We start from the raw sequence: 72,089 nt of genomic DNA, 5'->3' as shown, positions 1-72,089 counted from the left end.
GAGCACAGGACCCGAGTGAATGTGAAAAACCGTCGATAACTCTAGGCCCCATCTCAAACCTTTATTTTGAATAATTCTGACCTTATTTATTTAACACAGAAACCAATAAGACAACACAATGTACTCCTAAAACCTTGTAATTTCTATGTGGGAGAGATAAGTGTGTTGCACTTACTTTGCAGAGTCGTCACAGTCTCAGTGTAGAAACAGTAACTGCCTCAACACTTCCTTCTCCAATGAAAAGCACAAGATACAATATCATTACAGAAGACAATTATATGATAGTCTGGATAGTAGCAACAAAGAGGAGGTTCCCAAAGAAAGTATATAGTCCATAGTTCTTTAGCACACTGAACTTTTAACCAAATTTACTGTTTATAAAAAATTTGTGGTTGTAAGCTTATGGTAGTATATAATAAAAATTATTAATAATATATAGTGTTTATTTATTAATAAGTTTTTTAAAAGTCTTCTTTTCATAAATAGTTTTCTGTAGTAAACTCCAAATCTCTAAAAATTCCCATTTAATTATCAATGGCCAGTCCTTGAATAGTGAAAATCCCTAATATGAAACCCATGGATATTGAAGGATGACTGAGTATTTATGTGTATATCTATCTCTCCATCCATTCATCCATCCATCCATCCATCTATCCATTTACCCAATCTATCTATCTATCTATCTATCTATCTATCTATCTATCTATCTATCTATCATCTATCAATACATCTGTCTATCTAATCAACTGTGATGGTCCCCTTCTCTTTGCACTAGACATGACAATTGAATCCATGGTCTAATAAGCTACCATGTGGACAGTGTATTTTAGTCTCCCTCTTTAAAAAATAGGCAAATAGGATAGGAAAGCACCATTCGAGGTCATTTAAAACAGAGAATGAAATGTTCCTTCAAAAAATGAAGAAAAGAAAAATTCAGGGAAAATCAGAGGCGGGATATTCTGTCCTAGAAGTGCATAGATGACACTGTCATTGCATCTTAGAATGCATGGAGAAGAGGAAGTATGAGAAGACTGGAAAGGTATCAAAGGATCAGGTTATAAGAACTTTGAATGACAGAAATAATCTATATTTGATCTTGGAAGTAATAGGGAGTCATCAGAGTTCATTGAGTCAAGGGAGAGAGAAGATCACACCTATATCTTAAAATAATCACCTTGGCAGGGAAGGATGTATTGAAGTGGGGAGACTTGAAGTAGGGAGACCAGGTAGAAGGGTATTTTAGAAGTCTAGGTGAGAGATGAACTAGGGTTGTGGCTGGTTAAGTGGAGAGAAGATTCATGCATGAGATGTGTATGCAGAAATTACAAGATTTTTCTACAGTTTGAATATATGAAGTGAGAGTAAGGAATTGAGGATAATACTAAGATTACAAACCTAGGTCCCTGGGAAGATGGTGATGCCCTTGAAAATAATAGGGAAGAAGTTTGGAAGAGGGAAAATTTTTGAAGGAAAGATAAGTTCTGTTTTAGAAATGTTGGATTTGAGATACCTTCAGAGCATTCAATTAGAGATGTCCAAAAGGCAGTTTATAACATGGGACTGGAAATCAGGAAATAAAATAGTCCTAGAAATGGAGACATAGGAAGAATTTGCATAGATATGGTAATTTAACTCTTGGTTGCTGACCTTACCACACTGTCTGACACTATTGAGGGAAAAGAGAAGGCCCAACCAGGCTAGAGTTTTGGGGAATGGCCACAATTTTTTCCCCAGTTCAATGTTCCTGAGTTGTGGCAGAAGAACTCCCATGAGGCACAGTGGTTAGAGTGCTGGGCCTGGAGTCAGGATGACTTGAATTCAAATACAACCCCAGACAATTACAAGCTGTGTGACCCTAGGTATGTCATTTAAACCTGTTTGTTTCAGTTTTTCATCTGTAAAATGAGCTGGATAAGGAAATGGAAAACCACTTCAGTCTTTTCCAGAAAACCCCAAACAGGGTGACAGAAAGTCAGACATGACTGAAAAACAACTAAACAACAACAAAATTGTTTAAAATATCACATTTTATGGTTTAAATATTAAGGTCATGTCAGTATGGTAACAAACAGTTAAAAGCAATTTAACCAAACATTTTCACCATTTCCTAGAATGATAGTACCTTAATATTAATCTAGCTCACAATCATTTCACTTCAGTGTCAACTTTGACACTAGAATCCACTAGAGCATCCTGACTTCTGGTCCATTTTCCTTTTACATCAGGATGCTTTAATAAGTAACAAATAGGATCTTACATTTAGATCCTTTTGAATTAGATCCAAATATCATTAATTTAAAAACTCCCAAAAATTGAATTTAGTAAAAGGAAAAAAAACTTGATATCTTTGTTCTATGAAATAAATTAGGCTTGTTTTCTGCATTGCTATTTCGGAAGAGTTGCTTTGTTCAAGTAATAAGCAAAACATCAAACTGCTAAATACGATGATGGTAATGATGATGATGATGATAATAATATATTTCTGTAATCTCTTTGAAGTTCAAATGCTTTCTTTACAACAGGCGTCTGTGAGGTAGAGGAGACTTATTTCAAAGCTTCCATGTGTCTCAGCATTTAATAAATATATACAAAAGGGTTTTTTTGATTCTTTTGTATTTAAGTTCAAAATGAATATTTAAAAAAATTTAAAAGTAAGTACATGGAGGATATATCCAGATTTGGAGAAAAATAAATAGAAATAATGTCCTCAAGACATTTCCTACCTTGAACCTTCATGGTTCAACAAAGGATTTTTTCATTTATTTATTTTTTAAATTACCTCAGTGACAGGAATGCTGAGAGACTCAATGACAACATTTGTTGATTTCCTTTGATGACTGATACTTTACATACAATGTACCATTATAATAAATGAACTTTTACTTTGTCAATTTAATCATTAGGGGGTCCCAAAAGTCAAATCCTTCACAGCTATGAATGGTGTGAACAGTGAAAGTAACTTCATCTTCATTTATTAACATCTGGCTTGGGACATACCTCTGTTGCTCTTTACCCTAAGCATATATAATATACCCTTTCCTTGGTATAAAAAGGTGATTTTTTTTTCTATGCTAACATATACATTTATCTTTCTCACTCATGACAGATGAAGAAAAATAAGATTTTGCTGGAGCATACCTCCCATGACATGTCACTATGCTTATTAACTCTCCTGGTTTCCATGGTGATGGCTATTGTCTTTAGGATAGGTTGAAAGAAGTATTGGAAATAGAGTATCCAGGAGTCAATAGCAAACTGGCTGACTTGGTATGATTTCCCAGGCTCCCAGAATCACACAACTGCTGTTAATTTACTAAACACCTCACATTTCTTTAGCTGAGATTAGTAAATTGTGTGACAGTGTGGTGTTTGGGGAGGGGGAGGGAAAGATCATATGTGTTTTTCAAACTTTTTCCCCTTTATTTTGGCAAAAGATAGAGAATAGTCAATCAAAAATGATGTTTTGTATTTTTAAGTACAGTAATTATATTGTTGGAGAGAGATTTCACTAGGATTACAAGGCTGTCAGAACAGATAATTCTGTAGATTCAGTACATCTAAAATTATCCAATCTCCCCCCCACCATAATATTGTTTTAAAAAATTCTCTATTTTTAATAAAATTTGTCAGAAGTTCTCAGTTCTGAGTTCTTAAAGGACTATAATACTTTCACACATTGGGGGAAGATGCTCCTTTCTGTATTCAAGTGTTTGTTTTGGTTTTAAACTTAAAATATTACATCATGTGAACCTGCCGTCATAATCTACATTCTTTTAGCAAAGATGATACTCATGAGCAAACAGATTTCATTTGACAGAGATGCAGGGAAGCTTGTACAAATATAAAAATGATGTACAAATCTTTGATTCACTTGTCATACAAATATAAAATCCTGTCATAGGAAATCAGATATTTAAGTATAGATGCTTACTTCATAGAACTGCTTAATGGCAATAGGCATAACTTCACTTTGTTTTTAGCATCAATAATACTCTCAAGGCTGCTTCCCAATTTTGAAATTCTGGGTAATTCTCATTTCCCTCTACCTATCACATTTCTAAGGCTTCAGACCTAACTGTACTCCTTCCCAGGGCATTTCTTATACCAGTTTCTAGTGCCAAATATGATGATGAAAATGATACAACTATAATAACAGTTATAACTTCTTTTCTGTTGAATGGAGATCAGATTACTAGGGTTCAATAGTGACTTTCAGACCACCCCTTTGATATTCTCTCTTTTTTTGCACACTCCTGCCCTGCCCTTCCAGCATCAGTACCAAAAGCTTCCCATTGAGGCTACTAAAGGGAAGAGTTCTATGCTTTGAACCTCTTATCTCTTTTTAAATATTATCGGTTTTTGGTTCCATCCTCATAGCTCTGTTCTCTCCTTGAAAATGAGTATCTACTATTTTCCTAACACTAAATCAGACACTCATAAAATCTTAGAACTGATCCATTTACTATTTATGTGACCCTGGCAAGGTCTGTTAACCTCTCTATACTTCACTTTTCTCAACTGTAAATGGAGGGATTGAATTCATTTCCCTCTAAAATCCCTTCAAATTGGAAACCAGAGCATATCAGAACCTGTCTATGAGCATTTAATTTTGTAGGCTGCTTACTCTTATTTTTGGTCCCCTCCTACCTTTCCAGTCTTCTTTTTCATTTCTCTTTTGATTCTCTCTAGACAAGACACTTGCTGCTTTTAACATTGACTGTCTTCTATGCCGGAAGCTCTGCCCTTCCTTGGCTCTGAAGCTTTGAAATCCTGTTTGTTTGTTTTTTTCTCAAGATTCAGCTTTAGAACTTCTTTCTTCATAAAACCTTTTTGTGAGATAATATTTTATCCTCCAAGGTTTCCTTGTTCCTGATTTTTATATTTTGTATATACTTATATGTGTGTTTTCACCTATCTACATTTATGAATATGTGGTCTGCTCTGTTTAAATGTAAGCTCTTTGAAGACAGAGGTTGATATCCCCTATACCAAGAATATCTGGAACATTTTTAATTGTTGAATTGGTAGTTCCTGACTCTTTGTGATTCCATTTAAGATTTTTTTTAACAAGGCAGTGGATTTAAGTGACTTGCCCAAGGCAATTATTAAATGTCTGAGGTCATATTTGGACTCAGGTCCTCTTGACTTCAGAACTAGTGCTCTATCCACTGCATGACCTAGCTGTCTCTATTTGAGGTTTTCTCAGCAGCTACTGAAGTAGTTTGCCATTTCCTTTTCCAACTCACTTTACATATAAGGAAACTGAGGCTAGTGGGTATCTAATTTGAGGATTTGAATTCAAACTGGGTATACTGATAAATAATTGATACTATTTACATAGATTCATGTTACATTTTGAAGTTTATTTGCACTATTAACATTTTCACCATCATTTTCTTAAGCTTAGAAATCTACAGAACAATTAATCAGGCCCTGATTTGTAGCATTTGCTGGTTTCCAAGTTGTAAATGCTCTCATTGAAAATTTAACTATTAGGTAAATATCTGATATGACTACACCCATGAAAGTCATATTAATTCCAATTCAGAGCTCTTTCCACTATATCAACATATTTACTGCAATTCTTGTTCATGTCTTTCCACAGATGCTTTATGGAGAATCCACCCTTCATTTTATAAGCTATGGATCTTTTTACATTTTACAGGTACCCTCAGGGTAGCACTTAGCTATCTGTCTGTTCTCTTTTACACTCAGTTCCTGACAGGTCTTTTTTTTCTGACCTTTCTAATGTTGTATCTTGAGTCTTTGAAAATTGTGTTATTTCATGATTCAGACCATATAGCATCATTGAGAGAACATTTCACTTTAGTTTTTGGGAAGAGTGGATGAGAGAAGGTATGACTTGTAATTTAATTAGTATAGGGAATTTTCTTTATAGAAATTCTTTCCACTCAGGATGATGCAGATTGTTATCATGCAACTTTGGGTTTTAGAGGATTGTATGAGTTATTTGGAGGTTAAACAGATTCTGCCTATTCCTTGCCTTTCCCATATGTATATGTCATAATTATAACTTGAACCTAGGTCTTTTTGACTCCAAAATCAGGTCCTTATCCATAATGAGACAATGTTTCCTTAGCACAAAGAGTAATGGTATTATAAAGATCGACTTTCAGTGGTGGCAAAGATTATACAAAACATTGGGTAATTTCTTTCATGCAATCCAGCATAATCTAACATCCCAAATTACATGCAAAGTCCATTGGTCATATCAGTTTAGGACATGAATAAATTTGTGTATACACATGCCTCTGTTTTTATATCATATAAACAGATATACATGCATATATTTATATAAATTATACACACATGTATATATACATATATATGTAGATATAGATCCAAGTAAGTTAATGGTATGCTAGTTCAACATGTTAACTGATCAATATATACTTTTCCTCCATTATGTTTTTTCCTGTGTGGATCGCTAGGACAGTCTTTCAAGTGAGTATTGATTTCAGTAAAGAGGTCTTGTAGCATTAGAGATCTTGATGATTAACAAAATGCCATGTATGAATTGCAGTGTTTGGAGAACCTCTCCAATGATAGGGACTCCCCATATTTGAACTCTTAATAAGATACCATGTTACACAGTTGAAACTCAGGTAAATTCTTTCCTTTTTGAAAATAACAGAATTGTTTTAGTGGAATCTTACAGTCTCTCTCCTTCGTTTCTTTTATAACTGCATAACTTTGATTGACTATCTTCTCTTCAGGATTTAGAGAAAACAAACACAATTCATGCTCATAGGAAACTCTTTAAGTTGTAATTTATTTATTTCAAAATGAATTATTGTGAGGATTTTTCATGTCATATGTCCCTCTTGTCCATGGCCTATCTGAGATCCAACCAGAAGTTGTTTAATTTTTCTGAGATTGCAATCCTACATGACTGGTTCCTGAAGACCCAGGTTTATACATTATAATAAGGAAAAGTCAAAGAGATTTTGACAAATGTTCCTGTCTGGGATTAGAATCTCATTTAATCACTCTTGAATATACTAAATAAGATTTAAGGCAGATGATGGTGTTGCATTTTGGGGCTGGACTAATTCTCTTGGTGCTTAATGTCTATGCCTATGGATTTATCAGTGCAAGTCAGAAGCTTTTCTCCTGACTACTAGTTCCTGAATTCAGACAGAACAAAGAATGGCTGGGTAGTTGAAGGGAGGAGATTCTCTCTGTTTTATTTTGTAGCCTCAGTAGTTGGGCAGCTATAGGAGGCACAGAGACCACAAGTCCAGACACAAATCCTTCCACAAATCAATCCATGAGTGTGCCAGTTCACCAGTCTGCAAGTCCACATTGTCTACCCAAAGGACAAAACATTTATGGGGCATAGAACAAAACCCACTTTATGTTGGTGATGGGGAAGGGCAACATCATATCTTCAGGGAAATGATTTAAAGGTAAGCTTTGTTTAAGTGAAAAACTTACGAATTAACCCCAAGGTGTAAAAGCTCAGACTTTAATTCATAGGTGTGCAATGGGTCACATATTACAAACCACAAACAGCTCACAGATGCAACTTCACCCAGAGAAGCAAGTTACTTGAGGACAGTCTGAGTAACAAAGGTCAAAGCTAAAATGCTGGAGATTAAAGAAGAAAGGAGACTGAAAACAGCCAGAAGAAATGACTGGGCTTGGACAGGAGTGGGTCTAGCCTGGACCTAGGCCCATATTGGATATTACAAGTTCAGAAAGAAATAGGGAAAGGAGTAGTCAAGAGGAGAAGAGAGAGAAAAAGCTTAGATCAACATAGGTCTGGGGGATTAGTGGAAAGAAGGGAGAGGGGAAATAGCATGGAGCCCAAGACAAGAGGAAGAGAAGTTTAGATCAACGTAGATCTGGTCACCTGGAGCTGGAGCCATATAGTTCTAGCAGCATGGACTGGAGAGGATGGTTACAGTCTAGAGAGAGAAGGAGTTGTAGTCCTTCCTCCTGGGAGTCGGAGGAGAAAGCTTGATCTTTGCTCAAATGCATTTCCATGGTGGGAAGGACAGTGTGCCTGAGGAGTGGCTTAGTACCTGCTCCAGGTATTTTCCAATGTGTAAGCCACAGGAGTGGTCCCCAAGGTGTGGCTAAGACAGTGCTCACTCTGCATGGGTGCTGTTCTAGTACTACCTTTCCCCCTCCCCACCAAAAGACATGACCTTTAAGTTCATCAAGACAAAAGATTACATCATTTCCCTGTGCCCTTCTTCAATGCCAGATTTGAGTGTTACATAAATCTTAAGGCATATACAAACTGTATAAAGGTGACTAAGGGAATTCATATCCAGACCCATATATATGGCATTCACATCTGACCAAATGGTTTGCTTTGCAATCAATCACTGTTTCTGCTTTTGCCTTTGTATTTTTCCCTTCTTCTGAATGAAAGTACTTTCTGATCAGGACTACTGCAGCTTACCAGGTTTTTTTTTCTCATACTTTCATTAAAGATACTCAATATGTCCACAGAATGCTTTTATGAAGATTGGATCTATATGGAAAAACTACATTTATGGATCTGTAATTGCTAGTCATCTTAGTCACTTTTGAGTAAAAATACTGTTCCTGATCTTTCATTTTACTTTGGAAATTTCTCCTCTGTGATATCTTTAAAATTGATCCCTGAGTCCCTTTAATGTTTTGTCTCAGTCATGTATTTCATTTGTATTTACTTGGTTAGGTCCAGTCACTCTTCATGAATAAAATAATTATAATTGTACACACATATGCTAAATGCATATGCATTGGTACATGTGTAAGATATATCTATATATGATATACACACATATATCATGATCTAAATGCAATAGATATAAAAGTAATAGTAATGTATTATTATTATAATTATTTTGTACATACTGGAAAGGAAAAGAATTGAATTTTAATTTTACTGTTTCCACATCATCATCCAAAAGCTCTTCTGTGTGGCCTTAGGCAACTCTTATGCAAGTCTCTGATTTGAGATCCAGAGAATCAGGTCAGAAATAACAATTGTTATTATACAATCCTGACTGATTACAGTCAATCAAAAAATATTTATTAAGCACCTGCCCTGCACTCAAGGAGTACACAATCTAATGAGGAGAAAACAAGCAAACAAAATATACACAAATAAGCTACACACAGGATAAATAGGATAAATTCTAGTGCAAGATTTTAAAAAACGACATGGTGTGTGGCACTTCTCTTAATTCTAGTATTTTCCCTCTTTTGAGAAATATGTGCGCTCCTGGGGGCAAGGACTGTCTTCCCTCCTTTGGGAAGATGAGTCCTTGGAAATGATCATTAAATTTATCAATTAAGAGATCATTGATAACTTTGGTCCTATCATTTGATGGAAAACTCATTGAATTAGTCCATCAATATATAGATTTTGGATAGATCTTGCATACGGAAAATTATTAGCTGGTCCCAGAATTGGAAACATTTAAGGCAAGTTGGGTTGTGTTTGGAAAAGTATACAGTGCTTTCCTTGATTCCAACCTAAATCCTAATACAAAAATTCATCTAATTTTTACACCAATATTCTCCCTTTATTATATACTATAAAGAGAGACTAGCATTGTAGTATTTATATGGTACTTTAAAGTATGCTAGTTGCTTTGCATTTATCATTTTATTTGAACTTCCCAACAACCCTGTGAGATAAGTATTTTTTACAACTGATTTTTGTGCATATCAGTAATTGGAGCTCCTGGTGATGAAACTTCCTCTTGCGAAATAGATAGTTGGTGATTCTTGGTTGGTTCTTGTCCTTCATTATTGAAGAAGACTAAAATGACATCACTACGTTAGAGACAAATTACAGCATGTCTGACTGTGGCTAATCAGACGAATTTGAGCTCAGAATGCTTTACCACAGGTTGGGCACAAATAGTCAACATGAATACCTGGGGTGGGTACTCTAAACTTAAAGATGTCAAGTTTTCTTTGCTTCAATTCTGCCCTTCTCATAGAGTACAGCACCCTTATTGATGAGGGCACACCACATGGGACAGTTTCATACCACAGTCTCCTAGAGTGTCCTGGTATCACTTCTTCTGACTCCCTCATGAGTGGTTGCCCTGTGTGGTTCTCTTTTTGGAAAGTATATGTTTGACATTCTAACAACATCACAAGCCCATCGTAGTTGTACTCTCTGTAGTAAGATTGGAATGCTTAACTCAAGAAAGGACTTCAGGGTCTGGTATCTTCACTTGCTAGACGATCTTCAGACAGTTCCTAAGAATTTAAATGGAAGTGATTAAGTTTCCTTGCATGGCGCTAGAAGACTGTCCAGTTTTCATAGGCAATGTGAGGAATATGGGAGTGTTTGGTCTCCACAAGAATGTGAAGGGAGATTATTAGTTTACATTAAAAAGACTGGGTGCTGCCTGTATTGGTGCCTCTGAGCAGGTATGTTAGACTTAGCCTAAACCTAATCAAAACCTGAGATTAGAACAGGTCTGCCCCACCTAGTTCTGAATTAACCTAGAGTCTGTGTCCTCCTTTGCCCATGCTCAAGGAGATTATTGTTCGCTTCCCTGTGATCATTAATATAATGAGCAGGGTGAGGAAAATGTATGGGGGCAAATGTATCAATTAGATTGTGACCTCCACCAATGATTGGCACAGAGGGGGAGGAACATATATCAAACTACATATGAGATCCAGCCTTGTTAATGATTCAATGCCCTTCTTTCCTTTACAGATAGTGGTCCTTATATTGAGATATCTTAATAAAAACCATTTTAATCACTCTGAACCTAATAATGATTAAGCCATTGATAACAGCAATGAGGTCAGACCTTCAGTTTGGTAATCGGTCTAATGCCTCCTCTCTCCCACACTTTCTTTCAGACCCTCCCACATACTGAGCTAGCTCTGGCAATGAATGTATCAACTTCATTGTCAATGTGAACCTCCTTGTAAAAGACACTGCCAAGGTCAGTTGAACTTGTCCACAGTTCTCAAAACTTCTCCATTTGCTGTAATTGATGGTTCCACACGTGGATGGTGTGGTGCTGCCTGATGGAGTAACTATGTTTTCTCGATGTTCATTGTTAAGCCAAAATCATCACAAGCAGCAGAGAATCCATCCATATTTTGTTGCATCTCAGCTTCAGAGCTGCCTTGAGTCCACAATCATCTGTAAACAGAAGATCTTGCACCAGCACTCCCTCCACTTTGGTCTTGGTTTTCAACCTTTTCAAGTTGAAGAATTTACCTGACCTTGGTGAAGGTGTTTGATAACATGGTTGAAAACATCATGGTAGCATGGAAGCAAGACAAAACAGATAGATACCTTTTTTTTTTTTTTTTTAGGTTTTTGCAAGGCAAATGGGATTAAGTGGCTTGCCCAGGGCCACACAGCTAGGTAATTATTAAGTGTCTGAGACCAGATTTGAACCCAGGTACTCTTGACTCCAAGGCCAGTGCTTTATCCACTATGCCACCTAGCCGCCCCATTTCAGAATTATTTTTATTTACTATTTTATTTATTAGTTATTGGAAGCATTCTTTTTTTTTTTAGATTTTTTTTTTTGCAAGGCAAGCAGGGTTAAGTGGCTTGCCCAAGGCCACACAGCTAGATAATTATTAAGTGTCTGAGACTGGATTTGAACCCAGGTACCCCTGGCTCCAGGGCCCATGCTTTATCCACTACGCCACCTAGCCACGGTACCTTTTATAAAACATATAAGCTTAGTTGGTTTCCGGGGGGGGGGGGGGGGGGGGGGGAGGTGTCACTAAAAGGTTTAACGATTAGTCCAAGATCACACATAGTCAATATGTGTAATAAATGGTATTTGAATGCTAATCCTGACTCAGGGTAGGTACAAGTATTATTTGGCAGATCCCCATTGACAGATCATCAAATTAAGGCACAGATAGGTTTAGTGGTATGCCTGTTGTTGGAGGATTCATTGATTCCTCAAGAAAAACTCATGATTCTTACCCCAGAGTGCAGGTATAAAAGAAAATACAGATTTAGTAAAAAGTCATTACAACACATGCCTCCATGTAGATATATTATATATGATAGAGAGAACTATATAAGTAAGCCTGGTAAAGAAGTAAAATTAAAGTTCCCTGAATATTTTTATTTTCTATCACCAGAAAGGCAAAAAAATCTCATTTTATCTAGATTATCTCTCATTAATTATGATTAATAATTTTTACAATTTCTCTCAGGCATAATGTGATGCATAATAAGAAATTGGAGGAAAAAAAGAACTTAATTCTTAAGAAGATCCTACATCATTACAGGATTATAATAGTTATGAATTTTAAAAAGTCCTAATATTCAGTTATCTTAATATACAAATGATAGCAATATATTATATATATATGCACATATTTGTATAATTTTTGTGAGGAATGTTGTACTACAGGAAATGTCATTTATTATCATTATACTGGTGAAGAGATTTGGATTTGGATACTGAGGACCTTGGAATAAATCCTTGTACTGCTGCTTGCTATATATGCTACCTTAGAAAGTTATTTTATTTTTCTATGCCTCAGTTTCCTCCTCTGAAAAATGAGAGATTTAAACTAAATATTTAAATTACTATTGCCTTCTAGCCCTGAGTTTTAAGATTATTCTCCCCCCCCCCCCCAGATTCTGTAAATGTCATTGAAACACTTTCAGGCCATCTGAAGGTTTGTTCCTTAGGTTTTGGCATAGAACCAACATTTCCCAGCATCACACATGGTTTAAAAATGAATCCATCAATTCCTACTCAGCACCCGGGGAGGGGGGATGAGTTCACTTGAAACTTGGCTCTGGTTAATATGAACCTTAACCTCTCTCTCTCTTTTTTTTTTCATTTGAAAAATAGACCTTCTATCTAGTCCTATCTTAATTTTTGGTGTTAAATCAACTTAAAACTACTAAATACTCCTAGTATGGATTTGTATGCAAACCATGAATCATGCTTATTCATACTTGATATTGAAACATCCCTTTGCATTTTAAACTCAGACATATAGAGATATCAGTTTTGACTGTCTATCTAACTGATCAAATTGACTTAAAAATTATTAAGTTGTTCAAAAATCTGAAATACTCATTTTGGAACCAAGCCTTTGAGATATTTCTCCTTCAGAGAGGCAGAAAATGTGATCATTTTACCTTGATTTGATTGTTTTACTGACTGTCTTGATCAGTCATTAGTCAAAATATTTTGTGCATGTAGTCATAGGCCACATTCCCCAGGAAATTGTACGGCCTCTCTATTGCGGATGTCTTCCAAAGCAGGTCAACTTTTTTATGCCTTGCACAGCTGTCCCCAATGCAAAGAATTCTGTATTTGCATGTTTGGTCATGCCTTTTTGATCTGTAGCAGGATAACTTTTTTTTTTTGCCCCACCTCTGTGACAATGAACTCTACTTTTTAATTTGTGTATTGTTTCAAGTAAGTTTATTTTGCTTTTAGGTGTGGAAACATTACATATCCAAAATGAAAGTATGTTTTATAATAGACAATTTACATTTAAACAAGGATATCACTCTTCCATCTCTGAAAATGCCCCCCCCAACTTCTCCTTTCGCCCTTAATTCTTCTAGTTTGAGAAAGAACTGAAAGTTTTATTTTTGCAGCCACTCACAGCAGGCTTCCTAAGCTTAATCAAGAGACATTGTCATTTCTGTGTCTCTCCACGGGGGAAATAGCTCAAAGGCTTCACTGAAATATATGATATCTGATTCTATTTTGCAGTTCACAAGGAATCAAACAAAATCATTCTTTAATTATCATAAAATGTTTCTAACACAATAAATGTAGAATTTTATATTACGATAATTACTTAGTTACAGATTTCTACTTTCTACCTGAATTAGCAATGATTTTCGAAAAAGAATTTTGTTATATTTTGTACTTTCAAGACTTTTCTTTTGCAAAGAATCTGAAAAGATGCATGTTTTCTAGAATTTTCTTACAAAAATAATCTTTAATCTGTTCTTATTAGAATGACTTTGGGATCTAATGAGATACCTACTTTATTGATTATTCATTGAGCAGAGTATGGTAGAGTCTGTGTGGGTTGGTTGAAAGGAATTCAGAAGCTTACCTCTGACTATTTACAACTTCAAGAAATTCATAAAACTTTTCTGGGTTTGTTTCCTTATCTGTAAAGTGAGAGAGTTGGACTATATTCTAAGGTCCTTCCCAGTACTGATCCCAGAATACTGAGAATGAGGGAGATGAAGATGGGAAGAGGCAAAGAGTGGAGGAAACCTGGGGTGGTACTGTACTGGGAGTCCACCTACAACTTGCAGAAGATGAAATTCATGGTACATGAAAGTTTGATTTTCTTCCTTAACAATGAAATGTGCAAGGGGCAGCTAGGTTGCACAATGGACAGAACACTGGTCTTAGAGTCAGGAGGATCTGAGTTCAAATTGCACCTCAGATACTTCACAATTACTTAGCTGTGTGACCTTAATCCCATTGCCTTAAATAAATAAAAACTTTTAAAAAATTAAAAAAACCCAATGCAATGTGCACTTCCCAGTGGATAAAAGAATAAGCTCTCAAGTATGCCTACTATGGTACTGTGTCCTTCAAACTGCCAGGAATTGCCATTTGATCAACTATTTCACCCTCTTGACCATTTTGCTAGTCTCTGTACCCTCCAGACTGCCAAGTCTTGCCATCTTTGCTGTAATATATGTTATATCTCTCTCTTTCATTAAAATTTGAGAATAGGAACTAGAGTCTCACTTTTCTATTTGGATCCCTAGCTCTAGTACTTAATACATGCTTTTTTCCCTTTCATTCATTCTCTCCTTAGAACACTCCTCATACTTTGTAGGTATTATATATACTGTACTTGTTATATACTTGTTCTATAGTCCCTTAAGGATAAGAACCTTGCCTTTACTTTTTTGTCATTCCCAGTGTATGACTTTCATGGTACATTGTATCCACAAGAATGCTGGCTAAAATTGAGTGAGGAAACAAATTAGATATATACAAAACTGAGGAAAGACTAGATGCTTCCCCCCACACACACATACTATGTCTTCCAATGACATATGCCATTTTTCTTTTCCCTGGACAAGATACTTCCATTTCTTAACTGCATTTTTCCTGGCTGTCCCCTTTACCTTGAATTCTCTCCCTTCTTATCTATGCCACCTGACTTCCTCAGTTTCTTCTAAGACTCAGCTAAGATCTTACCTTTTATAAGAAGCTTCTTGTTATACCCCTTAATTCCAGTGTCTTCTATCTATTTATTATACCTATAAATATCTGTATGTATAGATAGATAGATAGATAGATAGATAGATAGATAGATAGATAGATAGGTAGATATAGTACCTTCTGTTTGAGGATTATATCCAAGCTCTAGATATGATTATATCATAGCTCTAATATATATATATATCTGCACCTAGATATCTCTATAGCAGTCTATACATACACACATATATGTATATATGTACATAATTAAACATATATTTCTGTCTTGTTTGTGCATAATTGTTTTCATATTGTCCCCCCTATTCAACTGTGAGATCTTTGAGAATATGAGTATCTTTTGTTTTTTTTGTAACCCTTGAATTTAAATAATGCCTAGCTCATAGTTAATTTGTTTTTGTTTTTCATTATTGAAAAAGACTAAAATAACAATACTATGTTTGAGACAAATTACAGTGTGCTCGATTATGGTCAATATGAGCCCAGAAGGCTCTACCACAGGGTGGGCACAAACAGTCCATGTGAATACCTGGGGTGGGTACTCTAAACTTATGTATGTCATGTTTCCTTTGAGCTGTTTCAATTCTGCCTTCCTTAGAGAGTGAAGGGCCCTTACTGATGAAGATGATCTTGTGCCAGTGTCTCCCATGCAATGCAATCAGTTCTAAAGTTCTTCAATGAGATCTTTGGGGTATCTCGGTATTGCTTCTTCTGACCCCCTTTTGAGTGCTTGCCCTGAGTGAGTTCTCCATAAAATAGTTTTTTTGGCAAGTCTATATCGGGCATTCTCACAATGTGTCCAGCTCATTGTAGTTGCACTCTCTGTAGTAATGTTGGAATGCAAGGTAGTTTAGCTTGAGAAAGGACCTCAGTGTCTGGTATCTTCTCTTGCCAGGTGAACTCCAGAATCTTCCTAAGACAATTTAAATGGAAGCAATTTAGTTTCCTGGCATGGTGCTGGTATATTGTCAGGTTTCACAGGTTTATAGTAATGAAGTCAGCCCAATGGCTTTGTGGACCTTCAGACCTTCAAAAGACATCACTCATAACCTAGCCAATAGTAGGTGGTTGTTGACTGATTTAAAAATAATTCATATATAAAAAAGTGACAGTCTTTGACTAGAAGTAACAAATTTCACAAATCACTTTTCATTATCATTTACAAATAATTATTTTTTTCTTCTTTTTTTTGTATTTGTAAGGCAATATGCAATTAAGTGACTTGCCCAAGGTCACACAGCTAAGTATTAAGTGTCTAAGGTCGAATTTGAACTTAGGTCCTCCTGACTCTAGAGCCTGTGCTCTATCTACTGCACCCCCTAGTTGCCCCACAAGTAATTCTTTAGACATTTAGTGAGATAAATTCCTCTATTTTGTATACTGGAAATAGTATGGGATTTGGAGTCAGGCCTGGATTCATAAATTCAATAAACATTTTGTTCAAGGTGTTGTACTATGCTTGAGGGATAGAAAGGAACAAAATTAAATAATCACCACACTCAAATTTCATGATTTTTCTTGTTTTAATCCTATGATATAAAATATTTTATATATGTATATATCATTATATAAAGCAACATTTTTATCATATAACATAATAAAGTGTTAAAATGTGACATATAATAGTATTATACACCCATTTTGAACATCAATTTCCTGGAAGTAATCATGCATTTTCTTATGCATAGGGTTATAATATTTAAAAAGTTAATGTATGAGAAGTGTTTTACAAATTGTAAAGCATTATCCAAACATGAGATATTATTAGTTTTCTTATATGTAAAAAATACAGAGAATTATGTACTACAAAAATTTTGCCCATTGTCATCCAACTAAATTTTTGTACTCTTTCTTATATCAAGTAAGGTGGAAGAATTTGATGAAAACAAACAATATCACAATAATGAGGACTCAGGAAGTTACTGGATAAAAGAAGCAAATCTAAACCAGTTATAGAAACTACAGTTTGTTCAGCTATTTGTAACTAAAATTGTGCAGAGATGAAAAGGATGAGAATTTTAGGCATGAAAATAGTCATTTCAAAAGCAGAAATAGGGAATGGATATCTTGTATGAACACCATTATGGTTAGTATGCCTGGAGTGAAGTGATGTCTAACAACTCTAGAAATGCGGGATGAAGACAAATTGTAAAGAGCATTAAATGCCAAGCAGAAGTTATATTTAATTCTACAGGTAATATAGAATAAGTAGAGTTTATAAAAGGGAAAAGACTTTAAATGATTTGCCTCACATCTTAGGAAAATCATTTTGACCTCTGTATATAGATTAGATTGAAGGGAAGGAGATAATTTGAGTGAGAGAGACTTATTAGGAGATTCTTAAAATAATCCAGGCAAGAGGGGATGAATACCTGAACTAGAATAGCTGATATATGAAGAGAAAAGGATGTGAACTTAGAATAGGTAAACTTGACAACACATTAGCCATAATGAGGGGAAAGGGAAAAAATAGAGATGTAGTAGTCAGAAAATTAGATTGTGACCCTACAAATGGAAGGATGGAGGGACTCTCAATAGAAACCGTGACATTTTAAGGGAAGAAGGGACCAGTTGAGGAGCTAAAATAATGATCTCTTTTTGAATTTTAGTTACTGCCAATGGGATGTCCAAGTGGTAGTTCACAAAAGATTTAGATTGGATATATGGACTTATGAACTATCTATGTACAGGTGATAGGTAAACCCCTGGGAGCAAATGAGATATCAAAGGAAAGAGTATCAAGAGAGAATAATTCCTAAGAAAATCAAAACCTCAGTCTCTTAAGGGATTGGGGCAAAACGAGAGCGAGAGCGAGAGTGAGAGAGTGAGAGAGAGAGAGAGAGAGAGAGAGAGAGAGAGAGAGAGAGACAGACAGAGAGAGAGGTAAAGGAAAGGCAGAGACAGAGAGGGACAAAGAGAGAGAGAAGGGGAGAAGAGTTTATAATTTTTTTCAAGGTACATGATATGATGCGATTAAAAATCAATGCATTTGGTGTCAAGACCTAATGTCTAATACCCACTCTGTCACTAATTGTTTGGAGTAATATCTAACAATATTTTTAATTTGCTTTGGCTTAGGTGTAAATTATTACTATAGACACAAGGGTGGATTTAGCTATTTTTTAAAGGAAAAAAACAACTAAAAACCATACTATTTAATTTTCCTAAATCCCAGATTCTTCATTTGTCAATAAGAGTTTAGACTAAATGATCTCTGAGGTTTCTTTCAGTTTTAATATTCTAGAAATCCTCTTTTATCTTTAATGGAATAAGATAATTACTGCCTAAAATTAATTTGGCAAAATTTTGCGTCATAGAAGATAGCACCTCAGCAGCACATCAAAAGTTCATGAAAAAAAAACTTTTTCTTTTTCTACAAATCCCTAGGTAGCTATGCACAGAACTATCTGCTACTTAAGTCTAGATACAGAAAAAATTCAATAATTATTGATTTTAATGCAAGCTCTCTTTTTATTTATTTTATTTTATTTTTTTAGTATTTGCATGGAGATATTTTAACAATTATTTTGGCCTGAAATTTAAGATAAACATTCAAGTAACTGAACTGAAAGAAAGAATATTCTAAGAAAGTAAGAAGTTGCAGAAGCACTTGAAAGTCTATACAACAGTGAACTTTCAGCATTGGATGATTGATGTTTGTGGCTTCATGGTGCCCTTTCTCAGTTCATCAGGGGAAAACCTCATTCAGACTGTTTATTTTTCCATAAACTTGAAAGCATTAAATTCACAATTCCTCAATCACTGTAATAGTTTCAGTTTACAAAAAAAAAAAAAAGAACAAATGAGGTGGTAGTGTTTTATCACATTGTCCAAAACTAATGTTTAGAATAGGGGAAAGGAAATACAACAATGCAACAAAATACAATTTGTTTGGTTTTTTTCAAAAGATGATTTATGTTGGGTGGGATCTCATGGAATCTTAGGCTTTTCCTTTCTAGAGGGTGTGAGAGGACAAAAGGTCTTATTTGGCATTAGGAGGGATGTCATAAGCTCTTTTTAATCATCAAAGCCTTGAGAAGTCACTTTTCCTATTTTGAAAAGTATCCTTGGGAGCCTGAGGTAATAGCATGCCATTCAATTCTTGGAAGTGGAGCCCTGTAATTACAAGTGAAGTTCTCAGAAGGGAGCCATCAATGATAACCTCATAGATGTGGCAGCCCAAAGATATTTCTAATTTCTAACAGAGTTGTCCACGGGTGAAATTGGGATGACTTAAGAGTGATTTCCCATTGGATACCTGCAAAGAAGGGCTTGACAGTCATCTGTTGAGAAACACATAGAGGGGAATTCGTATTCAGGTATGAAGGCAGGGCTAGAATGGGTTTGAATCACTTCCAATTTAGAGATTCCACAGTTCTATGGATCAATGGCATCTTAGTGACCTACCTTAGAATCATCAATCAGAATCAGCTCAGGAAACCATTTAGAGAAAAACCTTAAAACAAAAAAAAAAACCCCAATCATTTATCAAGCTGAAGCAAATTCAGTAAGGTGAAATTAATTTAATTAATTAAAAGAGTTTTCAAACTCCAAGTATAAGCCAATCAGAGAGTCTGTTTGGGGTTGGCAAAGCAAAGTGTAGTTTGGGAAGGGAAGAAGGGAAAGTCAGATCCACTATCTTGATAGAACTATAATTTCCTATTCTAGGTACAATTTTAACCAATTTAGTTCAGGTAAAAATCATGAAATCAGTTAATTTGGCATAAAATATTTAACAAGTCATTCAGTTTCATTCAGATGCATATTTGCTACTTGGAGACATTGTGTAACAACCCATTGTTAACTGGGTATTTTTGAGGGAATTTGGCTTGTTGGAGATGAAGGGATTGATGAGTCAGAACGTAAATCTTGGTTTTTACACTTTAAGAAAACTGAGAAATCAGAAAAATTGTAGGTCTTGGTTATATTCAGTTTTGTTGCACCTGTGTCCATTCTAGTTTAAATAATTCATTCTAACCAATGAAAGTAATACCAGAGATTAAAAATTGTACTTTGTAAGAGAAACATAGAATTTATTTTCTGGGGAAAACAAAATATTAATTTGAATTTATAAAGCTTAACTTTTAATAACAAAGGACTGTTTACTTTAATAACAAACAACTTAATACAGTAAGAATGTACTAAGCACCCACAACTGCTCCAGGCTCTGTGCAAAAAGTAACATAGACAAAAACAAAATAATCCCTGCCCTCAAGTAGTTTTCATTCTATTGAGAAAAATAGTACCCAAGTAGATGAGAGAATGCAAAGTATAGATGAAGTTTCACAAGGTAATTTCAAGGGGGAGAGAACACTAACTGGAAGATCTTTTGATTGTAAGCTCCTTGAAAACAGAAACTGCTTTTTACCTCTCTTTGTATTCCTAGTCTATAGCACAGTGTCTGTCATGCAGTAAGCACTGAATATTCATTGATTGTTTGATTCATCAGGAAAGTTCTCAGGAGGTGGTTCCTGTGCTTTGCTTTGAAGGAAGGTGGGTACTCTCTGAGTTGGACAGAAGTAAAGAGGGAGTTTAAATTCATACTGGGATGACATGTAATCAATTTGGTTGTATTTACCTGCCAGAGGAATAAGGAAGGTAAGAAAGGATATCTTCCTGAAGGCCAGAACCCTGAAAGGAAATGTGCTTGGCACAACTAGGAAGAATATCCTGAGACAAAACAAGAGGTTTTCTATGGAATTCTGGACTTCAAATATTTTAATCATAGCACAATTTTGGATAAGATAAATAGTAAATTGGCAATTCCCTGAGCTTTAAAAAGAATAATCCTTAAGGAACATTTTCCTAATTGACCTATACTGAAGCTGTCTTTAGAATTCAAAATATGATCTTTATTTGTGTAATGTAGTCAGTGCCAAACTGACTGAAAGGAGAATTAATCCAGTGTCTACATCATTACTATTAACATCTCACTAATAAACTATGACAAACATCTTTTGGAACAATGACTTCTAAAATTTTTTTATTTACTGTTTACTTGGGCTGTTATGGGTTTGTTTATTTCCCTTAGGAATATGAAGTTACTTGCTTGTTAAAACTCTGTTGGGGCCAGAGTCAAGATGGCAGAGTCAAGATTTCAGAGTGAAGACAGGAATTCCAACAAGCTTTAACATTTTTATTGCTTCTTTTCTTATTTTCTTTAGTCACATAATGCCAAATGTGGGGAATAGCTAGTAGGCCAGTTTAGATAGAATGGAGAATGTGTAAAAGAAAGTAATGAAAAATATGTGTGGGAAGGTGTTTGGAGTAAGATTTTTAAAGGCTTTTAATGGTAGGCTAAGGAATTTGTAGTTTGTTCTAGGTACAATTTGGAGCCATAGGAAGTTTCTGAGCCAAAGCTAAATTGGTCAGAATATGTGTATATCTCAGGAAGATTATTTGGAAAGCTAAGTGGTAAATAGGTTAGAGAGAGATAAAGACTGGAAGATAGAGACCATTTAGAAGTGGGAAAAGAGAACTTGAATGGCCAAAAATAAGTTGTCCAGGAATTCATTTTAAGTTATTAAGTGGACTTCTAATTATTGTCATATGATTTTTAAACAACTTGTCCTTTATCTTTCTTGTTTTAGCATTTCAAGATCTTTTATTTCATATTGTTAGGTGTGGGAACTCCCTCTATGAATATAGTTGGAAACTCCAAATAGACTGTCTGTGAGTTTCTATGACTGAAAAAAATCACATAAAGGTCAATTTTCCTCTAAATATATTTAGTCTCTGTTGAGCAGTTCCTTAGAGGACAGACATAAATCATTGCCTGGCTTATGCTCAAAGCCTCTACCGGTTGGTAGGACCTGAGAGAGTTTATGTTCCTCTAGAAGAGTGGCAATCCAGAATTGACTTCATATCATGATGAAACATCAAGCTATTCTCATATTTAAGGACTTGAAATCACATATATGCCTTCAAAAGATAATTTGAGTTTAGCTATATTCTAGCCCATCAAATCAATGGGAATAGATAAAATGTATAAAATTTTCTTGTGGAAAGGAAAGGATGTTCAATGAAGCCTGAGGATGTTTACTCATTCTGTGGTTTCAAGGCAGAAAGCCATAAATTCAAAAGAATCTTAGATCCTTTTAGATTAAAAGCTTTCATTTTAGTAAATATTAAAGTATAGGAATACCTACCTCTTCCTTATGAGAACAGAGAACTGTGCCATGGTCTTTTACTTTTCTTTTGGTTCTGGTTCCAAACTGTGAGGTGGGGAGGGACACCCCACCAGAGGAAAGGAGTGCTGTATGAGAGAAGTTTGGCTGTTTCAAGGATAAATTTCATCCACTTCACAGTTTTATCTGCACCTATCCTTTATCTCTGTATTATTATATTTCAAGGATTTTTTGACTATCGGGTATTGTGGCAAAGCTTTTGTCAAATTCACAAAAGTAAAACCAGAATAAACATAATTTCTGGAATTGTTAAAACATAAAGGTCCACTTCTACTCTCCTGAAGACATTTACATTTATAGGAGCATTAATAGAATAATTTTTCCTCTTTATCTACCTTTTAGGAGAGATTTGGTTATGAGTTAGGAAGAGGTATCTAATACATAGATACACACACACACACACACACACACACACACACACACACATACATAGAGACAAATTGGGAACTTCCCTGTATTGTTTTATCTATTGTTGGGAATTTATGGCTTCTGTACTTGAGGTAAATACTCTATCAGAATATGACTTTATGGCTAATAAAGAGTACTCTCTCAGTTATATGGGTGTCAGGAGAAGACTCCTGATTGGTAGGGGTGCATATAAAAAATTTTCCTAAAAATGTGGTCATCAATTTAAAAAATGTATTAAATGTTCTTATCTTTCTCTTTGCTTTTAAAGAGTTTTTAAACATGTTAATCATGGATTCCTCTAATTCCTGCAACCCTTGAAACCTTATGCCTTAGTTTATAAGGAAAAAGTTACTATTTTTATTTCTCAATTTGTTGAGGAAATTGTCACACACACACACACACACACACAAATGAGAGAGCAAAAATAGGTTTACAGTTGTTTTAGAGAGCTGAAGAGTTTCTAGTGGCTTTTAATTTTCAATATAAAGTCAATTCCCTGAAATGAAACTGTAGAAAGAAACTCAGAATGTTATCCTTTCCTCATATATATAAACCCTATAAAATAGGTCAAAGTTTAGACCTGAAATTTTCATGATTCCCCCTGGGAATCACTTTTAAAAAATCACATCTCTTTCCCACTTTTCATGAAGTTAGGGTTGTAGGCAAGTAGGAAAAATTAAGCTGACAACTTGGTAACTGAGCTCCATCATGTGTTTCTTATTGCCACCTGTTAATAGCAGGGATGTGTAGTAATCATTGCCCTTCTGTGAGAACCAATGGGCCTTTTAAATCTCCCAAACCTGTACACTATTAGATCAGCAGTCATTCATTTGATCACTGTCACTCATCATCAATTACTTTGTGTAGGAGCTTATTTTCAGTTCTTTTTAAAGGTGACCTTAAATGTCTTTACCATCTTTCCTCTCTGAGAACTGCTGCTTGGTGATTGCCCAAAAGTGTTTCTGATGCTTCTCACAGGAATGCTGGGGAGAGGAGGGAGAACAAGAAGGTGGAGAAAGAGGCTGCTTTTTTATTTCCTTGTCAGAAATGACTAAGTAAACCCCTCTGGGTTTTCCTTGAGAATATCTGCTAGAGCTTTCAAGCTGGCAGGGGTTGCCAAATTTTCTTGGAGGCTTATAGAGGTTTGAGTGTTTCAGGTATCACACTGATGAGAAATGTGAGAAAAAAAGTGATAAATATTAAGTGGTAAGTTGAGTAGCAGATTATTGGATGGCATCATTATTAAAGAGAAGAAATCATTGCTGCATATTTATGCTTCTGAATTTTCTGCAAGGAACAAAGAGGATCTTTGAATAACAAACTCTAAATGAATAAGACCAAATCCACCTTTGGCTTTTTGTATCTGTATTTATCTGTTTTCCCTGCAAGGCTGTAGAGACACCTAGGCATAGTAGATAATAAAAACAAAGTACTTTGGGGTTAAGACTGCTTCACTCTTCTTTTTTGTAACATGTAGTACTCAGGGGGCATCCCACAACTTGGAGGGTGGGTTTCTCAGATACATCTGAGGGTTTGCATTCATTCAAAACCATAACTCATGAATCCCCATCAACTCCTTCAAGGTAAAAGTCTTATCTCAATTTTTGCTTATTATACAGCTTTTTAAAAAATAAGTTTTTAAAACAAATTTTACATAGCCTTTTAAGGTTTTTCAGAGTACTTTACAAATATTTTCTTATTTTATCCTTACAACAACCCTGAGAAATAGATAGATAGATTACCTCCATTTTACAATGAGGAAACTAGGGCTGAGATAGGTTAAGTGACTGAACCATAGTCATACAACCAATAAATGTCTTCATTTGGATTTGAACTCAGATCTTCTTGACTCCGGGTCCAGTGCTTTATTCACCATAACACATTCATGGATTGATAGTCAGCTACAGAATATAATTAGATTAAAACAAGGATATTTTCTGAAATAGCACACCAGGAAGATAACAATAAAGCATTTTACCTATAAATCTGGGAATATTCTCCCATAAATTCAACATCAGTGGAAAGAGAGAACATATAGATAATAACTAATAATTATAACTACCATATACATAGACCTTACTATGTGCTATGCATAGAGTTAATCAATTTACAGTGATCTCATTGGCTCCTCACAACAAGGGGAAGAGTAGGTGCTATTATCTCATTTTATAATTGAGGCAAACAGCGCAAATTTACACTAGTCAAGTGCCTGAAATTGGATTTGACCTTAGGTCTTCCTGACTCCAGGGCCAGTGCTATATCCATTGTGCTAACTAGCTTAGAGAAAACATACAGATAGGGAATACCTAAGGCCAAGTTTCATGAATAGACAGGCACACATATAGAGAACACACATGGAGTTATCAATTCATACCCCAGAACTACCAATGTCATGTACTAATATCATTGTGCTGCTTCTTGCTAGTCCTATTCCCCACTGGTTTCTGCTGTTCTTATTTATCCTTCTTAGTCCAAGAAGACCATAACATCAGGGAGGTGATGCCATGATAGGCACATGAATTGGATTTGAATGAGGGAGTGCTGTGCTAAGTTACCAACCTCACTTTCTCCTCCAGAGCATCTGTGTCTAGTGGCCAAATATGAATCAGGATGACTGGAGATGTACCTGCAAGCAATGGAAGAATTTGGCCTTTTAAAGCTCTGGTCTTGTGGGATGTATTGTTTACTCCAACATGGGTATTCTGGGTATGCTGTGTCCAGCAGAGACTTCTTCCCTAGATGTGTAGTTCTGAACACATGAGGCTACGTTGGACTTGTAGCTCTAATGGTCATTGCTTTTCTGGACATGTGTTATCTACTGGCCTGCTTCCAGAAACATACCTATTAAGCACATGGTAGTAAAGTTGTTCCTTGCCCCTGGTCTCTGGCTTTAGTTGAATTTCTTAGCTATATGTTTGTGTATGTCTGTGAGTGAGTGGGTGTGCATCTGTGTGTTTGTGTGTTTGTATAGTCTTTATTTTTCCTTATGAGAAGGGGCTCTGCCATGATTTTTTAATTTATAGATCTGAGCGTTTTTTGCTTTTATTGTTTTTGTTTTTGTAGTTGTAGCCCTCAAAAGAGTAGAAGCCCTCAGAAATTGACCAGCAAAGATCTTTGCTGGGCAACGGCTAAGGAGAAGTCTGTCTATACTTTCCAGAGTTTTGACCAGAATAGAACTCCATATTCAGAAGAAATGACTTTTTCCAAAGATCGGGTTCCTTAGAATTTAAAGCAGAGACATTCCCATCAAAATAGCTAGTGTGTTTAGGCTTGATTTTTTTCTTTTGAATTAAGCTTCCTCCTTTGGAACTTGGGCTTCTCTGTCACTTAACTATAATTTGGGACAAATATTTCCTGTCCCTCTCTATTTGTCTTTAATGCCTAGATTATACATAATTAGCCTCTATTCTAATGACCACCCTCCCAATAAGATGTTGAGGGCACTTGGATTTTAGATCACTCACTTGCTCAATTCAGAAATCCTATCTGCTCTGCCATGAAAATGAGTTGGAGGGGGAGTGGAGGCTGAGAGGAAGCCAGAGAGACAAAACTAAACCCAGGAAGCAAAGCCATTATCTTCCCACTGCATAATCACCTTCCTGCTTTTATTATATACATATGGCCAGGAATGCAGGAAAATACTTGGAGTACTTTTATTTTAGACTTATTGGAAGCAATACCTGGAAGCAGCCAAATCGCTTTCACTTTGACTTTCCTCATTTATTCAGTGGGGATGGGGATGAAATGAACATATATGATATATAGATATATCACATATATATATAATATATGTATGTACATGCACACATACATATGTGAGTGTGCATTATGTAACCAAGAAGATATAGGACTAAACATTTTTTTAATCCAAACAATATCTCAAAAGTCTTGTAAATAAGTATATGCAGGAAAAAAGCAATGACAGCTGTCTTTGCAGGCAAGCAAGGATACTAATGATGTAGCAATTACAAAATTAATTCTTAATTTGCAACATGCTCACTCAGCACCTGTCCCATATGAGCCCCTATTCTCTGGCACAAAAGGAACAATGGACTTGGACTCTGGGATTCATTTAGGAATTCCCTCACTGTTATTATGGTCTCTGCAATCATTCCTTCCCTCACCTTCTATCACTATGTTGTTCTGTGACAATAAGCAAGGAACCTCAAATCTGTACCTGTCCCACCTGGGGAAGCAGCACAAACTCACTATGCTATCCAGTGTTCAGCCAGAGAACTGAAAAGCAAAGGAAACTGAGGTAGAACTACAGTATTCTATAGGAGCAACTGGGGAAATCTTAACTAGATCTGATCAAAGGAGAAGTAGATTTCACTTGGGGCCAGTTTTATTCCCCCAGAAATCCCTTGGGGAAGAAACTAAGGTTTTTGAAGTGTAAACTCAGAACAGGAAGAGGAAGAGATAACTTTGAGATTTATCCCACTATGAATGTGCCATCAAAGAGAAAAAAACTGAGTCACAGGGAATAAGGGGAGAATAAAGATTGAAATTACCAAAGATATCAAGAAGAAGACTCATTAAATCTTAAGCATAAGTAGGTAAGCACAGTAAGGAAGATAATAATGGCAGGGGACATGGTCCCCAGAACATCTAAGTGACACCAAAATCTCTGAATAAATTTTACAAAATGAAGGAAATTAATCTATGCCTGATGAAGCAGAACCCATAGATTCCTCAAAAAGGATGAGACCCTAACACGATGCATCTGAGTTGTTCAAGAAAGGAAATTAGAGAAACTGAGATCTAGGAAAGACATTACAAGGAATATAAATTTATTGAAATAGAGCTCTGGAAACAAGATTTTGATAAACTCTTTTGCCTGGGAGCTACTTGACTATGCCTTGAACTCAAATCATTTTGCCTCTCAAAGATTGGACAATAAAACATTCCAAGCCAAGCCTCACTTGGTCATTGTTTGGATTCTAAAAATTTAGAGTAAGTGTAAATAGCAATTGTTTATGTTGTGACCAGAAACCATGAGGGTCTTCCCCTCCCAGACTGATTTTATTTCATTTTTTTGTGTAGTTAAAAGAGATCATCTTTTACTTCATTTCTTACATAGCCTTAATCACTGAATGAATGTTGCCTCAGATAATGTGAAACATGTCAAAGACCTTTGCTTAAAAAGTCCTAGGTCTCTTGCTGCCTCCAGGGCCATGTCCAGTCATCCTGATCTATATTTTGACATTGAACTTAGAAGGCTCTGTTGTAGAGAGTGAGACTGATGATGTTACCCAGCTCTACTTCACTTAAATCTAATTCACTTGCAATTTTAATCATCACAGCTAGACATCATTGGTCCTCTTCAAGAACAAACAACAAAATCTAAATTTCCTAATCCTATTAGGTAGGTAGATAAAGTGAGGTAATGACCTCATTTTTAAAGATAAAGAAACTGAGGCACATAGAGATTGTTATTTGTTCATGCCAACATCCTGGAAGGGGAAGATTCACATTGCTTTAAGGGGGTATCAGTTATCAGAATAACTGTTAAGTACCACTTTTAACAAAATGTTTGATATCTCTGCCCCATCTTGAGTTGCAGACCCCTCTTTTCCTTGATGAAGAAAACCAGAAAGTAAATTTTCAGATCAGACAGGCTTTTGGATAGAGGAATATATAAGAATCCTATTCCAAGACTTCATTTTGGGGGTCCAATTTTTTCCCCCTTACACACCTGCATAATCAGTGATCTCATGAAATATTAATAAGCATGAAAGTTAACCTAATTCTGTTTTGCTTTTTTTTTGAGACCAATTCCTGGAGGTTAATATTTGTCCTTTATTAGTACAAACTCTGAAGTTTTAACGCAATTAACTTATTATTTTTAAGGCCAAATTCATGGAAGTCTTCTTAGAGTAAAATACCTTCATTTTGCATTTAACAAAAACTGAGCGATTTAGTCAATGCCATAACTAATACCTGCTTAATAATGGAAGGAAAAGAAACTTGAACCTTGATCTTCTGACTTATAGTTCCACTGATTTTCCCACTGAGACACCTTATCTCACTTACTTTGTTGCTAAAAACAGTGCTATTAATGGATTCTTAAAATTCTTTTGTTGTTCTTCAATTGTGTCTGACTTTTCTGTCACCCTATTTGGGGTTTCCTTGGCAAAGATAATGGAGAATTTTGCCACTTCCTTCTTCAACTCATTTTAGAGATGAGGAAACTGAGACAAACAGGGTGAAGTGACTTCTCTGGGGTCACACAGCTTGTAAGTGTCTGAGGTCACATTTGAACTCAGGAAGATGACTTCAGCCCCAGAACTCTATGCCTTATGATGTCACTTTGTTGCAGGTACACATCTTGTTATAATTAAGACTGTAATTGTAATTGTAACAATTACTAGATAATTTTGAAGAAAAATCAAGCTATCTATAACTATGAAAAATAATGCTCTAAATAACTAGAGAAAGAAAAGTGGAAATAACTTTGTAATTCAACTCATAATAGTCAAAAATGATAAAAGTGAAATTGTTCCAGGAGTTGTGGAAAGACAGATACACTAATTCCCTGTTAGCAAGGCTTTGAATTATTCTAATCATTTTGAAAAGCAGTTTGGAACTGTTCACAAAAATGTCACTAAACTGTGCATACTCCTCGACCCAATGACTACTTCTAGGCACATAGCCTAAAGAGATCAAAGAAGAGAGGAAGGACTATGGTATATGAAAATATACATTTAGTCCTCAGAAGAGGACTTTTTGACATAACTAAAAGTTTAAACAATAATTCAGAAATGGTTGAAAAAGCATAGTGTAAGGATGATAAGAAATGATAAAAAAAAGATTCCAAAAAATTATTTAGTGATTAAGAGAACCTGTGATATTGAGCAAAGTGAATTGAATAACAAAGATGTCTACAAAATTGTCAAGGAAATCATTATGAAACATGTAAGAACTATGATAATACAATGACAGATTACTACTCTCCCAGAGTCATTATTCTTCTTACCACTTAGTAAAGTAGAGATGGACCAGATTGAGGTACAGAATAAAACATTTTCAGACACACACAAAATATAGATTAGTTTTGTTTGACAATGCTTATTTATTATAAGGGAAGGCTTTTATTCATTTATTGTTTTGGGGGTGATGTATTGCTTGGAGAGGATAGTGGGAATGCTACCTAAAGAAGATATCTAAAAATAAACAGAAAAGAGCATAATGAAGTTCAGAAAAAAGACACGATAGTGTTGGGCCATCATATGAAATATAATATTTATATTCTTAAAATGAGTTATGTATAGTTCTCTTTGTTGTATATATAAATAAATCTTATGTTTTCCTAGTTCATAATAGTGTGTAATATGATAATTCAAAATTTTTAATTTCATGCTTCTTGACATACTGACATCTCAGACCTGTTAGCTCAGGTTAAAATTGAAAAGGCAATCACTGTAACTATTGAAAAATATTGTTGAGCTTTCATTTTCAACATTTTAAGGAATAGTTCAAACAAGAAAGGGAAAGTACTATAGTCATTTGTATGCAAAAGTAATTCTGATCTCTGGCTATGGCTCAGATTCAGTCATCCTTTGGGACAGAGAACTTGGGAATGGAAATTAAGAAGGGAAACATATTTCCCTCTTAGTCATGCAAACTGTTCTGTTTGGAGGGCATGTCCTAGGAGTTAGTGAATCAGATATCCTTCCACTGTCTCTAGGATGCTCTTTCTCAAAGGTACATAACCCTTAGTGGTTTTCTTCTTGTTTTTTATATTAAGGTGTTTGATTCCCAAATCCTGCCACTGATTATGAAAGTTTGTTGAAGTTGGGCTCTATTAACTCAAGTTATTTTCTAATGATATGAGACTTAAGTAATTTTTTGGCTCAGGTTTCCCTCTGTTCTTTTTGAGGGCTGTGGAATATTGCAATATATACTCCTACAATATGTTGTTACTGATATTTTACTAAAAACAAAAGCAACTCTACCAGAAATGAAAACTGAAAACATGTACTGCAGTCTAGTGCCATAGTCAGAAAACCACATTTAGCAAAGCATGGAGTCAGACAAACCACATAATTGATAGAAGGCAGTGTCTGTAGGATGGAACAAAACAGTTGCTTTTGGGTACCTGAAATTCCAAAATGAATATTCTAGCTTCCAAGCTCTTGCCTTCAAATACATTGAAATATAGGTTTCTTAAAAATAAAAAAAATAATTTTCTCCTTAAGAGTCAGAGATAGATTTGAAACTGCTAAAAGCACTTTATAGGTAAATTTTATAATTTAGTCATTAATTTGTAATTTTAATTTTTTGATGTAAATTGGCATTTATACTAGGCACCTAAGTAATACAGTAGATAAAGCATTCTAGTTAGGTGCAGTCCTGCAGATAGGAAACCCTGAGTTCAAATGTAGCCTCAGATACTTACTAGTTGATATAACCCTGGTCAAGTCACTTTAACCTGTTTGCCTTAGATTCTTTATCTGTAAAATGAGCTGGAGAAAAAGATGGCAAAATAATTCTAGATATTTGCCAAGAAAAACCCCAAAGTTTTCACAAATAATCAGAAATGAAACAACAACAACAACAACAACAACAACACAATCACTTTGGAGAAGATTTAGATAAAGAAATATCTCGTGGTTCAAAAGGGATAATTATGGGTGATAAAATGAGGATTCAGCATATTATTAATCTTCCCTTTTAGTTAAAGCTTAAAAGCTTCATGGAATAAGTGTTAATTTATCCCATTGTAAAAAAAAACTATAATTAGACATCAAAGGTATATAAGAACTATATAAGATCAAAATCATTTTCTCTAATAGATAAGTGACTAAAGAATATGAACAAAAAATTCTCAAAAGAATTACAAACTAATCATAAAAGCATGGGGAAAAAAATACCCCAAATCACTAAAAAGAGTAAAGCAAATCAAGGCATTTCTGAGGTTAAACTAACTCAACAAATTTGCAAGGACAACAAAAAGTAGGAAGAGTCAATGTTAACATGGCTGTGGGAAGACAAGCACACTAAGAAATTAATGGAAGAGCTTGGAATCAGTCTACCCATTATGGAAAGCATTCTTGTAACTTGTTAAGAGAATGGTTACAGTGTTTTAAACCTTTGACTCACCGAGTTCCACTGCTGTGTAAAGACCATTGAAAAGCTAAATTCAAATGAAGTCAAGGGCAAAAAAGAAAAGTCTGCTAATATATACCAAAACATTTATATTGGCAGGTTTTATTTTTTTGTTTTTGGTAATAGTAAAGGACTAGAAGTATAGTAGTTATCCATTGACTGGAGAGTGACTAAATGTAATCAGATATTATTGTGTTGTGTTAAACAATGGAATTAATACAGAGAAAATGGAAAAAAAATATAAGAACTGATGCAAAAGTGAAGTGGGGGAAATAGACATAACTGCAACAATATACATGGAAAGAAGAACAACAATAACAATATGATAGAAACTGAAAGCTGTGAAATTATAATGATGAATGTTGGCTTTTAGAAAGAATCATGAGAAAATCCCTCCCTCCCCTTCTTTCTTTGTAGAGATGGGGAAGGAATATGGGTATGGAATGCCAAACTTTTTTGCTATCTTAATTGTGCTGTTGTAGAGTCATTTTTTCCCCATTCATGTATGGCTCTTTATGACTTCGTTTGAGGTTTTCTTGGCAAAAGATATTGGATGGATTTGTCATTTCCTTCATTTTACAAATGAAGAAACAGATTCAAACAGGTTTCAGTAACTTGCCCTGAAGTCAATTTTGTATTTAGGAAGATGAGTTTTCCTGATTCCTGCTCTATTTACTGTGTCACCCAATTTCCCCATGTGTTAATTAGTTTTAATTTTTTTTTCTTTTCTTTTGTAAAAATTCTTTATCATAAGGGAAATCTCTCTGGGAGAAACAGTGGTAAACATAGGTGGTACAAAAATAAACACAAAATTTTTAAAAAGCACTCCAAGAGGTAATTGAAAGTGTTAAGAAAATAAAGATTGGTTTTCAATAGCAGGTAGCTTGTTTTATCTTACTAGTAAAGAAATAAACTGAATAAAAAATGTGGATAAAAGCTTTTGTTTCCAAAACTGCTGTCTTGAAATATTGGCACTGGATATGATATGATGTTCCCCCCTACCCCAATCTGGGAAGATTTCTAATTCTAATAAAAAGGGGAAAAAGCATAATAAGATTTTTTGCTTGCCAATAGTAGGTAAAATTAAGGTTAACTTAAATTTATGTTTGAAGTTTGTGGCATAGGAAAAAGAACACAACTAAAAAACTAAGAGATTGGGTTGAGTTCTCAAGTCAGTTTTCAGCTAATTATCCTTGATTTTGAAAAAGACATTTTTATCTCTGAACCTCAATCTATTTAGCATGAATATTTTAATTTTATAGAAGAAAGTACTAAAATATATATATATATATTTGTATTCTTTCAAGTTTGTGCTATTATAACTTTTTATAAATAAATATGCCAATAAAGTAATTGATAATTATTTAATATCATTTAACATGCTATTTTAAACTTATTTTTATATATATATATATATATATATATATTATAGCAGAATGCCTTCTGAATTTAGGTTCGTCCACATTTGTTAATCTTATCAATTTTGTTTTTATGAAATTTATTTCCATATAAAAATTAAGCAAAAATATTTTTATAAAAGAGAATAATTGGTAGAAGAGAGTAATTATTTAAATGATATCTAAATCTGAGTTTATTTATTGAAATATGGAGAAAAAAGATGTGACTGGGACAGGGGTCCAGGCAGCATGTATGTCTTAGGATATCATAGCTACTTGAGAACTAACTTAAAAAACTCAAACATATTGTTATATTCATCCATGAAGATGCTTTTTAAAAATATCTTCAGATGGGGCAGCTAGGTAGCACAGTGGATAGAACACCGGCCCTGAAGTCAGGAGTTCAAAGCCGGCCTCAGACACTTAATAATTACCTAGCTGTGTAGCCTTGGACAAGTCACTTAACCCCATTGCCTTGCAAAAAAAACCTAAAAAAAATATCTTCAGGTTTTGAAAATATCTCCAGAAATGCAGTTTTCCATAGAGAACTCAAGATATAAACCTTACTAGTTAGCACCTTACTGGGGACCTGAGATCTAGCAAAGGTGCTTGCTTGTACAAAAAGGAGGAGTATAGGAGTAAATGTAAAGGCTAGAAGGTAGACTTCCTACTTTGTCTAGTTTACAATTTTGTCTAATGAGAACTTTGGGTGATAGAATACGTCACAATTCACATTTCAACTAATTCACCAAGATGTTAAAAAGTAACTTATAATGTCCCAGGATAACATTAGCCAAGCACAGTAGTCTTTGGTGTGGTTTATACTCAATGGGCTTCTTCTGTTGAAAAAGTATGATTATTTTTAAAGCAGCGAAAGTTTTAGAGCTAGAAGGGACCTTAGAGACAATCCAATATAACTATCTTATTTCACTAATGTCTAAAGAATTTTATGTGTCTAATCCATGGACACAACATTTACCTTACTACTAGCTAAGATTCATTCTCCTGAGTTTTAAGATGAATAGTCCTTAATATAATAAACTTGTTAAGTAGTTTAATCTTTCTTCCTTCAGTTTGGAAATCCTGTTTTCAAAAATAAAGCCAATATTTTATAATACCACTCTAACTTATACACGGGTATTTTTATGAAACAAAAATGAAAAGATATAAGCCTTAAGGACCAGATTTAGAAATTGGCAAGTATCCATATCTAAGCTCTTCTGAAGATATTTTTATTTGTTTTTGACAAAAATGTAGATCTCAATATATAAGATTGCAAATTAGGGAGCTAATTATCTCTAAATTAATTTCAAAATTGAGAAAATTATATGAAAGTAAAGTTAAAGTTAATGGGCAAGGAACTGGGGAAGTAGGGATATTTCTTTCTTGAATGGTCCCTAATGTGAAGTTTGCTGAGTGTGCCAAGGCTGCTTTTTCATTGAGGTTTTTAAAAATAAAATTGGTGCTTCTAAACCAGCCAGCACATTGCCCTGAATAAAGACTGTGAAGGACATGCAAAGTCACTTTTCAGATATTGGAGAAAAATGTAGATTCTCAAAATATATTCCAAATCATCCAGTCTTAATTAAAATCCTATTCTATGTTCATTTCCTTTCTACAATGTGAATTCCTTGGTTGAAGTCAGTATGGTGTTGCACTTTTCATTGAAAGTGAATGCATAGTCACAAAGATTTGGAGAGTCTTTGCATATATTTGTGGGATAGAAACACAAATTCTTTTGGTTGTAATTCCTTTAATTTCCTCCCTTCCTCAAAGGTTTAGTTTCTTATTCTTGTCTTCTTTTTTCTCTTTTAGGTATTGCTTTTTTGAAAGACTGGATTTTGCATAAGACTTTCAAGATTTGGGGAATGTAGCTATTCTCTCCATTTTAGATTAGCAATGAGATTCTTCCAGAAACTGAAAAGAGAAATGGAGTGCCCCATCTCCAACCCCTGAGGGCAGCAGTCATCAGATCAGTGAAGTTATGCTCAAGCCATGAGCAAGCAGCTATATTTTCATCAGGAGACAGCTTGCAACACTGTGGGAGTATTTTGCAGATTAGAAACCTCACATGTCCAGTTGCTCCCCACCATATGTGTAAAGTATCTATAATTTGTATGAATGTACACCGTCTGAATGTCTTCCAGGATGAAAGGAGATCTTACACAGACTCTAGTCAGAGATGAGTCACTGGGCCAGACTAGAATGTTTGCAGAGGGCAGGAGGGAAAAAGAAAGGAGACCCAAAAGAATCCATCTCTTGGACTAGGATTTCCTCACCTAGGCACCAACCTGCTAGCCAGGCATCAGTTCCTCTGAGAGTCCAGACAAATACACAAATACTATTTACATTACTCTTGAGGATGAAATAGACTGGAGACCATTATAGCTCAGACAGAGGTATTTAGTGGAGATTTATAAATATCATGTCAGACAAGCAAGTTCATTTATCACTTTGTCCTGACAATGGCCATAGATTGTCTGCCAAGATCTCAGAACAAATTGTCTGAGAAAGTGTCTAAGATCTGAGGGTCAGAGGCATGAGGACAAATGGGGAGAAGTCATCATTGTAGAGCATTTGTGGGCTGGCATGGAGAAGTATGGTGGCCATAGTTTATACAGCTTCTTTTCTGGAAACAATAAATGAAGATATAAATTAAAGTTTGGGGAGAACTGGCTACTTTGAGGAGATCACAGAAGGAGACCTTTATTATTTTTTTTCACTGCAAACTCTTAATTCTTTAAGGGAAAGTAAGTTACTTTAGAAATTTCACTGGATTAAGCAGAGATTTCAATCTTCATGGGCCTAATGATCAAAATGTGTTTTTTTAAAAAATAAAACACTATAATAATCTTGTTTCTCTCTAGTGGGGTCATAAATGTGTTGGTTTGCCACCTTGGCCTCAATTCTTAAATAGAAATAGCAAAGATAGTGCCAAGGTAGATGAGCAATCATTGAATGTAATACTGACCATTGAAGTTAGAAAATTGTTTAAGTTCAGAAGAAGACTTATACTAGCATTAAATTCATCTGGAATTCATTCCTACATTTTAGGAACACATATCAAGATAAAAGTTGTGGTAATTGCTTAATTGCAGAAGCATATATGAACTGTGCCACCTGGTTGGATTTGGTCTCAGAGAGACCTTTGTAATAAGTTTATTGTGAGGGTTCAGAGTTGAGATTTGGGGAATGACATTTTATTCCTAATATTCTATCAAACTCTAAGGCAGTAATGCATATTCTCTTCTAAAAACTGAAGCAAGTATCTCCTTTTCTACTGTTATTTGCTCAAAGTTTTAGCCTAAAATTATGTCTTGCTATCAGAGGCAAAACCATAACTAGCAAATTTGATGCCTGAAATAAGTAGATAAAACATATCCTCAAATCAAGATTTTAAGGTAAATTCAGCTTGAGAGATAGGAAGAACTAGAGACATAAATCTCTTTTATATGATCTACTTATAAGATCCTGTAAAGAGGAAGATTCTAAAACATTGCCCCATGTTTGGGATCGCTAAACAGAGATTTTAATATATTTGAGACTACAAAAAACTGTGAAATTGTTTTTGGAAGTTAGAGAGGGAGCAGAAGGGAGATAACATATAACAATCTGAAGTCTGGACTTGAGAGGAGGCATCTGGGAGGAGGAAGGTTAAGAACTGATCACTTCTAATTTTCTATTTTAAACAAGTTATTCTTATTAAGTAGATGCCAAGATCAGTTATTTATATGCTGCTGAATAAATGCAAGTGTTATCAACACTTTCTAAATTTTTTATGCCTTGGGAATAAGGTCTGGTTTTCCTTCTCTTGTTCCAGCTCTGGTCAGAGGAGTTGGCTCTCCAGGAGTCTGCTGTACACAGAAGTAGAATGGAAGCTGATTAACATTTTGTCACATTTGTCACTCTAGTACCATGCTACAATTATACTGAGGACCTTGGAAAGAACACATTTTAATTTAGGGACAAATGAACTCTGGTTGTAAGTCAACTCAACTCTCTCCTCTACTGTATCATGTCACCCCAGGTATGTTTGGTAGTATCTTCTGTGACTAGAAAAATGTAAATCCTAGTATACAAAAGCCTACTGAAAGACCTTTGATCCCATGATTCCTGTTTTTAGGAATAAATGATTCCTGATTATAGGGAGAGGGAAGGGCAAGGAAAATATGAAGGGCAAGTTTTGAGTAATGAATGGCTCCACTTCCTCCCTCCTGGCTCTCCTCCACCTCATTCCAAGGTATAGGTAAGTGGGAAAGCTGACACTCCTTCCTTGATTCCCAGTACCTACAACTTTGTTCCATTGCATCCTTTGTTATAATAAATAGGTTTGTATATACCTTATATTTTGGGTGCCCCATTAGGACACAGTTTCTATATACATCCCTAGTATTCCCACACCCATTGCTCCTATTCCATTGTTAATTATTTTTGAGGATAGGGTGATTATCCATTCATGAAAAGAAGAAGCACCAGATGGTAGGTCAGTTGGTAATATGATATAAGCAAGTCATTTCCTTGGATCAAGATTGCTCTTCCCTTCTATGAGAAGGCTGAGTTTCACCAAAAATGACTAGGATGAGTGAAGACTCTATCTTTTTTCACAGCAAAACTTAACTGAGAAGGGGGAGCTAGGTGGCACAGTGGATACAGCAATGGTCCTAGAGTCAGGAGGATCTGAGTTCAAATTTGACCTCAGATACTTAATTTTTACTAGTTGTGTAATCTTGGGCAAGTCACTTAACCCCATTGATTTGCAAAAACCAAAACCAAAATAACTGATAACTGAGAAACAGAGCATTTTGAGTGCAGTGTGTGGTTTAACTGATTTCTATGTCCATACCAGCTGCCTATTAAAGAAGGAAACTGGTGAAATTCAAACTTTCCTGTCTCTTCCTTTCTCCAGACTGTAAACAAATCTGCACACTCAGGACAGATTAACTGGAAAAGAAAAACAAAAATAGAATAGGAAGATTTATAAATAGTACTGCTGATAGAAAAATAAGTTATATAAAGATTCATCTGCATCATAACTAGTCAAAGCCCTGAGAAATATTTAACTTGTAGACACCTTTAAATACCCATGTTCACATCAAGAAGGAAGGCAAATCTCTTAAAATAGTCACTTTCTTTGCCACTGTCTCCACTTCTTCTTGCCCTGATTTAAACTTCAATACTATTTTCATCTGACTGGGCTGAGCATGGCAATTTCATGCATTTTCCAAATGGTTGTCAATCTGTACAGAGGATACTAAAACATGTCTGTCAGGCATGTCCCTCATCTTCATCCAAAGTCTGTTCAAGTCTCATCTCTTCCACAGAAACTTTCCAGAGGAAACCACACATAGTGACTGAATTGCAACTATTCTAATGTCCTTTCTTTTGCCTAACTCCTCTCTTCCTTCTCACCCTCATTTTATATGCATCTCTATACAACTATATTTACTTACATGCAAGGTGGGCTAGTTGGCACAGTAGATAGAGTTCTGGTCTGGAGTCAGGAAGACTCATCTTCATGAATTCAAATCTGGTTTCAGACACTAGCTGTGTAACCCAGGTCAAGACACTTAACCTTGTTTCCCTCAATTTACTCATCTGTAAAGTGAATTGAAGAGGGAAATGGCAAATCATTCTAGTATTTTCACCAAGAAGATACTTCACAGAGAGTAGGGCATAACTGAAAAATGACTCAACAGCAACAAGGTCAGCAGGCTTCCCTCAGAAGACAGATGGATGTATTCTAAATTTTCTCCCTCATTCTTCTAGGAGGAAGGAAAATAAAAAGCTTTAGTAATGTTCATAAAACTTTTTGGCTATTTTATGCTTATGATCCCATGTTAAAAAGAGAGAAGCTGAAATCCTTCCCATTCCTGGCTGAATTAGCTCAGATATGATTTCTCCCAGGCAGCCTTACTTAACTCCCACAACTAGAAGTGACCTCTCCTTCCCCAACTCTCTCCATAACTCTGTTTTCACTTTACCCATGTGTATGCATGATTAAACCTTAAATTGCATCAAATTTATTCATGCCCCCATCTTATCTCCCTTACTTGATTATAATAACAACATTTTCCTTAATTTTTGAAGAAGACCACAACATCAGGGAGGTGATGCCATGATAGGCACATGAATTGGATTTGAGTCTCACTTTTTCCTTCAAAACCATCTTGGTCCAATGACCAGATATGAATTAGGACAACTGAAGATGGCCCTGAATGTGATGTATCCAGGGTTAAGTGACTTGCCCAAGAACACACAGCTAGTAGGAATCAAGTGCCTGAAGCTAGATTTGAACTCCTGTCCTCCTCCTCCTGAGGACTTTGCAAAGCAGAAAAAAAAAAAAAATCCATTTCCAAAAATGCAATATGATAACTAAATTCTTTCATTGAGTCGAATTTAGTTATGCTGAATATAGAAATAGAAAATACATTCCTCTTTTTGAATATAAGAAATGCAAGTGTCAAGTTTCTCTAAAGCAGATGGAAAAGGAGTTCTTGGTATTACAATTGAGAGAAAGCAGAAGTATCGTGCACCTACTTTTCTCTTGGAGAATTGCAAATTTGGAAGTGATCTCAGAAGTCATCTAGTCTAAACCCTGACCTGAAGCAGGGATTGCTTTTTTTTTTTTACAATGCCGAGCAATCCATGAGTCTCTGTTTAATGTTCTCCAATAATAGAAATTTAGGTCTAGAATCAGTGCATTGAATTCTGGGACAGTTAGGAATGTTTTGCCTACATCAAGCACAAATAAGCCACCTTAAAGTTATTTTCAACTCCATTACTTTCTATGAACATCTGTATACTTCTTGTCTATGGTACTATTTATTCTCTGTGAATGGTTCATGGGGAAGATGTTTTGTAAAGTGGATGATTTGTATTTCTTGGCAGAGGGTGAATAGGATTTGTGGGGTTTGTTTGTTTATCCTTAGATCTTGAAGAAGACCAATGAAGAAAGATGCAATGGGTTGAGAAAGGGGGAAAGGAATTTAAAGGTACCTAACAAAAGCATAAAACAGTAACAATTTCTTGGTTTTCTCACTGTTGAGAAGGTTTTTCATCAGGTTCATTAGTTATGAAGCAATTTTACTGGGCAAAAGTAAGGGCTATTTGTTGTACTAATGATTATGCTGGAGAACTTACAGATCAATTTTGTACCATTGCCATGGATGGTTCCCTGAATGACTATGACACATTGACATACCATCTTCCATCTCCATGCATCATTGCCTCTTGGAATCCCTAGTTCCTTTAAACTAGGAGCAGGAAATCTCTGTCCATTTTGTCTTGTGCTGCAAAGGCATCACAGGTGGAACTTGAAATTCAATAAATTTAGGAGATTTTTGCAGGTGAATTAATTAAATGTTGCTTGAGTATAACCTGACTATAGCCCATGAATAATGGATAAATATTCATATGGCTCTTGGAAGAACAAAAGGGTTCTAAACCTCTGCCTTAAATTCTTAATTCAATACACTAGACATTTCTTGATTTTTCCCTTAGCTGTCAAAGTTCTTCTTCCCCCAAGGTACCTTGTATTTTTTGTATTAAATTTTTATACATTTTTATCTATTTAGGAAGGAAGGAGAAAAGAAACACACACACACACACACACATACGGCTGTACTTAAGGAGCTTACATTCTAATGAGGAAAGACAAAGCACCAAAGAGCTTTAAAGGAATGGGGGAGGTCCTGGATACAGGGGAATTATTTGTATGCTTAATAAGCATATTGTAACAAGTATGTGTATATTACACACAATATACACAAATCTATTGTTGCTATTCTTAATTATAAGCTCTTAGAGAGTAAGAACATTTTCATTTTTGTCTTGTCATTGGAATTCAGCATAGATCTTGGCATATAAAAAGTGTTAGATAAATACTTGCTCACTTGTAAATGTGCTTGGAGCATATATATATATATATATGCACATATATATATGCACATATATATATGTAAACATAGTAATCTTTGTTTTAATAGTATTCTATATAATAGGATTTTATTTGTAGATATAAATAGAAAGTGCTGAATGGAGGGGGATTTTCTCCTTAAGACTGCCAGAACTTAAACTTTTCTCCTTGTGCATGTGTGAGTGTGCAGACAACATTTAATCCATTTTATAGAATAATAGAATTAAATAAAAATACTAATATCAATAACTAATATAGTTACTAACTAATCAGTTACTAATATCAGTAACAAAATAATAATAGATTTGATTTTTAGAAGTTTAAAAGATTTCAAATTTGTCTCCATTATTGCTCTTTCAAATCAAGTCCTGCAGGAGAAGCTAAAGATATCAAAGGAAGGTTAAGTTAAACACATCAAAATATAAATGTGCTAGGTAACAATTGTTTGGTTGGGATTAAGTTCAACAGAAATACATCTAATGCTTGGGTTTTAGTTGTGTTTGAAGTATAAAGTGTAGATAATTCCCACAAGACCAAGTCTAATGAATATCACTAATAACATCAAGTCCTCAAGACAGGAATGTCCTTTGTGTGGTGCTTCACTATCTGGGATCATTTCAAAGAATGTTGAAAAATGTGTTACTTTTTTATGAGACTTGGTGAGTATAAAGTGAGAGTGGGGAATAAAAGGCATTGTGAAAAATCAATCATGCCCTGTATCTCTTTCTGCTCCTCTTTCACCACCCCCTTCTCTTCCTTTTCATTTCAAATTATCCATCACAGTCCCAAATTCTAATACATTAAAAGGGAAGTAGGGCAGCTCTGATAGTTGGAGGGAGGTCATATTTCAGAAAATAGAATAAAATATTTGGTCAGCTCCAAGGAGAACAAAATTTTAGTAAATCTTTAGTAAATTTTAGTAAATCTTTAGCTAGAAAACTGAAGCAAACCCGGCAAGAAGATCCCAAGACAAAATCTAGAATGCATAGGACATGTCTCATTCATTCACAGAGAAAATTCCTAATGAGTTCTATGTTAGTTTTATCAGAATAAGAATAATGGGTTAGATTTTCTTAGAGCTTTGGAAAGGAGGAAATAGAATTAAAAATTTATATAACACTTTATATAGACCAATGAAAAATTTGGGAAAAATATATATCTAAGGCAGTCTATCACTTGTTTTTTTATATTATAGAAATATTGTAAATTTAACTCTCAAAAATAGATAACAATTTTAATTGAAATAGCTAGCATTTACATAATACTTAACGTTTTGTAAAGCACTTTATAAATATTATCACATTTTGTCCTGAAAACAATGCTGGAAGATAAGTGATGTTATTATCCTCATTTTACAAATAAGGAAATTGAGGCATAGTGGTTAAATAATTTGCCCAGGGTCATACAACTAGTAAGTTGAGGCTGGATTTGAACTTGTCTTCTTTGCTCTAAGCTCTTTGCTTTATCCATTGTATCCTCTAGCATATATTTATTTAGAATTAATAGATGAAATCAATTGTCTGTAATTAATATAAAAGGGGAGCTTCATAGTTTAGTGGAAAGAACACTGGACAAGGTATCAGAAAACATGGATTCCAGTCCCCTTTCTAGGACTTAATATTTACATATAAGAAAGGAGGGGTGGAAATTCACCTTCTCAGGTGTCAATTTATTTACGTAGCATGGAAGAATTGGACCAAATAATTTCTATGAATCCTAGTAACTCTAATAATTTATAAATCCATAGGAAATTAAAAAGCAAACAAATTCTGTTCTCACAACAGTTTAACTTACTGTTATATATTAGCTTCATTTCTTGGGGCTTTAGTTTCACAAGTGTAAAATAGGAAAAAAGGGGAACAGATGATTTCTAGAGTCTCTTCTGGCACATTAATGTTATGTAATATTATGTATTATTATGTTTATATAATATTATGATTCATACCTTACCTTGCTTCTCAAAGAACCCCTACTGGTAGAATCCTTGAGGCTTATAGAGGAGAACCTACAAGTAAAATTAGACCAGAGCTAATATCATGTTTGGACAAGAGAAAAGTAATTAAAATAACATTTATTCATAGCATATCCCAAATATTAAATATTTGTAATTATGTATTATTATTATTCTGTAATATTATGATTATTCTTCTGAAATATTTTTATTCTTCTCAAATTATTTTGGGTCTTATATTACATATCACATCCCTATAGTGCTTGTAACAGAACTGAAAAACAGAAAAGAAAATGATTTGTGAAATATATCTACCCTGTAACAAATAGTCATAGATAGCAATTGAATTGGCAATAATTCCTTTGTCCATGCATCTACTAGAATTTGAGAAAATGTTGCTATTTTGAAAACATTGATATATTAAAATGTAATATATTTGAAGAGGTATATAAAGGTATGGCTAGATTTCTTTTTAAATCTTTCATTTTAAGACAGGATATTTGATCACATCACTTTGTAGAGCTCATGATGAAATTTTTAAAAACACAATCATGAAGTTATTGGAACTTATTCTCTAATATTTACTGTGAATAGTGAGGAAGTAGGAATATTCTATGAAGAATTTGGTAAGTCTTCAAATATAGTAATAATATGTTTTAATGCTCATTAAATTCAATGTAATGGAGGGAATAGGGAAGAATTGGAGGGGACATGGGGCACTATGACTCAGATATATATATATATATATATATATATATATATATATATATATATATATATATATATATAAATTTTCTTTGAGAGTATTTAAGATGTGATGGACATGGTATCAAAATATCAAAATAGTAACACAAAACATGAGGCTGATTTGACCCTAACAAAAAGGAAATGATTCATTACCAACTTGGCAGTAATTTCTGAATTAGGCTATCTATATAATTCAGATACTTGGTTTATTAGAGAAAAGATTAAAATCAATACCATATTAGAAAAAAAGAATAAATATGGAGTGGCTAGGTGGTGCAGTAGATAGAACACCAGCCCTGGAGTCGGGAGTACCTGACTTCAAATCCAGCCTCAGACACTTAATAATTACTTAAGCTATGTGGCCTTGGGCAAGCCACTTGACCCCATTGCCTTGAAAAAGCCTAAAAACAAAAACAAAACAACAGAAAAAAGAATAAGAACATCAGAGAAAAGGAAAAAAATTAAAAAAAATAAAAATAAATACTGTACAACTGAGCAATCTCTAACTTGACCTACTTAAAGCATTGATGTTAAAAATAAAGACCAGATATTGATACAGATTAATGATTTACTAAAGAACTCTATCTGAAGGAAATCATTCATCAAAATGGGATTAAAACTGTCTTAAAAATTAAATGATTTCCTTTCTAAGTGTAGACATTTGGTGTCTTCATTCAACATTAGTTTAAAGTCTAAATAGTTCTGTTTATGAGAAACCTTACAGAGGAAGATGGTGCAAAGTTATGAAAGCTATTGAGGCATAAACAATGGAAAGCAGTAGAGGGCAAAATAAATTTACAGAAAGATTGGCAAAAGATCTAAGTAAGCAAATTACCAAAAGCATTTAATCATGAAATTAGGAAATGGACAATAGGAGAAAAATGGCAAAGATCTGTAAATATTTCTATAATAATACATTTTTTTCTATTGATGATAGTGGAGTCACCATATTTGGACTCTAAAACTATGGTTTCTGATGTGATACAGAGAGAAATAATAAAATGGCACTGAGGAAATTATAGGTGGGAAGAACTGGAATAGATTAGGATTACAAATGAAAGTTCTATGCTGGAGTCAACATGAGTGAGAGTTTTGATTGAGTGTGTCTTGCAATATTGGAAAGAAGGGAAGATAGTGAATATACTGAAAAAACAAGCAAGAAAATTATCAACTATTGATTGACATTCTTTTTTTCTACCTCTACCACATTTTTGTGAAAATAATCTATGCATATAATGAGGGGATTTTTGATGAAGATGTGAGAAAGGAACAGGATTTGACAAAAATAAAAGAACATGACTTTATAGTCCCACAGTTGACTGAATTATATAGAACAGTGGTATCAAACTCAAATAGAAATGTGGGTCACTAAACTGTACAGAAAGTTCATATTACTTATAGCATTAGAAAAACCACGCCTTTATATATTCCCATTTTAAAAGAAATTAACCAACATATTAAAATCATATAGAAATTACTTTTTAATCTGAGTCAGGGTTGTGTGTTTGACACCTCTGGTTTAGAATATACAAAATTCCATTGTGTTTTCCTTCAGGCAGCTGCCAAATTTATATTCCTAAAGCATATAAGATTATGTCATTCTCCTGCTCAATAAACTCTAGTGGCTCCCACCTATCATTTGGATAAAACACAAAATCCTCTGCCTGACATTTAAACTCTTTAATATCTTGTATCTGCTTACTTGTAACCCTCTCTTGCCTGCACATTTTAATGCAAATGGATTAATACTTGTATACAGCATTCTATTTCCTGTTTTCTTACCTTTTAACAGGCATACATTCTTTTCTTTCCTTTGTCCCATAGAATTCCTGGTTTCTTTCAAGACTCAATTTAAGTAATCTAATTTAATCCCCCCAAGTGCCAGTGCCCTTCCACTGATCCTTCCTTACCTCCCTCCAATTTTTTTTGGGGGGGGAGGGGTTGTATATGTGTTTGTACTTATGTAAAATTTTATACTCTTAGCAATGAATGATTTTGTTTTTGAATTTCAAGTGCCTAACATAGTGCCCAAAGCATACTGGGAACTTAATAAAGTTGATGAGACATCAAATGGATAGAAAAGTGATCCAAATTACATTTTGGAAAATTCTGTAGTGCTTTTAATGACCCTAAACTTTTCCCTGTTTTAAAATCACCCCCCCCCATTCTTGGAGTAATGTGTGGCTGTGAATCCTGTATTCTAAGTCTTTCCTGATCCTTTTAATACTAGTGCCTTCCTTTTAATGATTATTTTCAATTTATCCTGTATATATCTTATTTGTGTATCCTGTATATATCTTATTACTACTGTAATAGTTGCTTAGATTGTGAGCTCCTTGTTGACAATAGGAACTGTCTTTGGCCTTTCTTTGCATCCTTAGTATTTGATATTATCTTAAGTATAGTAGGTACTCAGAAAATACTTATTGAATGACTGAGTCTGAATAACATAACACGGTCCAAAAATCAAAACTTCAGATGATTTAAAGGGTATTAAGAGATGTAGGATGGACTTGTTAGATTGCAGTATTAACAATGAAGACTTGGACAGGGGAGATCATATAAAGCAGTGATGTCAAACTCAAACAGAAATGGGTCTTTTAAACTGTATAGAAGGAATTTTGCAGACCACACATTGACTTAGAAAATCACATATTGTTTTAGCTTTATGTATATTTCATTATAGTTTAATTTATTTTGTTAACTATTTCCCAATTATATTTTAGTCTGATTTGGAAAGCACTTGAAGTACTGTCCTGATCCCAAATCTGTGTTTGACACCTCTGATATAAAATATCTCATCAAAGAGATATAATGCTGGGAAAGAATGTGGGTGGTCTTATAGGGAGAGTGAGAGTAATCAATAGACAACTTGAATTCTTCATTGATATCTTTCTACATAATATCAAAATATTTAGAAGAAAGTCATTCCTCTATGGAGGATTTATAGAAGAACATGGATAAGATTCACAAAAGATGACAAATTATATATGGGATGGAATTTTTCCTGTTAAAGAAAAGACCTACATTGATAATCTCACAGATTCCTCAAAATTGCATCAGGAAAGAAAATACAATATCCTTGTTGGGGGTTAGGGGATAAGGAAAGAGAGGTTATTGGATCATGAGGGACTCTGTTAAAGAGAGGGCTTACAACTAAGATGAATTATTTGCCACTTTCCCTTTGCCAGCATCTTTCCCTCTCTATTCACTCATTTTATCAGCATAGGGATTAAGAAGTTATTTTAAAAAAATTTCAACAGGATCAAAGGGAAGTGTCACTAAAAATTATAAGCCAATACTATTGTTCTTAAATCTTAAATCCAAAAATTATATAATTTTGAGTAAGTTATGCCATTTCCTCATTTTACTCTTCAATAAAATTGATTTAAATTCAGGAGTATTACTTAAACTTATTTGTGTATATTAGCTACTTTAATATCTATAAGACTTGATAAATTTTAAATTAATAATTAAGTTCATTAAACGGGTTATACATTTACTCTGGGTATAGTACTGGTCATCTGGGAGAAGATACAAGAGAAGACACAGCTCATATGGTCACACATAAGTCAACCATTATTTGTTGTCTCAAACTTCATAGGATCATGGACTTAAAGTTAGGATCTTTGAGATGATGTGGTTCAATCCTGTCATTAGACAAATAAGGAAACTGAGTATCAGATAGAATAAGTCATTTGTTCAACATTGAAAATCTAGCAAATCAAAAGTTTTCTGGTTTCTGATCAGCATTCTTTCTACTATACCATGTTGCTTTCTGAGATAATGTCTGTTTGATTTCTATCAACCAGATGACATTTTGTTACTGAAGTATACTGTATGTGTTATCTCACTTTTCTATTTGTTTCCCCAGAATCTAGTCAGGAAAACCTGAGTTAAAAGCCAGTTTCAGAAAGTTACTAGCTGTGTAACCTAGGATAGTCACTTAACTGCTATTTTCCTTAGCCTCCACATCTATAAAATGTGGATAATAATCATAGCTCTTTTTTCAGTGCTGTTGTGAACATCAAGTGAGACAACAGTTCTAAAGAATTTAGCATGATTCCTGGGGCATGGTAAATGCTATAAAAAGTTGGCTATTTGTTATTATTATTATTGCTCAATCATTTATTAATTTTTAAATCAGTTGTGTTTGTGTCTTAAATTTTTTTCTGACTTTGATAGAAAATATGAATCAGTGTCTTCAAAATAAAAAAAAATATTTATTGTCATTAAGACCCTTGGTCTTAAGTCTCACTTTTCAAGGTACACATTTGATATGCACAGAATCCTTACTTCAATTAATTTTTAAAATGTTGATGGTCCTTAGTGCTCTGGCCGTTAGTTAAAACATTTTGACATCTGTTTAGCTAACTTAATTATTTTGGTGGAATATGGGTGGAAGAGAAGCCATGGTGTGTAGTGGATAAAGGAACCTCTCAGAGTTAGAATGGACTAGAAGCAGATCACTTCTGACATGATAGTCTTAAGACACTGAGTGGATGACTTAGCTTCTCATTGTTACCAGGTAACTCTCTATGGCTATAAATTACAGAACTACTGCCAGTCTGCTTTGATGGAATTTTCTCACTTGGTGTTGAGATTGCACCAATGAAATCACAAGTCTGGGCAACAAAACAAAACAAAACACCAACAGTTGGAAAGAAACTTACTTTTTAAATGAGGAATCCAAATGTTCTGCCTGCTTTTTTAGACCTAATAATTGGAATGAATCCTTAACCTAAAAATAGGTGACTCAAGAGCAAAATGATACCTTAATAACTTGAAATGACAGAATTATAGAAACTTAGAGTTGGATGGAATTTTAAAAATAATCTAATTAGTCCAATCTTATCCTATTATATATAAAGAAACTATATATAAAGAGGCTCTAAGGGGAAAAATTATTGGCTACATTTCTTTCACAGAAACAAAGGGATGCTAGATAGGCATTCATAGTCACTGACTTCTGTTCTAGTCTATCATGATTTCTCTCAAATGTTATAGGTTACAAGTGATGTATTCTGGCATGAGGTGGGTGGCTTTTCAATTCTCGGGGCTCCTATTAAAGATATCCACCTCTTCTAGAGCTGATGTCAGAAGCACACCAGCTCAAAAGGCAACATGGCAGGAATGGGAGCAACACAAATGAATATTGTTGGAGTAATCTGAGCCTTTCCCATTTAATCATACAGATGTCTTTGCCCAAAGGGACAAGAAATTTAATGATCTAATGGAGGATCTTCCAAAAGACCACCACTGAAGTTAATCAAAAATCCTTCTCTTCTGTAAGGGAAGGGGCAGGAGAAACATGCTTCTTGGAAAGTAGCCCCTGGAGAAGGATGAAATTAGAGAAATGGAACACTTTCCTCTAGCACCAAGTATTTTACCAGGAATTTTTCATCCTCTTCAATTTTCTGCTTCTTTTCCTTTCTACTGCTCTTGACTTCACTATATCTATTCTTTTCCTTTTCTTCTTGTATAAATTATACATATGGATTTGTTTAACAGTTTCCTTCCATCAATTGCTTAAATATACCCTTAAATATTAAATTAGTAAAAAAAATGACTATGGCTTATTAAGACACATTAGGGTTGCTATTTTCAAAAAAGAAGCTAACTACTCAGTGAATGGGTAGAGAAATCCTTTGTGTAGGATTTAGGTTATATTTGGGCAAGGATCATACAGGATGAGAACACATTTATAAATCAGACAGTATCCTGATAGAGTATTCATGCCTAGGAGGTCACAGATCCAGAGAAACGTTCAAGTGGAATTGTCAAATGCCCAGTTAATTAATGTCTCCCTGACTCAGTTCCAGTAACCCTGTAACAATCTATAAACTAACAAGGCCAGGCTGGTGTGTGTGCTCTTCCCAGACAGTTAGTTTTGCTACAGAAGGGAGGAAATTTGTTGCATTACTGTTATATACTGAAAATAGCAAAAGTATGAGAGAAGTAATTATATTTATTACAATTAATATTATTTAGTATAATTATACTTTATTATATTAATAACTGACTGTTATATTAGGATTGAGATTTTTTCCTTTCCATTTCCTCATTCAGGAATCAATCTCTGTAGACTAATCAGCCAGTCTCTGAAGGACAAGGTTGATACATATCAGGGTACATGCTCCATAATTCTGGACAAGATCGCACAACTAAGGAACCTTACTTTTGTTTATGGTGAAAAACAGAATCTAATCTAGGGGCATTGCAACTCTAAAGCATTGAACCCACAACCTTGCACCCCTACATTGCAGTCTGGAGGAGAAAACCAACCAGAGTGATTTGGATAGAGATTGATTTTTGTCCATATTGCTGGAGGCAGGTGAGTCTCATGAATATGTCATGTTCTCAGCAGGAAGAGCTGAAGATTTATATATCCATCCCCTTGTTAATTGTTCATCAGTTAGTTGATTTTCACTTGTTGGGGTACTTTCCCAAAGGTATTTTGTCTTTGATTTTGTCTTTGGTCCCCAAGAGAAGCTACCAATCATCAATTTATTGATTATTAGCTAGCTTAATTAATGAATTGATTATTAATTACATCCAGACTCTGTTTCTTGGACTTTTCATTTATCTCAATCTATAGAGGAAATAAAAATCAAGGTCCAGATTTTTCATGACAGATTCAGTTGGAATTATAGAAAAGTCAACTTGGACCCTGTGATAATCTGAATTCCTAGGACTGAGTAGAAACTATTAATTGCAGCCCTAGCTCTTCCAGTAGCATTTTATTTTTGAGGCCTTGAACATGTCCCCCCAAACTGTAGGGGCAAAGTATAATCTAGAACAGATATTAAGATACATATTATCTCCATACTATGAGATATTGACGAGATAAGCAACTCATAATTGCTTGACAATATAAAGTAAGAGAAAAATCTTTGATCTTGTGACATAGCTCATCTTATTCCTTCAACTTCTCGATGCTATTAAATCCAATTTCCCATTGAACGGACTTATGTAGTTGGTCTATTCTTGACAGGTCCCAAAGAAGGGAAACTATTAGCTAAGATTCTTTTCTGTTATCACTCCATGAGAAATGTCTTGAGATGCAAGGAATGGTGAATAGATCAAGTATAGGATAAAATTTTGGGTTCATTCTTCAAATCTCATGATATTGAGCTGGATCATTTTCCTTTCTTGGAAGACTAATTTCTCTATTTATAAAACTGAAGACATTAAAACTTGCTATGTTTTCATAAAATAAAGTGAGAAAGGAGAGGAAAGAGTTTAATCTAGAAGCAGACCAAAATGTAATTTAAATTCTCTATAGAATAAGAGCCTGAAGGGATAAGCAAGAAATACTTACTTTGGGATTATAAACTGAGACAAATCCCTTTAGCTGGGAACAGGACAAATTAGAATTGTGGAAGAGAAAAGGAAAAGAGAAAGGCTGTGTTGGGAAAAGAAAGCTCTGATGTAGAGGCACTCTATTAGGTCAAATTATTGTTAGGATTTCTAAGTTCAGCAAACTCAGGAACAGAGAAGAAAAACATGTCTTTTGTAAGGCTGTTCAAGATGCTTGTTTGTTCACTGAGTCGGCAAGACTGCTCTATGGATATGCATGGTGTGGGGTGGAGAATGGAGAAAGGAAATGTTTTGGATAGAAAGAAGAGATAGATAAAAACTATCTAGGCTATTTTAGCAAATGTTTCAGCTTAGAGGTTTCACCAGAACACTAAAGAGATCACTGAACTGAGATAATTATATATTATGTTTTCTTTCCTTAGTCAAATATCTGAATAAAGCTCACCATTTTTCTGTAATCAATGTGCCTCAGGCATGGAAATCTTCATTCAGTACAAAGAGAAATGAATGAGATAGGATACCAGAGAAACTCTTAGCTGAAATTCAAGGAAGTGTTTCTTTGTTCTCTATGGAGTTATAGTTTACTGTTGCTATATTCCACACTCTATTCTCCCCACCCCATTCCCCCAAACTGGAATACCATTTACCTCCTTAATGTTTTTTGGTTAACCATTAGACCCAAGGAATTAGATATGCCTTTAATGTCTTTTTAATTGGGAGAAGAGGTTTTTTTAACCACCCCATAGCTATGGAGTTGATGGGGGATGGTAGTTCACATTACAAAATCCAGAATCACATTACATGACAATTGGAAACACTTTGATGTAAGAGAAGAGAGGAATTGTTCCCCACTCCCACTCCTCACTAACCTTCATCCTATCACTACAAATAGTTTATGATCTTTTCCTGTATGGTAGTACCTCAGATCAAGACTGATGTGCATTTAGTAGAACTTTAGAGGCTAGATCTTCTGGTTTTACTGATACAAGATTGTGAATTATATATTCAGCTCACTAAACATCTTAAGCAGGTCTACTGTGTTCAAAGCACTGTACAAGACACCCAGAGTACAAAGACAAATGTGAGACAATTTCTGTTTTCTAGGATATAAGTTCTATTGTAGAGTTTGTATCAGATATATAGTTGAGTAAATAGAAGTTTTACTCCCAATTGCATTTTTTCTATATATTTTTTCTATGATATTATTTGTTTAGACAATTAAAAAAAAGCAACCTTTTGTGGGTAGTGCTCAGGATACCTTTAGTATCTCTATAATGCAGTCACATGATATCTTATAGCACATAGTCTGACTGACATACTCTTTTGCATTTCACCAATGGAGAGGTACCTGATGCCCTTGACCATTTTAGTGCACGGCTTGGGATCATGGGAATTTACTCAATTCACTTGATTGTGGTCAGGTGACCTCACCTAGCAGCCTTATCTACTTGCTTTTCTTTGTCCTTGTAATTTCTGTACAGATCCTGAAGGCATAAATAGGCCTACACAGTGTCTCCCATGAGTAAGGCAGACAAGTGTGTACAATGCCAGTTGGCAAAATGACTAGAAATTACTGCTTCTCCATTCCCTCATGCCAGAAAAGTTTAAAAGGTTCAGCTTACATCACAAGGACTGAGTTCATTCCTAAAAGTCCTCTAAGTGTAATCCTATCCATGGGAACAACTATCATATTAAGACAATTTCAACTGAAAATTGATTTCAATTATACTTACTAATTTTTAATGTTTTAATTTCCATGTTGTGGTAGTAAGAATAATAGGAAAAATTATTTAAAATGGAGATTTGCAGAATAATAATAATAAAAATAATAGCACCAGTTCATCAATTCTTAGTTCTGATCTTGATTTTAACCTTGGCTTTTCAGCTATACAACCAGGATCCTGGCATATCGATCATGTTTCTGGTCTGCACTTGAGCCATAACTTCCTGACTGTGGCAATATTCCAGTCTCCAGACCAGATGCGCTTCCTTTCATTGTAGTGATATGAAGTCTGTCAGCTGTAGTTCCTGATAGATTCCCACTGGATTCCTACTTAATTGTGGGGAGCAATGAAGAATTGAACATGACTAAATGCCTCCACAACAACAATAACAACAAGCTGACATGAGTCAAAGGTTAGACTTGAAATTGTTGCCAGGGAATGAACAATAATGGGATTGTCAGAGCAGTATGTGTTTAAAGAGTGTACCTAGTAGAAATGGACTATCTGAGGCTGGGGGGTTAGAGAGTCAGGGAATGGGAAAGGGTTATAAAGAAACTTAGGACTTTCAGAGAAAGAAAGAATAGAAATTTGTGGAAGCAAAATTGAGTATGATGTGATGAAGAGGAAAGAGCACTGGATTTGGAGTCATCATCTGGATTAAAATCTTTGTTCTTCCCCCTCATTAGTTGTGTGATTTTGAAGAAATTACTATACTGTTCTGGGCTTCAGTTTTCTTCTCTGTAAAATGATGCAACTAGATTAGTTTGCATTTCTTTCATCTCCATCTCTATGAGGAAGCAGAACAGGGTTTTGTGTCCCCAAAGCAGGATGAAAATTATCTCAGGGAACTTCTTTGCATGAAGTTCAGAAATCACTTACAAGTCATTTTATAGGTGGCTGGGAAGAGAGCAATTTCAATCTGAATCTGTGGAATGGACCTGAGACCTAAGTAGAAAACAAGGAGTCTTCCCCACAGTTCAATGACTATAAATATATATATATATATATAATATAAACATTGGCCTTATCCTTGATCCTAGGGAAAGGTAGGGTGAATTAAGCTGAGCAAATTTAGGGAAAATGAATTAGTAAATTTCAGGAAGATGGGGAGTAAAACAAAGAAATTAATTCTTGAACATTGCCAAGCTAACTGAATAACATTATACCTTGTATGTAAAATGCATCTAAAATTTAATGTGTATTTGTCTCAGATGAATCCCTGTCACTATGAACCCACACTTTAAATGGCTTTATGTTCTATTGGGTGCTAAGAGGCTAGGGAATGCCGGCACTCATTGGATATGTTTTTGTTTTGACACTAGACAGTTAGTTACCCAAAAAACATTCTCTGAGAGTATATTTCCCTCAAAAGAGTTAAGTAAAATAGGACATGGATTTTTAGAGCTGGAAGGGGGAAAAGGAAAGACTAAGGATCCCAGGGAGAATTGCTTTTAGAGAAGAAATCCCCCTCTGTATTCCTCTGGGTGCTCGGAATGAGAAGTTACCAATGAGTAGCCAAGGCAGGAACATGGTGAGACAGTTTTCTGTTTCAGAATTGTACATTTCATAAGGTTACTTGGGGCAAGGGCTTCAGGGATATCACCTTCATTGTATAGTAAGTCACCAACCATAACATACTCTCATCAGTTGTCTTGAATGCAATACTTAAAAAAGTCAAACAAAAAAAGCCCAATACCTTTACCACAGGTATGAAGACTTGCCAGAGTGCAAACTATTTAGAGATCAGAAAATATAGATATATAGAGCAGATATAGAGTCCAGCTGAGGAAATAAATTTTACTTAGAAATCTTTGGTTCTGTATCTTTTTGTCTAGTAACCCAAGCTCCTGTTCTTCCTGATAATTCAGTAAATCAGCAATTTTTTTCTATCTCTATTTTAATTCTATCCTCACTTTAAGCCTGAACTCCATGAGCTCTCCTGACCACCTGAGAAAATAGTGAACATTAGCTAGACCAGGTAGAATAGCCCTACTTCCCTTACTCTCTGAATAGCAGGAATTTTTTTTTTCTGAACTGAACTCAACCTCTTTTACTCACCATTTTCTGTTTCACATCTGGATGCATTGGTTCTTTCCTCATTATCTGACCAGTGTTTATCCCTGAGTATAGAGGTTTAAATACCCATCACAAATGAACATATGGAAGCAGAGATACACATCGTGCAGGAATCACACAGATAATTAAAAGATCTCCCCCATCTCACAACAAGCATGCTAATAATTAGAAAATGTACAGGGCCATTTACCCCTTTGAATTTATTTCCAATAAATTTAGAGATGTTTAAGAGAATGTCTAAAACCTCTTGCCTTGACTTTGATGTCATCAGCTCTGGGTATAGCAACATCATGGCCTTACTATTAAATGAGGTCTTTTTCTAGTCTCCCATCTGACCATAGACCCCAGTGAAACCACCACACTCTAATGTAAAGATACACAATTTTCTAAGAATGTAGTCTAGAAAATTTCTACCAATGAATGGCCTTCTCTTTGTTCTTAGCATTTTGAGAACCGAATTCCAATAATCCTGCCCATTTTACATAGATGTTTCCTATACTTGTCAGTTATGTGCACCAGGAAACAAGCATGAGAGCCTAGAATTGAGATGGAGAGCAGGAAAAAATAGTTGAAACCATTTTCTATATCTTAATTTATGGACTCTATTTTCAACTATTCATGTAATTAGCTATATTGTTCTTGTATTTTGTGTTTTTTATTTTGTTTTTATTCTTATTTTTATTAAAGATTTTATTTATTTTGAGTTTTACAATTTTTCCCCCTAATCTTAGTTCCCTCCCCAACCCCCCACAGAATACAATTTGCCAGGCTTTACATTGTTTCCATGTTATACACTGATCCAAATTTAGTATGATGAGAGAGAAATCATATCCTTAAGGAAGAAACATAAAGTATACGTGATAGCAAGATCAGACAATAAGATATCATTTTTTTCCTAAATTTAAGGTGATAGTTCTTGGTTGTTCAAACTCCATAGTTGTTTCTCTGGATATAGATGGTATTCTTCATTTCAGAGAGCCCCAAATTGTCCCTGACTGTTGCACTGATGGAATGAGCAAGTCAGTCAAGGTTGATCATCGCCCCCATGTTGCTGTTAGGGTATACAGTGTTTTTCTGGTTCTGCTCATCTCACTCAGCATCAGTTCATGCAAATCCCTCCATGCTTCCCTGAATTCCCAACCCTCCTGGTTTCTAATAGAAAAATAGTATTCCATGATGTACATATACCACAGTTTGCTAAGCCATTCCCCAGTTGAAGGACATTTACTAATTTCCAATTCTTTGCCACCACAAACAGGACTGCTATGAAAATTTTTGCACAAGTGATGTTTTTGCCCCTTTTCATCATCTCTTCAAGGTCCAGACTGAGTAGTGGTATTGCTGGGTCAAAGGGTATGCCATTTTGTTGCCCTTTGGGCATAGTTCCAAATTTCTCTCCAGAAAGGTTGGATGAGTTCACAGCCCCACCAACAATGTAATAGTGTCCCAGATTTCCCACAACCCTTCCAACAATGATCATTGTCCTTTCTGGTCATATTGGGCAGTCTGAGAGGTGTGAGGTGGTACCTCAGAGAAGGTTTAATTTTCATTTCTCTAATAAGTAATGCTTTAGAGCAATTTTTCATATGACTATGGATTGCTTTGATGTCCTCATCTGTAAATTGCCTTTGCATATCATTTGACCATTTGTCAATTGGGGAATGACTTTTTTAATTATGACGCAGTTCTCTGTATATTTAAGAAATGAGTCTTTTGTCAGATTGTAAAGATTATTTCTCAGTTTACTACATTTCTTTTGATCTTGGTTACAGTGGTTTTGTCTGTGCAAAAGCCTTTTAATTTAATGTAATCAAAATCATCTAGTTTGCTTTTAGTGATGTTCTCCCTCTCTTCCTTAGGCATAAATTGCTTCCCTTTCCATAGATCTGACAGATAAACTAGTCTTTGATCTTCTAATTTGCTATAGTGTTGTTTTGTAATGTCTAAATCCTGTAACCATTTGGATCTTATCTTGGTATAGGGTGTGAGGTGTTGGTCTAATCTAAATTTCTTCCATACTAACTTCCAATTTTCCAGTTTTATCAAATAAGGAGTTTTTATCCCAATAGCTGGACTCTTTAGGTTTATCAAACAGCAGATTACTATAATCGGTTCCTGCTATTGCACCTAGTCTATTCCACTGGTCTACCACTCTATTTCTTAGCCAATACAAGACTGTTTTGATGACAGATGCTTTATAATATAATTTTGTATCAGGTAGGGCTAAGTCACCTCCTTTTTCACTTTTTTCATTAAATTCCTGGAAATTCTTGACTTTTGATTTCTCCATATGAATTTACTTACAACTTTTTCTAACTTAATAAGGTAACTTTTGGGAATTTTGATTGGTAGGGCACTAAACAGGTAGTTTAGTTTTGGTAGAACTGTCATTTTTATTATATCAGCTCAACCTATCCATGAGTAGTTGATGTTTGCCCAGGTATTTAAATCTGATTTAATTTGTATGAGAAGTGTTTTATAATTGTTTTTAAAAAAAGTTTCTGAGTCTGTCTTGGAAAATAGATTTCCAGGTATTTTATATTGTCTGAGGTTACTTTGAATGGGATTTCTCTTCCTAGCTCTTCCTGCTGTATCATGCTAGTCATATATAGAAGAGTTGAAGATTTATTAGAGTTTATTTTATATCCTGCAACTTTGCTAAAATTGCTAATTGTTTCCAGTAGTTTTTTGGATGATTTCTTGGTATTCTTTAGCTATACCATCAGAGTGATTTGTCTCTTCCTTCCCAATTCTAATTCCTTCAATTTCTTTTTCTTCTCTAATTGCTGAAGCTAACGTTTCTAATATAATATTGAATAGTAGCTGTGATAATGGGCATCCTTATTTCAACCCTGATCTTATTGGGAATGCCTCTAGCCTCTCCCCATTGAACATAATGCTTGTTGATGATTTCAGATAAATACTGCTTATTATTCTAAGGAACATTCCATTTATTCCTACACTATTGTTTTTAGTAGGAATGGGTGCTGTATTTTGTCAAAAGCTTTTTCAGCATCTATTGATATGACCATATAATTTCTGATAGGTTTGTTGCTGATATAATTGATTATATTAACAGTTTTCCTAATACTGAACCAGCCCTGCATTCCTGGTATGAATCCTACTTGATCAAAATATATCATCCTAGTGATAATGTGTAATTCATCAGGGAGCTAGGTCTAAAATTTTCTTTCTCTGTTTTAACTCTTCCTGGTTTAGGTATTGCCCCGACCCGCAGGGCAGAAAAGTGGGGTGTCGAGGAGGACCCAGCCTGAAATGGAATGGGTGAGAATAAGGAGAGTGAGACCCAAGGATGGTGGATAAGGTCTGAGTTTATTTGAGAAAGGTACATGCTTATATTGTAGAGAAGGAACAAGGGGATTAGTTTAGGGGTGGAGTTGGCATGCCTTGGCCTGAGAGAAGGGATAGTCTGTGATCTGTTTGTTCTTGATAATGGAGGGTGAGGCCTCTTTTCTTTATCTTGGCCCTTGGTATGCCTGGAATTTTGTTTGCTCCTTTTATCTTATCTGACAGGGGGCTTCTTGGCTCCTGGTATGTCTGGAATTTATTTGCTCTTTTTATGGGGGCTTCTTGGCCCCTGGCATGTCCCCCTTTTTTGTATTAAATTTATGGGCAGGATCCCTGTCTTAGGCTGTGCAACTTGATTTTCATGCTTGGTATCCGTGACCAGGAGGGGACCTTAGCGAGGTCCTTGTTATCTCCTGTAGGATCTGATGTTCCCAAGTCATGGAGTCGCACTAAATCCCGTCATTGGGTATCACTGCAGCCCTTAGGGGGTGCCTTTCCTTGAGCAGATGCACGCATACCAAGATGGGCGAGGTATAAGAGCAGCAAACCTCAAGGGTTCCATTTGGAGGTCCTCACAGGACCCTTGGCTTTTCAATTGGTGATATAAGACCGAAACTGGTTTTCCAAGGGCTGAGTCAATTTGGGATTTGATAAAGTTGGTCAGTCTCCTGAAGGCCCATGGTCCAAAAGAAATTAGAATTAGGAAGCCAATTAACGGGCCTAGAAGGCTTGGGAGCAGAGTGGAGAGCCAGGGGGATGTGGAAAACCAATTTTTATACCATGCCTCACCTTTCTCTCTCTCCCTTTTTCTTTTTTCCAGGCTATCCTTAACCCTTTGCAGACTGTCTTCTACCAGGCCAAGTTTATCCTTAAAAAAACAGCATTCTTCCTTTAGTGCCGCTCAGAGTCCCCCCTGTTGTAAAAATAACAAATCAAGACCACATCTATTTTGTAATGCTACTTCAGCTAGAGAGGCAACAGAATCTTTTAGGTGTTCTAACCCTGCTTGAAGTTCTGAGAGATCCTTATCAATAGCAGAGCTAAGCTGGGTGTACTGTGCATTGGAGGAGACTAAGGAGTCAATACCTGTACCAGAGCCAACAAACCCAAGTCCAATCAGGACTGCGAGTGTAACTGCTGTCAGGGGTTCTCTTTTGTCTCTGATAAGGGTACCCCTTCCATGTTCCCAAAATTGGAGGAATTCCTCCGGGTAGTGGACAGTTAGGTGAGGAAAAAAGGGAGACAAGGACACAATAGTCCTTTTTCTCAAGGAATTGTTTGGTGTACACAAAGGTGGTTAGTCCTGATGAGCAGGCAAGATAGGTATTAGGAGGGGCTACAGCATATCTATAGGAAGTATTAATAAGGGTACTCTGGTTACATACTGTGTCTAGCTGAAGAGGGGGGAGCATTTGCGGGCCAAGGAGACAATTTCCCTGACCGGAGATTTTTGCAAGAGTGAGGCCTTGGGATTCCCCAGTGCCCCATCTGAGGTCATCTGTTCTGTTGGAGTGTGTGATGTTCCTGAATTGAGCAATACCTTCATAGAAGGGAGGGGAAGAGGAATAGCAGATCCAGCATTCTTCCAATGAAGAATTCTGTATCTGGGTCAAAGCTTGTACAGAGGCATTAATGAGGTGATCCAGTACCCAGTTCCTGTCTCACAATCCCATTTTTACAATAGAAGTCCCCCGTTCTACCGCATTGTGGGGCTGATGAGCGATGGTATCCTGGGCAAACATAAAAAGAGAGGGTCCCAAGCCTCTCTTTTCTATCTTGAGAGCCACAGCCTGTCATACGATCATCGGACCCCCATACTGCGTCCCATCCACTGTTCCATTCGGATAATCGACAAAGATCTGGGTACAGGGGAAGCCAGGGTGTCGTGGAGTCAACTTTCGAGGTACTCCAGATGCAGAATCCTTGAGCATCTTCGACTGACCCAAGTGTAGTTAAGTAGTTGGTATGAGCAGGACAGCGGAAGGAGCAGGCACAGGACGAGTGCCTTCATGCTGGATCTTTTATCTACAAGAGAGCACAGAGGGGGAATCCTCAGGGGGTTCCTTGGGTGGATTATGTGATTTTACTAGACGCTCGGGTAGCCATCTAGCATTTTGAGCTGATGTATCATAAATACAGGCACGTCCTTTACCCCAGATAAGGACTGGGTCAGGTCCTTGCCATTTGTTGGAGATGGGATCTCTCCACATAGCCTGTGCATAATTGTGTTCAGTAGTGGGATGCCAAAGGAGATCTGCTGCAGATTTGGCATTAGCATCAAGGGAGAGGAAATTGAGGACAAAGAGGGCATGGTTAAGAATAGTTTTAGCATTCTTAATCTTGGGGTAGAGTGTCTCTGACCCTTTCTGTAATTTAGTAATCATGTTTTTGAGCGTTTGGTGGGCTCTTTCTACAATGCCCTGTCCTTGAGGGTTTTTCATAAGCTCCCTTAGAAGTTTTATAGGTAGTTGAAGCAATGGTTTGACAACGATCAAAAAAATCAGCCTTCCAGGTGAGGAACTGTCCTCGTGTAAGTACTGCCTGGACGACCCTGAGCCACTCGGAGGGGAGAAGATATCCCCCACAGGAGATGGCTTCTAGTGTGGAGAGAGTAAAGGGGGCATTAGGCCCCAGGGGCAGGAAGGCAGGGGCAGTTAGGTATGGAGAGGGAGCGGAGGCTAGGGGCCAGTCTGGGTTATTATATCTAGCAGCTTCTTCCTCAAGTTCTGCCTCATCGCCTGGGTCTGGAGGCTCTGAATCTGGGTCCGTTTCTGGACTGGACCGGAGATTCTTATTTCTTGTAAACACTGGGCAGGTTATGGGCTCCTCTGCTGGTGTTATCTCAGAAGGGAGAGGAGGATAGAGGGATTTGCTTGGGGGGATTTCAATAGCTGCTGAGGGAGATCTAGCTGGAGTTTTAGGGGGTTTCGCTTCCTCTTTCAAAGACTTTATAGAGGCTGTACGCGAAAGAGGGCGAAGGCAGGACTCCGCAACTGAAAGAAGCTGTTGTTTTGTGGGGTCCCCGGTGGTACTTTCCACTATGTCTCTTATAAGACCCCAGTAAGAAAGGGCTGAAACAGGGACGGCATCGGGTCCTTCTATTTTCAATTTCTGATTAAGATCTCTTCCTACTTTCTGCCATTTGCCTGGGTGGATCTCAGGTCCTGTTACCAGAAACCACAGGCATACTTCATCTATAAAAAGGAAGAATCTAACAAGATCCTTTTTCTTTACTTTAACTCTCCTGTCTTTAAGTGCCAGTTTAAGGTCCCGTATAAAGACCTGTTCTTTAGACAGCTTGGAACCCATGAGAAAAGAATGAGGCAGACGTCACTTACCTGTTCGTGGGGCTCTCCGGAGCGATCAGAGGGGGTCGCAATCAGAGGGGGTCACGACAATTCTTCTTTCCGGGGTCTGCCTGGCAAGAGTCCGTGCCTCGAGCCGCACGATGGGTGCCACGTGCCCCGACCCGCGGGGCAGAAAAGTGGGGTGTCAAGGAGGACCCAGCCTGAAATGGAATGGGTGAGAATAAGGAGAGTGAGACCCAAGGATGGTGGATAAGGTCTGAGTTTATTTGAGAAAGGTACATGCCTATATTGTAGAGAAGGAACAAGGGGATTAGCTTAGGGGTGGAGTTGGTATGCCTTGGCCTGAGAGAAGGGATAGTCTGTGATCTGTTTGTTCTTGATAATGGAGGGTGAGGCCTCTTTTCTTTATCTTGGCCCTTGGTATGCCTGGAATTTTGTTTGCTCCTTTTATCTTATCTGACAGGGGGCTTCTTGGCTCCTGGTATGTCTGGAATTTATTTGCTCTTTTTATGGGGGCTTCTTGGCCCCTGGCAAGGTATCAGCATCATATTGGTTTCATAAAAAGAGTTAGGTAGAATTCTGTCTTCCCCTATTTTCGAAAGAGTTTATCTAGAATTGGAACCAATTTTTCCTTAAATGTTTGATAGAATTCACTTGTGAATCCATCAGGCCCTGGAGATTTTTTCTTAGGGAGTTCAATAATGGCTTACTGAATTTCTTTTTCTGAGAGAGGGTTCTTTAGGTATTTAATTTCATATTCATTTAACCTGGGCAACTTATATTTTTTAATTATTCATCGATTTCACTTGGATTGTCAAATTTATTGGCATAGAGTTGGGCAAAATAATTCTGAATTATTGCTTTAATTTCCTTCTCATTGTTGGTGAGTTCACCTTTTTCATTTATGATACTACCAATTTGGTTTTCTTCTTTCCTTTTTTTAATCAAATTGACACGAGGTTTATGAATTTTATTGTTTTTTCATAAAACCAACTTTAGGTGTTATTTATTAATTTAGAAGTTTTTTCCTTTTGCTTTTTATTAATTTGGCATTTAATTTTAGAATTTCTAATTTGGTACTTAATTGGGAATTTTTAATTTGTTTTTTTCTCTAATTTTTAGTTGCATGTTTAGTTCATTGATTTTTCTCTTTCCCTAATTTTTTCATGTAAGCATTTAAAGATATAATATATCCCGTGAGAGCCACTTTGAATGAATCCTATAGGTTTGAGTATGTTGTTTCATTAATGTCATCATCTAGCATAAAATAATTAATTCTTTCCATAATTTGTTGTTTGATCCACTCATTCTTTAAAATGAGGATATTCAGTTTCCAATTAGTTCTGGGTCTATATCTCCCTGGCCCAATAATGCATATGACTTTTATTGCATTGTGATCTGAGAAAGATGTATTCACTATTTCTGCCTTTCTGAAGTTGATATTTAGGTGTTTATGCCCTAGTACATGGTCAATTTTTGTATAAGTGTCATGTGCTGCAGAGAAAAAGGTATATTCTTTTCTATCCCTATTCAATTTCCTCCATAAGTCTATCATATCTAGTGTTTCTAACAATCTATTTACCTCCTTAACTTCTTTCTTGTTTATTTTATGATTCTATTTATCTAGATATGAGAGTGGGATGTTGAGGTCTCCCAGTGGTAGAGTTTTGCTGTCTATGTCTTCCTGTAGTTCTTTCAGCTTCTCCTCTAAGAATTTGTATGCTATCCCACTGGGTGAATATATAAATATATTTATTGTCTGTGGCACCGTTTTGGACGATATAGTTTCCTTCCTTATCTCTTTTAATGCTGTCTATTTTTGCAGCTACTTTGTCTGAGATAAGGATTGCTACCCCTGCTTTTTTCAGTTCAACTGAAGCAAAATATATTTTGCTCCAACCTTTTACCTTTGCTCTATATGTATATCTCTGCTTCAAATGAGTTTCTTGTAAGCAGCATATTGAAGGATTCTGGTTTTTAATTCACTCTGCTATTTGCTTTTGTTTTAAGGGAGAGTTCATCCCATTCACATTCAAATTACAATTACTCTTTTTTGCCTTCCATGCTATCTTCCCTCTGTTTCTATTTTCCCCTTCCCTCCCATATCCGTATTCCCCAGTATTTTGTTTCTGATTACCACCATCTTCAGTGTGTATGCCCTCCTATATCTACCCCCTCCCCTTTATTTCCCCCTTTCTCTTTTTTCCTTTTCCCTTCCCTTCCTTCTTTTAGTTCCCCCCCTTTCCCCCCTCCCTTTCTCCATCCCCCCTCCCCTTTTCCCCTTTTAATACTTGAAAGGTTAGATTTTTTTAATTTAACTATGTGTGTAAGTTAACTTTAAGCCAAGTCTGATGAGAAGATTCACTTGTTTCTCATCTACTCCCTTCTTCCCCTCTATTACCATGGGTCTTTTTTACCTCTTAATGTAATATAATTTACTCCATTCAATCCTCTCCCTCCTCCCTTCTCCTGCCCCCCTATTTAAGGAGGAGGCATTTTTAAATCATTCTATCTGAGTCATAGAAAATTCTGAGTGTCCATCACTTCTGGCTAAGTACATTCTAACTAGTAAAGTTACAGTTCTGGAGAGTTATTAGAGTCTTTCCCCCAAGTAGGGTTATAGTCAGTTTCATCCCATTGGATAGCAGTCTCATGAATAAATCAGGAGTGTCCATCATTTCTGGCTAGCTATATTCTCTGTGTTAGAGTTACAGTTCTCAGGAGTTATGAGAATCTTTTTTCCCATGCTGGGATATAGCCAGTTTCATCTTATTGGGTAGCAGGTTTTTTTCTTTACCCCACCTTTTTTTTTTAACCTTTTCATGTGTCTCTTGAACCTCCAAATTTTCTGTTTAGCTCTGGTCTTTTCATCAAGAATTTTTGGAATTATTCCAGTTTGTTAAATGTCCATCTTTTCCCCTGAAAAAGAAGGCTCAGCTTTGCTGGATAGTGGATTCTTGACTGCATTCCAAGCTCCCTTGCTCTTCGGAATATCTCGTTCCAGGCCCTTCAATCCCTTAATGTTGATGTAGGCAGGTCCTGTGTAATCCTTACTGTGGCTCCTTGGTATTTAAATTCTTTCTTTCTGGCTGCTTGCAGGATTTTCTCTTTTATCTGATAGTTCTGTTATTTGGCTACAACATTCCTTAGTATTTTCATTATAGGATCTCATTCTGGAGGGGATTGATGTATTCTTTCAATAACTACTTGCCCTCTGGTTCCATAATATCAGGGCAATTTTCCATCACTAGATCCTGTAATATTAGATCTAGGATTTTTTTTTTCTCGTCAATATTTTTAGGAAGTCCAATAATTCTCAGGTTGCCCCTCCTCAATCTATTCTCCAGATCAGTGATTTTGCTGATGTGGTATTTTACATTTTATTCAATTTTTTCTATTTTTTTGGTTTTGTTTAACAGGTTTTTGCTGTCTCATGGCGGCATTAGTTTCCAAAGACTCCATTCTTTTTTTTTACAGAGGGGTTTTCTTCATTTACCCTTCATAACTCCTTTTCCAATTGGTCACTTCTATTTTTGAAAGAGCTTTCCATTTGACAATTGAGGTTTTGAGAGAATTATCAAATGGAAAGCATTTTGCATTTGCCCAAATGAGGATCTGAGAGAATTATTGTCATTTTGTATTTGTCCAATGGCATTTTCCAATGATTTGTTTTCTTGTTGTATGGTGTTAATTGATTCTCTCAAATTTTCCAATTGATTTTTAAATTTCTTCCTTATTTCTTTAAGGCAGTCTTTCTGTGCTGGAGACCAGATCATATTCTCCTCAGAGGTTCTAGGTTTCTCTTAGTTAGGGGTCTTTTCCTTCCAAGAATTTTTCTATGGATCTACCTTTCCACTGACCTTTCTTCGCTTTGCTAAGACCTTGAGTTGGGGAGGGGTTGGTTCACAGAGGTTTGGTGTTGGGATCCCTAGAGTCTTTACTCACTGAGTGCAATATCTCTAGCTGGTCAGTAAGGAGTGCTAGAGAATTTGCTCACTGAGTGTAATTTTTCTGGATGGCCAGTAGGGGGTGCTGGTTGCTTTCTCTGGAGTGTCTGTGACCTTGATTGAGGCCTTCTCCTTTAGCCTGGAGGGATAGATTGAAGCTGTTAAATACTTTTGTCTTCAATCACTGGGCTCTACCCTGGGGTGTGGTCATCCCTCTCCCTATTGTCAGCTGAGCTGGTTCTCCTGCTCACATACCTGTTCCTGGCGCAGCAGTAATCTGTAAGTGTGCTTGTTCAGGGAAGAGAGAGGCCTCAGCCACAATGGAGGCATGGACTCGGAGTTCCTCAGATCAGAGGAAACCGGGGATGATGTCCTCAGCTCTCCTGCACTGGAACTCTTCCCCCCAGCCCTCTTGGCAAGCTCCAAAGGTCAGCACCAACACCAATGCCTCTGCTCCCTAGTTGACCCAAGCCCCTGTGGTCAACCAGTCTCTAGCCCCACTGATCAAGCAGGTCCAGCTCTCTGGCCCTCAGGCTCCCAGGCTCCTAGGCTCCAGCCCTACTGCTAATCAGGCTGATCTGTGGCTTATCTGCCCTCTGTGACTGGCCTCACCCAAGACCTGAGGTAGATGTTCTTTCTCCTGGCTTTTCTTTCTGGGTTTTGTGGATCAGATTTCCGTTAAGAGGTTTGTTTCATATCATTGATGGGGAAAGATCAGGAGACTTTACAATTCTGCCTGTCTTCTCTCTGCCATCTTGCCTGCAAGTCCTATATTTTTCCTTTTAACTTCAAAATGTTTGGGAATTGAAGAAATACTATTCAGAAACCAGCATGTTCCTTGAGAACTCAAAAGTCTAGAGACCTCTCATCCAGAACCTTTGACATCATGTTAGGACTGGAGATTCTGAGTTCCCAGGCAAAATCTTAGTGCTATACCATTGAGACTCAAACATGTGACTGACACAGAGCTAAATGTATGTTCCAGCTTTGGAAGAAATTCCTCATTATATACTGCTGAGATAGTGCCATGTATGAATTTAGTCCAGTCCTTGGGAACTTGGAATTCAGCCCCTTGTACTTTAAACTTCCTTCTACCAGTATCTGAAGCTTCTCACTATTTGGAGGGGGAAAAAACCACCAAAAAATGTTACTCCCTATCAGGACCTGGAAGATGGAACCCTAAATTATAAGCAAATATGGCTAATAAATTTGTACCTTTAGTTTGTTGATTTAATGTTTCTCTGCAATGGACAAAAATATTCCTTTATTTGAAAACTGTCTCTGTATTCTCATCGCTAACTGGAACAAAACTATAATTCCCTAGTACTTGTCTCTAGCTAACATTTTAATTGTGCTCTGCTGCTCTATCACTAATGAAATTCCTTTCATCCACAGTTTTTTAAAATTCTCTTTCCATTTTCTTGCACAAACAATAAAGTGTCTCCATCTAGAAGACATATATTCTTTTTTTTGGAAAAGACTAACAGTTTTATTGTTTTTTTGAATTTTACAATTTTTCTTTCAATCCTGCTTCCCTCCCCCCACTCCCCACAGAAGGTAATCTGATAGTCTTTACAATGTTTCTATACTACACAATGATCAAAATTGAATTTTTTAAGAGATAAATCATATACTTAAAAAATAAAATATAAGAGATAGCAAAATTACATAATAAGTAACCTTTTTTTAAATTAAAGAAAATAGTCTTTAGTCTTTGTTTGAAGTCCACAATTCCTTCTTTGCATACAAATGGTATTCTCCATCATAGATAACCTAAAATTGTCCCTGATTGTTACACTGATGAAATGAGCCAGTCTATTAAGGTTGATCACCACCACCATTTTGCTGTTAGGGTATACAGTGTTCTTCTGTTTCAGCTCATCTCACTCAGCATCAATTCACGCAAATTTTTCCAGGCTTCTCTGAATTCCTATCCCTCCTGGTTTCTAATAGAACAATAGTGTTCCATAATATACATGAACCACAGTTTGGTCAGGTATTCCCCAACTAATGGACATTCATTCAATTTCCAATTCTTTGCCACCACAAACAGGGCTGCTATGAATATTTTTGTACAAGTGATATTTTTACCTTTTTGCATGATCTCTTCAGGGTATAGACCTAGTAGTGGTATTGCTGGATCAAAGAGTACACACATTTTAGTTGCCCTTTGGGAATAGTTTCAAATTTCTCTCCTGAAAGGTTGAATGAGTTCACAGCTCCACCAACAGTGTAATAGTGTCCCAGATTTCCCACCACCCTTCCAACAATGATCATTATCTTTTCTGGTCATATTGGACAGTCTGAGAGGTGTGAGGTGATACCTCAGAGAAGGTTTAATTTTCATTTCTCTAATAAGTAATGCTTTAGAGCAATTTTTATATGATTATGGATCACTTTAATTTCCTCATCTGTAAATTGCCTCTGCGTATCCTTTGACCATTTGTCAATTGTGGAATAGCTTCATTTTTTTTTTGTAAATTTGACTTAGTTCTCTATTTATTTTAGAAATGAGTCCTTTGTCAGAAAGACTAACAAAATTTTTTTCCCAATTTACTACATTTCTTTTGATGTTGATTTGCTCTATGCAAAAGCTTTTTAATTTAATGTAGGCAAAATTGTCTAGTTTATTTTTAATGATGTTCTCCATCTCTTCCTTGGTCAAAAGCTGCTTCCCTTTCTGTAGATCTGATGGGTAAACTATTCCTTGATCTCCTAGTTTGCTTATAATATTGTATTTTATGTCTAAATCCTATACCCATTTTGATCTTATCTTGGTCTAATTCAAGTTTCTGTCATACTAACTTCCAATTTTCTCCAACAGTTTTTTTAATCAAAGAGTAGAAGCTGGACTCCTTGGGTTTATCAGAAAGCAGATTACTGCAATCATTTCCTGTTATCTCTTTTGCACCTAGTCTATTCCACTGATCCACCACTCTATTTCTTAGCCAATGCCAGACAGTTTTGATGACTGTTGCTTTATAATATAATTTTATACCTGGTAGGGCTAAGCCACTTTCTTTTGCATTTTTTTTCATTAAAATCCCCAGGAAGTTTTATGTCTTCTTGTGAATTTACTTACAATTTTTTCTAACTCATTAAAGTAATTTTTGGAATTTGATTGATAGGGTACTAAATATGTAGTTTAATTTAGATATAGTTGTCATTTTTATTTTATATTTAAATCTGATTTTATTTGTGTGAGAAGTGTTTTATAATTGTGTTCAAAAAGTTTCTGAGTCTGCTTTGCCAGGTAGACTCTCAAGTATTTTATATTGTTTGAAGTTACTTTGAATGAGATTTCTGTTTCTAGCTCTTCCTGCTGTATCTTGCTAGAAAAGTTGAGGATTTATGAGGGTTTATTTTATATCCTGCTACTTTATTAAGTTACTATTTGTTCTAGTAATCTTTTTAGATGATTTTTTTAGGATTTTTTAGGTAGATCATCCTGTCATATATAAAGAGTGAGAGTTTTATTTCTTCCTTCCCAATTCTAATACCTCCAATTTATTTTTTTCTGTTTTTGCTGAAACTAACATTTCTAACACAAAATTGGATAATAGTGGTGATAACGGGCATGCTTATTTCACCTCTGATCTTATTGGGAATGCCTCTAGCTTACCCCATTACATATAATGCTAGTTGATGGTTTCAAATAGATACTGCTTATCATTCTAAGGAACAATCCATCTATTCCTATGCTCTCTAGTGTTTTTAATAGGAATGGGTGCTGTATTTTGTCAAAGGCTTTTTCAGTATCTTTTGATATAATCATATGATTTCTGGTACGTTTGTTATTGATATAGTTAATTAAACTAACTAAACTTCCTAATATTGAACCAACCCTGCATTCCTGGGATAAATCCTACTTAGTCATAATGTATTATCCTAGTGATAACTTGCTGTAGTCACTTTGCTAAGATTTATTTAAGATTTTTGCATCTATCTTCATTAGGGAGATAGGTCTATAATTTTCTTTCTTTGTCTTGACTGTTCCTGGTTTAGGTATCAGCACCATATTTGTATCATACAATGAGTTAGTCAGAGTTCTGTCCTTACATATTTTGCAAAAAAGTTCATATAGAATTGGAACCAATTGTTTCCTAAATGTTTGATTGAATTCGTTTGTGATTCCATCTGATCCTGAAGATTTTTTCTTAGGGAGTTCAATAATAGCTTGTTGAATTTCTTTTTCTGAGATAGGGTTATTGAGGTTTTTAATTTCCTCTTCATTTAACCTGGGCAATTTATATTTTTGTAAAGATGCATCCATTTCACTTAGTTTATCAAATTTATTGGCACACAGTTGGGCAAAATAGCTCTGAATTGTTACCTTAATTTCATCCTCATTGGTGGTAAGTTCACCTTTTTACTTTATGATATTGGCAATGTGGTTTTCTATTTTTTTTAAATCAAATTAACCAGAGTTTTATCAATTTTATTGATTTTTTTTTCATAAAACCAACTCTTGGTTTTATCTATTAATTCAGTAGTTTCCTTGCTTTCAATTTTGTTAATTTCTCCTTTAATTTTTAGAATATCTAATTTGGTATTTAATTGGGGGGGTTTTAATTTGTTCTTTCTCCAATTTTTTAATTGTATGTTTAGTTCATTGATTTCTTCTTTCTCCAATTTATTCATGTAAGCATCGAAAGATATAATATATCCCCTGACAAAGGCCTTAGCTGTATCCCAAAAATTTTGTTATGTTGTCTCGTTATTGTCATTATCTAGGATGAAATCATGAATTCTTTCTATAATTTGTTGTTTGAGCCACTAATTCTTTAAAATGAGATTATTTAGTTTCCAATTAGTTTTAGGTTTTTCTCTCCTTGGCCCATTATTGCGTGTAATTTTTATTGCATTATAATCTGAAGAGGTTATATTCACTATTTCTGCCTTTCTGCATTTGATTTAGAATTTTTTTATGCCATAGTACATGGTTAATTTTTGTGCAAGTACCATGTACTACAGGATAAAAAGTATATTCCTTACTATCCCCATTCAACTTTCTACAAAAGTCTATCATGTCTAGGTTTTCTGGCATTCTAGTTACCTCCTTAATTTCCTTCTTGTTCATTTTATAGTTAGATTTATCCAAATCTGTGAATGGGAGATTGAGTCTCCCACTATTAAAGTTTTGCTGTCTATGTCTTCCTGTAACTCATTCAACTTCTCCTCTAAGAATCTGGATGCTATACCACTGGATGCATACATATTTAGTATTGTAATTTCTTCATTGTCTATGGTACCTTTTCAGAGGATATAGTTTCCTTCCCTATCTCTTTTAATGAGCTCTATTGTTGCAGCTGCTTCATCTGAAATAAGGATTGTTATCCCTTGCTTTTTGCACTTAAGGTGAAGCAAAATATATTTTACTCCAACCTTTTACCTTTAGTCTGAATGTTTTCTAAATTTCAAATAATTTTCTTGTAAGCAGCATATTGTAAGACTTTTGTTTTTAATCCAGTTTGCTATTCCCTTATGTTTCAAGGGAGAGTTCATCTCATTTACATTCATAGTTATAATTACTAATGCTTTATTGCCCTCCATATCTGCCTTCTGTTTGTGTTTTCCCTTTTTTCAATTTATCCTTATTCCTCTTTATTTTGATTTTCAATATCACCACCTTCAATGTGTTTGCCCCCTCATATCCAAACCCCTCTCCTATCTTTCTCCTTTCCTGTTGCCCCTTCTTCCTATTATTAGTTACTCTTTTCCTTCCCTCTCCCCCTCTCCCTTTTAATAATTGAAAGGTAATATAAGTTTCTCAACTTAACTGAGTATGTGTATATTAACGTTAGGCCTTATCTGATAAGAGTAAGATTAAGGAGGTTCCCACCTCCTCCCTTCCCCTCTACTGCATTAGATCCTTTGTACCACTTTATGTAATGTGATTTACCCCATTCAACCTCCTCTATCCTCCTGCCTCCTTACTGTCCTTCCTTTGTAAGGAGATGTTGTTTTTAAATCATTCTATCAGAGTCACAGATAAGTCATGAGTGTCCGTTACTTCTGGTTAAGTATATTCTCCTTAATAGAGTTGCAATTTTCAAGGGTTATGACAGTCTTTCTCCCAAGTGGGGATATAGTCAGTTTCATCTTATTGGATTGCAGTGTTTTCATCTTTACCCTAATTTTTTTTTATCTTTTCATGTGTCTCTCAAGTCTCCTGTTTGATGTCCAAATTTTCCATTTAGCTTTGGTCTTTTCATCATGAAAAGATGGAAGTCTCCTATTTTGTTAAATGTCCATCTTTTCCCCTGGAAGAGAAGTCTTAGTTTTGCTGGATAGTGGATTATTGGCTGCATTACAAACTCCCTTGCTTTTCAGAATATTGCATTCCAGGACCTTCGATCCTTTAATGTTGATACAGCCGTGTCCTGTGTAATCCTTACTGTGGCACCTTGGTATCTAAATTATTTCTTTCTGGCTTCTTGGAGGATTTTCTCTTTTATCTCATATATCTGGATTTGGCTGCAACAGTCCTTG

At 35.5% G+C, this 72,089-nt stretch overlaps 1 long non-coding RNA gene across 2 annotated transcripts; it reads left to right on the top strand.

Moving 5' to 3' along the window:
- Nucleotides 1-35,120: 35,120 nt before the first annotated feature.
- On the top strand, nt 35,121-58,373 carry LOC141499347 (uncharacterized). 2 transcript variants are annotated; one of them, XR_012471711.1, is made up of 6 exons: nt 35,121-35,397; nt 37,121-37,327; nt 37,424-37,546; nt 49,983-50,247; nt 53,119-53,369; nt 58,253-58,373. It is a non-coding gene; the product is annotated as an uncharacterized LOC141499347 (long non-coding RNA). The 2 variants fall into 2 exon arrangements; XR_012471710.1 differs by having other exon boundaries at nt 35,121-37,327.
- Nucleotides 58,374-72,089: the final 13,716 nt, after the last annotated feature.

The sequence above is a fragment of the Macrotis lagotis genome, chromosome X (genome assembly GCF_037893015.1).
Source record: "Macrotis lagotis isolate mMagLag1 chromosome X, bilby.v1.9.chrom.fasta, whole genome shotgun sequence".
NCBI classification, from domain to species: Eukaryota; Metazoa; Chordata; class Mammalia; order Peramelemorphia; family Peramelidae; genus Macrotis; species Macrotis lagotis.
Note: the sequence above shows the minus strand (reverse complement) of the source record. Positions and strands in the feature narration are given on the sequence as shown.